At 38.1% G+C, this 72,089-nt stretch overlaps 1 protein-coding gene and 2 long non-coding RNA genes across 5 annotated transcripts; 2 read left to right on the top strand and 1 right to left on the bottom strand.

The window, feature by feature from the left end:
* Positions 1-13,036: 13,036 nt before the first annotated feature.
* LYPLAL1 (lysophospholipase like 1) lies at positions 13,037-39,262 on the top strand. Its single transcript, XM_068185626.1, has 5 exons — positions 13,037-13,190; positions 17,439-17,538; positions 28,399-28,568; positions 38,285-38,400; positions 39,006-39,262. The coding sequence occupies exons 1-5, from the start codon at positions 13,106-13,108 to the stop codon at positions 39,243-39,245; spliced, it is 711 nt and encodes a 236-aa protein (XP_068041727.1). The 5' UTR covers positions 13,037-13,105; the 3' UTR covers positions 39,246-39,262.
* Positions 39,263-42,543: 3,281 nt separating this feature from the next.
* On the bottom strand, positions 42,544-44,009 carry LOC137471371 (uncharacterized). Its single transcript, XR_010997550.1, has 2 exons — positions 43,566-44,009; positions 42,544-43,265 (listed from the first exon to the last, which is right to left on the bottom strand). It is a non-coding gene; the product is annotated as an uncharacterized lncRNA (long non-coding RNA).
* A 1,079-nt stretch (positions 44,010-45,088) lies between these two features.
* On the top strand, positions 45,089-64,936 carry LOC137471369 (uncharacterized). Of its 3 annotated transcripts, none has more exons than XR_010997548.1 (4): positions 45,089-46,366; positions 59,234-59,337; positions 60,528-60,682; positions 64,502-64,936. It is a non-coding gene; the product is annotated as an uncharacterized lncRNA (long non-coding RNA). The 3 variants fall into 3 exon arrangements; XR_010997549.1 differs by lacking the exon at positions 64,502-64,936 and adding an exon at positions 60,822-61,567; XR_010997547.1 differs by lacking the exon at positions 64,502-64,936 and having other exon boundaries at positions 60,528-61,567.
* The last annotated feature ends 7,153 nt before the right edge of the window (positions 64,937-72,089 follow it).

Below are 72,089 nucleotides of genomic sequence, written 5' to 3'. Positions count from 1 at the left end.
TGGACACAGACCCTGCAGTGAAGTGGATAAACTAGTATTTTTCCTTCACACTTTCTCTCCCCATCTGGCTCCCCACCTGTTGTGTGTTAAGCATATTTTCAGTGAAGAAAAAAAACCATTTAGGATGACCTAATAGATGTATACAAAATAATGAAGGAAGTGATAATGATGTATATGGTAAAATATCTTCCCATCCAAGAAGCCAAACAGCCATGAAATGTGGCAGAAGCATTCTAAACAGAAACAAAAATAAAATCCAGTAAGAACCTAGTTCACTAAGATAATGAAACACCTGGAATAAACAGTGGCAGAGGACAATAAAAAATTGCAACCGTTCTATGTATTTTTGTATTGTAAATAAAAATATAAACCACTGAAAAGCAGAAATGAGATAAATATAACCAGAAAATGAAAACATTTGGGCACATCCATGAGCAGGCTGCATATGTAAGAAAAGCAACTGTGAAAAAGCAACTGTTCATTATTCTTCATTATTGTTACTTTATTCATTCTTCTGATACAAAAAGTATATGAAGCCAAAGCCAGATACTTACACTGGAATTAAGTACATCCACGCTTACAAGGTCGGCAGGAACAAGTCCCAATTTCTTACTATGAGCTATCACTGTTGAAGATGTTGGCACATATTATGTCAGACCACTCAGGAAGGAGGATAACCTTTCAGAAAATAAGGCCACTGTTGTCAAGAATATTTCTTGATTTGAAAACCTGCCTGACCTCTCAAAACTGATTTGTGCTACTTAAAGTTAGCCCTGAATCCCAAATCCAAAACCTGAAAGGAGTGGTTCTGTCCCTAGTTTTGAAACTTAGCCCCATCTCTGAGCCTGGTTTTCAGTTGCTTTATTGGAGCCACATTGATTTACACTTGCTGAGTGTGTGGTTCTCTAAAGATGAGCTGAAAAATCACATGTACCCCATGCCCAATATACATACATTTTGACAAGCCTTTGAAAGGAGTGTTAAATCCTTAATATCACTAAATATATGGAAGTATATTTGATTTTTTTCCTTCAACAGCTCTAGGCTCCCTCAGTTCTCCGAATTTCTGCCCTGAAGCACAGCGCTCACACATTCAAATACTGCCCAAACATGCTGGATGACAGCCCTCTGTTTACACAGAGGACAATCCTCAGCCCAGGTTTTTCTTCCCAGTCTTCAGAAGATGTTTTCATATTGTTCTCAACAGACTGTGTCTTGGGGCAAGAAGCAACAGGGTTTCATTAGTGCTTTGCTTGGAAAACTGCTGATTACCGCCCACTGTGGATGTGGGAGTTTGGGCTGTGTTTTGGCCCGAGGGTGCTCCAGCTCTGGCCCCACGTCCAGCAGCCAAACCAGTAGAAGATGGTGATGGCTGTCATTCCCCACTGCCCTCTGCCAGCTTGGAAACCATCCACTGAGAAGCTGCATCTTATTACTGCTGCTGGACAGTGTTGGGCCGCGTTCACACACAGTGATTAATTCAGTGAATTTGGCGTGCAGAAAAGAAATCTCTCAGAATTCCATTATTCCAGCGAAAACACCTGGATACCCTTAGGAAACAAATATAACAACACTAGTATTGAGAAAAAATAATCACTAGGAATTTTAAAAGGGGGAAATCATTTGCAGTCAGAGATTTCATGGATCAGAACCAGCTTGGTAAAACAGATCCCTTTGTAGTGTTTTCAAATGTTCTGGTACGTGGTGACATGCAAACTGTAGGTTTCCTGTTCTGCTAAAATATTAGGGTGTGACTTCATTAACCAAAGGCTTTGCTTTAATATTAAAAATGTTGATAGTTGTTTTCTATGCCACTATGAAAAAAAACCATATCAAAAAGTTATACTTTTATATCCCACAAAGTAGATCAAAACCCACAGTTTTGACTCACATTCCATTATGTTTCTTTCTGCCTTCCTCCTCCATCTTCTTAACAATTTTTAACAATCAAATTTTTAACAATTAAATTTGAGCATTGCTCAAAGTTGAGCATTACTAAAGTTTTCTTCCTTTTCACCTAATAAAACATAGTAAAATTGAAAGCTTTCGTAAATCTACATGCCCATCTTCATATATCAAAAGGCTGAAAGGTTCTGGCAAAACTTGGAAATCAGGGTGTCTACAACAGCAACTCTCCTACATTTTTATCAAAAAAGCTCTAATATTGAACACTTCAGCTTATTCAAAAGTATAATAATTTAATTGTGGCCCAGATTTTTGGAGCCTCTCTAAACTTGAAGTTCAGAACTACAAAGGATCATACAATGCAAAGAATCAGCAAAAAACCTTTGCCAAACAGTCCCATTTAGTATTTCGAATATTTTCCATATGGTATGGCAGTGACCAGGACAGAGAGGAGTACAAGAGAATTTCACTTCAAAATCTATCCAACAGGACTTTAGTTATTGTTTCAATTAAAAAGAATAACACACAATGATTGTGTGTACTCGACATCCCTACTCTGTACCTCTCAGTTACCCATTTGAGGACAATACAATCTAATTTCAGCATTCTGAGCTAATTGAATCAGGGTCAGAGAGATAAGTGTTTCCAGTACTTTTCTGCAAAAATGTGTCACAACCCATTCTATTAAAAAAGAAAGATTACATTTAAATCTTTAATTTCTTTATTTAGTCAGTAGAGTTAAGTTCACACATGATCTCGTGGAACAAAAGTAAGCAAAAGTGATGATGTGAGAAATGTACTTTTTTCCATGTTCCATTGCTGTGAAATTCTATCTCCTCAAGCTCACTGCCTATAGTATCAATTTAAAAGAGATATAACAGGACATTTCATTCTCATTCTGCAGCTTTTACCTGGTTTGTAAAATCCTTTCAGTACTTCAAACTCCTTATTTACTTTTCTGAAATATTTTTAATTCACCTCTTCCATGAGAACAGCACTGTCCTCACACCAAAGGTCTCTAGACCACTTGTCTACCCATCAACCAATTACCAACAACCACCTATGATAAGAATATAAAGAGTTCAAAACCTACAGTGTTTCTTTAAGTGAAGTACAAGGAAAATTTGCACTTACAGTCACTATGTTATGTGTACATAATATGTACACAAAATACACCAGAATCTGAGCTGCACCAGTCTTTCTTCCCTATACAAGGTAAAGGCTTGCACCATCTTATAGGCCTCAGGACTTTTTCATTCCTTGTATTTGAATAGCAAAACATGTAATATAAAAGCCACATGATGATTAGTAACCAAAACTAAATTGAAATCCTTACAAATTCAAACCAATGTTTGAGCAATTATAAATCAGGATTTGCTTGTGCAAGATATTACTGCAATATATTGGGCGAGACTCTTCCATACAAAATGCTGATTTTTTTCATGATAATACAAGACCATGACAAAAATCTCTTACTTGATCCTGTACTGAACTTTTGTTTAGCTTAAAATGTTATAACAGCCACATCTGCTTCCACAGTATCTCTAATAAATAGATACACTCACGAAAAAATTTCACCCCAAGTTCATCTTGGTCCTTTTTTTAAAAAGAAAGGCTTATCTTTTCTTCCTGACCTTCTTCCTAGAAAAGACAGATAGATTGTGTGCAGAGTTTATTATGAGATCGATCAAGATAATTGAGGTATAATTTTCTTAGCTATTTCTGTCATCATTTTTAAAGGCAGAGATTATTATGTTTCTCTTTCACCCATCTGGGAAAGCACACTGTGTTCTCATGTAATTTGAACATTTCAGCAAGGATGTGAGACCATCTTTTTGGATGTAGCTAATAGCTCTGCCATTAGGCCATCCTCTCTTGAGACCTAATTTTTCCTATTAATAATTGTCAACACTATCTCTTTTTCAGAAAAAAAACAACCACACCTAAGTCTTCACTTCCTGTCTGGCACAACACCAGCCAATATGAAGTTCAAAATGTTACAGTTCTGAGGCTCCTTAAAGATTCACTTGCTCCTTATGAGAATCTTCACAGACAAAACCTTTTCTGTATCACACTTTTTTCAAGAATGATAGCTCAGCATTTATGTGATAAGAAGCTTGCTCTTTTTATAAGGCCACCTAAAATTTAAACTTCAAGTCTCATATTTTTGCAGGAGTGACCATGCATAAATCCTCCTTTCATTTATGCCAATCTTTCAGTGCCATAATTTAAGAGAATTACTTTTAATTGCATCTAACCTTTAGACAACAAGATCCTGTCTCCCTGCTGTTAGTTTTCACTCAATCTTTTTTTTTTTCCTTTTGCCATTCCATTATTCCATTTCTGCTAATAGTGATATCAGTTACCACAAGAAAAGGTCCTGTTGTGAAATACATTTTTTGTATCCAATATTAGATAATTTTTCCAGTCTGCGATGATAATACACTGTTTCACTGTGATCTTTTATATTTCAATCTCCTTCAACCACCTGTAGTCTACCCTGTATTTCTACAGATATTTTCCAGCAGTCACCTCCAGTCATTAATGCTTGAATAGTTAAGACTTCCTGTCAAAGTTTTTGCTTCTGTTTACCATTAAGGCAAAACCAATAGGTTAAGGCATGCATGAGTGTGTATTATTGTGTAGGTAGTTTGTATTAGTGACTTGAATCCTGACTTTGCTATTTTTCTGGAACTGGCAGAGGTAAAATGTTCTTACTGGATCTAAACACAGTGATTTTCAACTATGTTGGTGACATAACAATATCTATGCCTCAGTGTCCACACCACATCTAAGCATCTGTTCCCACATTAAACATTCTTGTTTATATATATATATATATGCATACAGAATTTTTTATATGCCTTTTATACCAATTCTAGTCACTGTATAAACAGAGCTGCCTGCTCTGTATTTGACTTAGAGTAATAATATTAATCAATTTATACTGTTCTATTGTACTCTTTTACAAGATTATTTTTTCCTCTACCACCAAAAATAAGGCATCTGAGTTGAAATTTTGTTAAAATAGTTATGAAACTGAAGAATCAAACTAAACTAAATAATAAGCTTTGAAAATTTGGATCTTAATGGTGGATTTAGTCAAGTAGGACTTTTTCCGGACTATCAAAATCTCTTTGAATATGAATCACAAGTAATTCACTATCTATCTGGGAAGTTCAAAGAACTTTAACATTTTACCCAGGAGATTGCCTGTTCTGATTGGCAGCAAAGTAAATATGATGGGTGGTCTGTTTAAGGCACCTGTCCAAGCCCAATCACATTACATTTTTATAGTATCAACATTTGAAAACACTATGGCTGTTGCACCAACAAAAATGCATGGGAATATCTGCAAAGTAGATGGCAACCAGCACATCACAAAAACATTCAGATTCCTGAGCCAATTTGTATAGCAAAACAGCATCTACCACAGAGCAAAGTGAAGAATAATTAGCATATTCAAACACTTATAACTTCCCAGCATACCATGGTTTAGGCAAAGGACAATGAAAAGTAATTGCTCTCACATAATACTCCCTTTCACTTGGACAGAACCTACTTACAGCAGGATTTATTCAACTGAGTTAATTCCCTTTGAATCTGAAGGAACAGACAATTAATTTGAAAATATTGGCTAAATTTTGCATAATGGAAAACACAGGAATCCAAACAAGGAACTTCTTAATGAGAACATTTAATTATTTCTGAGTCAGTTCTTATAAACCAATGTGGTTCTAATGTCATTAATATATCAAATTTTATTGTAACTCACAGGTATCTAATGCAGCCCACATTTCAAGACAACATTTAGCAATCTGCACCCATATAACAGAATACTTTTTGCCAGATTTCTTCATATAATGCCTGCCTAGGTCTCTGCAATTTTTTCTGAAAACACTGATAATGTTTTGTAAACATAACGTACAATGTTTCCTATTGTCTGAAAATCAAATTATTTAATTTTCTACATAATTCCCTCTGTGTTAATTGACTTAGAATGGAGTTATCCAGAGGTGGCTGATTTTGCAGTTTTCATGTGTGAGCATTCATTCAGATACGTAATGGAAAATCTGCCCTACAGCTAGATGTGCTTAGAGCAGATCCAACACCCCGTGGATAACCTTTCTACAGTGACCTGTTCATATTTTTCATACTACAATTCCATAGTTCCTCTGCTGCAGGAAAAAAAAAACAAACCCTTGTTATTGCTAGCCTGATGGTGCTGATTTGAAAAACGTAGGTACATTTCAGATATGACACAACTGGCTCTTAACTATTTTGTGGCCACTCAGCCACCACACTCCCACCAAGAGTGTTTACAGATCCAAACTGGAACACAATTAAATTTCTGAGTGACATAATTTTCAGTGACCTGCTAATAATGCTATGCCCATGACATAGAATCCAACAATATAAAACCAAAGCCGAAACTTAGGATGTGCTTAATCTCACCTAACTTGAAATGTCCAGATTTCAGGTGGATATAGCTGAGCTCATGGCCATAGCTAAAACCAGGATTCTTTACAGACCACAGAAAAGACTCACTGCCTCTACTGACAACAGAAAAGGGAAAATGTTACAGATTCAGAAAAAGATATGTGAAGTCCAACTAAAAAGAAGAGTAAGGACCAGCCACAGATTTTATCCTCAGCACACAGAAAAAAACGTACATACAGAACTTGTTAACAGAGGTTACAGAACAACTCTTTTGGGATATTTCATTTTACAAAATTAAATAAGATATAAAGAATATATATATCATAGTCATTCTGCATTCTGCTTTTATATTCAAGCATAAAATAATCTGTAGGAAAAATGTATTGATGCATAATGCATGTCCTTCTGCCACCTCTGGTCTATTATGAAAAAGACTCTAATAGAGTGTTTTACTCTAAAGTACCATAAACATTACCTCAAAAGCCTGAAGTACAATATTGCACTTTTCCTCCTACCTTGGTATTATATACATATTTTTGTATAAACAAGCTGCACACTGTTTTGGAAGAACTTGGTGCAGTGACCCAAAACAGAGCACATTCAATTTAAAGAAATGTGGGCTCCATTAATACACTGTCTGAAAGTGGAACTGTATCTTTAGGACACCCTCTGATTTCCAGTCTTCCAAAGGTCTTGGTGATTGAGCTTGTCAAATAGTCACCACCACTGTACTGGAAATGTGAACAAAATATCAATTTTCCCAAATGAAACGCTACAAATTTAGGCTGACATAAACCTGTGAGAATTATCCCTCTAGTAGTTTCACCCCAGGGTGTGGTGCCGCACAGCTAAGGAGCTGAGATAATAAATGTTGAAAAAAAGGAAAATGCTGCTTTATGGCATCATGTAAATTGGCACAAAAAATTGCTCACACCTACGCCCCAGTCTTGACAAATAACAACGAAAATGTGGAAGCCATACAAAGTCCCACTGGTATGAAAGCAGGATGAAAGCAACAAACAGATCTGTTAGGGAGTTCTGTGTTATAAGTTTTCAGTCGTGATATAAATTTCTAGATTTCACGTGCTCAGGCTCAGAAAAGGTAAATTAACCAAAACCAATGTGAACACGAATAATTTATATTGCATATTTAAAAAGCACCTTCTGCCATTTCCATGTTCAGTGGCATCACAAGACTGTGAGTCCAAAAGACTCTTTTGTTGCATTCAACTCACCTTTGGATCAGCCAGAGAGTTACTCTAGACTGACAGTAATGTAACCAAAACCAGATTTTAGCATTAAGAAAGCAAATGTAGGTTTTCTTGTGACTGTATTAAGTCTTGCCAATATATTTATATGAGCAAAGCTCTCTTTCAGACTTCCAATTTACACTGGCAAAAGCATTCCACATTGGCACAAGATGCTTCAGTTGGATAGACTGCATTTCTGTGGAGAAAACGAGAGAGCTTTCTAGCATAGCTATGTTGTTTGAGAGTGTGGCATGTTCAATATGCTCAATGCACGTACACATGAGAGCAAAATAGGGCAGCAGTGCTCTGGGAACATTCATTTATGAACTCCAGTGCAGAAACCTAACTAGAATATTCCTATTAATTTCTGTTTTGCAAACTTAAAAAATTGAATCAAAAATTTTAAGAGATTTAAAATACCAGTCTTGGGAGTATTTTCATGCATGTCTGGGTTTTAAGGTTCATGTTTTCACAGCTTCTTTCTCCACTTATAGTGCCAATGTCCTTTTAAGGCAACAAGAACCTGAGATTTGTCCTCAGTAACATATATGCAAGAACACTGATCCTTGAGAGAAATACCAAAATACAACAAAATTATGAGGTGCAACCAACTTGCCACATAAACAGGTTAAACTGATGAAGGATCTTTCATTCCCCATGGATCAAAACCCTTCCACAGCACTTCAGTCTTCTGCAGAAGATGTCCCACTCTCAGGTGAGATCAGTACCCAGGAGAATAGTGTTTGAAATACTGTCTGATACAGAAAGCAGCTCTACTAGCAACTTTCAAACCCATGCAAAACCATTCTCACCAACATATTAAATAAAAGGCAGACACCACTAGTCCACATGTTAATGAAAGTAGATTCACTATTTGCTGAGAACACTGTTAATATGATTTTGGTAAGCCCTGAGCATGTCTGTGAAATTCTTTGGGGAGGTTGGGTCAAGGAACATCCCTCCAGGCTCCAGCAGGCTCTAAGCTAAACAAGATGGGCCAATGAGCTTGCCTGGAAGGTGCCTGAAGATGCAGCAGCTGAGTGGACATGCAAATGTGTCAGAAATAGCAAACCTGCTGCAAAGAACAAACAGAAGAAACACAGAGGCACCACAAACATAGCCAAGCCTGGGCTGGTTTTGGCAGCTTGTTGGCTAGGTGAAGGCTCAGATTCCTGAAGAAAGGAACAGCCTCCTGTTGTCCCTGGGACAGACCCCTTGTTTGTTTTTAAACAAATTAGATAGCATGCAGTAAATATCTGGCTCCTGCTAGCAAAATTATCTCACAATACTGATTGTCTCTTGGGCCAAGAAGAATATGATCTGTTTATTCATTACTTGTTTACCTTGTTCTAGTAACTAGAAACATTGCGTCAAGATCTCATGTTGCCAGACAGTATTCAGACTTGCTTTTTTCTTGTGGACTGACATCCCTTACCCAACTCCATACTAAATCCTAACTATGATACACAATATTATTGATGTAGCCCAGCCAGGGGTCTTTTTATCCAAGGAACAGGAGAATGCAGCCCAAAAAACATACTTCTGACTGGACAGAAAACAACTTTTCAAAATCTATGTATTTTGAAAGTTGATCATTTGCTAAAGACTCAACTATTTAAAAAGTTTGAATGGAAATACATTTTTGTTTGACTTGGTTTGAGAATGACTAGTTTTGCATTTGTGCATTTGGCTCCATGGGGAATGAAAGATCCTTCATCAGTTTAACCTGTTTATGTGGCAAGTTGGTTACACCTCATAATTTTGTTGTATTTCGGTATTTCTCTCAAGGATCAGGTTGTGTACCTGAATAACAATTTCTGTGGCACTTCCTACCTCTACTGTGGCAGTTGTGCAAAGAGCTCTTGACAAGAACTTTTCAGAATAAACTATGCCAAGATGCATACTGAAAGCAGAAACATAAAAATATAAATTCTATATCAAAGGAATGCCTCTGAGTTCCCATACACGAAACCACCTGCAAATTAGAGGACAGTTTCTAGTTTCTGTCAGACCACAGTAACTGGCATGAAGGTCTAAAAAATAGGGGACAGACCCTTGAGCCCTGGAAGAAGGGCAGGAGAGGGAAGAAATGCACAAAAAAGTCAAATTCGGCATTTAATTTTAATGCTCAATAATGAAGAAAACAAGTATAGGATAGCTTCAGTCAATTATGCCATCTCCTGATATGGTGATGATGACAAAGCCACACTATTGAGAAAGAAATAAAGGGGGGGATGTGAAAAGTTTCAAGCACTCGATATTTTTATTTCCACACCAAAATCTCTGCTTCTGTCAAAATCACCTAGATATATAACAATTACATAGTAATATAATCATAAATAGTATGTAATGATACAATCAATTAAAAAACAGATATAATTCTTTGTAATCATCAGTAAAGCATCTGTGGATTAACTTACCTACAAAAAAAACCCAACAGTAACTGTACAATACCTGAAAACTATTTTTCAATACCAAGTGCAAGAGCCTTAGCTCTGCATATACAGCTGTAGCAGTGTTTCTGGATGTTATATATGTGCACATGCTGAACATAAAAATGACTCTGCAACCTCCTGCTTTCAGCAAAAGTCAATTCTAAAGTGCAAAGCCCTTTTAAATGAGAAAAAGTATCAGAATGGTTTCAAGTAAATTAAAGTCTTCTGTTTTTTTCTGAGCACAGTCAGCGTGAGAGAACAGAACCCCATCAGTGAGCACGTAAAGCAAGGGCCTATCCTAAGGAACAAACCAAAGCTCACACTTAATGTTTCCTTTCTTTGGAAAACTTAAATATGGCCACATATTTACATTTTCATATTTATTTCACATTTAGTCACAATGTTATCCATTTATTTCATAAAGACCAGGAAAAAAAGTAAAAAGAGAAGCAATTGCAATAGAATATGTTTTTAAGGGTGTGGGATCACATTTTATTAACGCTGTGAAATGTAATAAATTTCTTTTGGAGATGTTACATGTCAGCAGTGAAAGACTTGTAAAACCCCATAAGCATTAGAACTTGAGCATATGTTAGTTTAACAAATTTTGCAAGGTATTTCCATATTGCCTATAATCTTCTACAGTTATTAACATACTATTAATTCATTCAGGAGAGTCCTTTCAGTTAGTAAGGCTAGGTCTTAGGAGCCATCATTTCCATGGGCTACATCTCTCTGCTTCATTGGCTTTACAGCTCTGGCCCAGGAAAAGAGGTATAACCCTTCTCTAGTTGTTACTCCAGGCATGTTTCCTCCTTCCCCTCCTTTAGGCAGAAGGCAAAAATGGCAGGGAAGGGGGCTCTTATTCCTTTAACAACAGAAAACTCCCAGAAACAATAGAATCATCTACTGGCCAAGTCTGAGAACTAGATTCAGACCCATTACACTATGAAAGGTTTTTTGCTGTGGGGTTGGAGGGGGTTTTAAAAATTTAATTAAATTTCATAAATCATTAAATATAATTTAATATCTTTAATATTCAATGTAATTAATACACTTCAAAAGCAACTCAAGAAAACATTTTCTGCAGGTATAAATAACAAGTTATTACAATATATTTGCTGTCATTCCAATTTCCGCTTTTCCATTTACGTTTGCTCAGAGCTCCTACTCTCTCACAAATTTCAATGGAGATCTGTGTTTTGTCCTTTTTTTAGGACAAAAAAAAAAAAAACCACCCTCAAAACTATTTCTCTTGAAAAAAAAACAAACAAAAACCAATACACAAAATCCTCCAAACCTTGAGTACTATTTTTGCATAGTGTAATATTTTATCCTTTGTTTTATTCCTGGCATCAGGTTTTATTTGTTGGCACAAAGAAATCCTGTACCTCCAAGTTTATAACTTGAGACAGGGAATGAATTTATATGTTTTAAAAAAACTTGATCATGGTTTGTTCCCATAACTATGCAGAAGAGTGTGTCCAAAGCCACACATCACTGAAGTACCTTTGTTTAGTTAACTCTTCACAAGTAATAACCCTCAAAATATGACATTGCTCATGAAAAATTGTAAGACAAATTAAAATATTGCACATAAGCATAATTAAATGAGTGACTATGTCCTATAATAATAAAAACTAAATTTTCCTTCTAAGCTAATAAAATAAATGAGCCCTAATGGCTCAAATACCACAATTGTTTTTGTGTACTGGAATTTAAAGGAAAAGAAAGGTGTGGCTTAGCTACTAAACACCATCAATACTGACTTATTTCGGCACTACATTGCTGAGATTTTGTATTTTTCAACTGGACAACTGACACTATAGAAAATTTTAGATCTATCTTTCATTCCTTCCCACCATTCAATTTATTCATTTCCCCAGCTATCAGATTTTTTTCCTTCTCTTTACTTCTTGGCCTCACTGCAGAACACTTTCAGATATATTAAAAATACAGCTGCATACATTCTAGAGGAGCAAAATAACCACTGCCCTAAGATTTCGTGGCCTAAATAAACAGGAATAGAGTAGTCAGGACAGCAATTTGAACAGAAATACAAGCACAGCATGCTCCTCATACTACACACACACACTGATGTTTCATCTACTTAACCCACAGGCCATTCTGAAGGTAATAACGTGCTACCTCAAGAGGCTAGGGTTTCATTACATTTTTAAGAACTAGCAGGTGCGCCCCTATGGCTTGCCAAAACGCGTTGTGATGAACTGCAAAACTAATCCGTGCACTCGCTGCTCACCCCGGGTCGCACTGCACCTGGCCAGTGAAATGGCAACAGCGCAGTTTATGGCCGGCCATCCTTGTCCCACTGTCGCAGACCTCAAAGCACTAAAGCAGGTGGCTAATCTGCACAGCACTAGCAGGAAAAAAAAAAAAAAAAGACCTTGAACGTGTTTAGGTTACCTAAAAGTGCAAAAGTAAGCTCCTACTCCTCATATCCTTAAGGCACTTCAGTAGAGACTAGCGAGACCATCAGGATGGTTGTGTTTAGACATGGATTAAGGTCGGACAAGTTCTCAAATGTCTGCGGGTGCCCTTATTCACGGTGCCCCTTGCAGCTCCTTCAGTCTCCGCTGCGGCTCGAAGGAGCCACCAGTGTCCCCCGCCTCCCCATGGCTCTCCAGCAGCCAGGCCTTGCCCTTGAAGGGCTGCTGCAGCCCGACACCTCCCCGCACAAGTGTGCCAGGATAATCCACAAACGCCAGAGGTTTATGTCCAAAAGGGAGACAGAGGACTCCTGCAACTTTATTCGAATAAAGGCAGGGAGTGCACTGGGGCACATGCCCGCGGGGTTTTCTTTCTCACACATGTGACACCAAAGGCGCGGAACAGTCCCTGTCACAGGACGCTGCTAAATACAGCATCTGGAGCGTGTCCGCGCTGCCTGTAAACAAGCTTCGCTAACCTAGCGCAGCGCCTGGAGTGACAAGTTTCCCAGCCCGGTGCCAGGAGAGCCGGGGTTGCCTCAGCAGAGGAGCGGGGGGCGGAGACAGGGCGAGTGCAGGCCCGGAACCGGCAGGGCTGGCCCGGAGGAGGAGGAGGAGAGCGCTGGGCATGGCGGCGCCCGCAGCGCTGCAGCGGAGCGTGGTGTCCCCCGCGGGCAGGCACACCGCCTCCCTCATCTTCCTGCACGGCTCAGGTGCTTGCTTTCCCTCCCTTCTCTCCCCGCTGCCCGTGGGGACAGGGCGCTCCGGGGAGCGGGTGAAGCGGGCAGGGTCGGCCCCTCCGGTGCTGCGGGAGGGGGCGGCGGGACGGGGCGGCCGCGGCGGCTGCCAGCACTGGGCAAGGGCTTTGAGGTGACCCTGTCCTCGCGGCTCTGCCCTCCTCGGGCCCGCAAGGTGGAGGCGATGGGCGGCAAAGCCGTGTGCAGGTGCCCGGAGAGAGTCCCACAGGAACGGTGCCGGCTCCCACCAGACCGGCTTCCGTGAGAACACACGCGTTCCGGGAGATCACGGAACGTGCTCGGTTGGAAGCGGAACGTCAGGATCATCACACGCCAGCTCCTGGCCCTGCACAGGGCACCCCGAGAGTCACACCGTGTGCCTGAGAGCACTGTCCAGAGGCTTTTTGGACTCTGTCAGGCTTCCTGGTGCTGTGACCCCTGCCCTGGGGAGCCTGTTCTAGAGCCCAGCCTCCTTCTGGGTGAAAAACCTTTTCCTGGTACCCGACCTTACACTTCATAGCGTTTCTTCGAGTCCTTTTGCTCCCTAAATTGTCCCTCTCAGAGGATAGCTACATTCAGAGGATGACTTTCACAGTAAAGTGGCTCTTGCTGTTTTAGAATGGGCATGAGAGTACTGTTGGCACCCTTTGAAAGCCAGCGTTCATTTACCACCTTCTGATTGTTCAGAAGGGCCCTGTCCATGTCCAGACCAGCTTCATGGCCACCCTCTGCAGAGGGGAGTTCCTATATCAATGACTGGTCTGAGGGCAGGAGAGCACGTGTTTTGGTGGGTTTAATTCCTAAACAGTTGTTTCTAATGAGCTAAATATCAAAGTCCATGTGATGTTAAAATAAAAGAAAAGAAAAAAACCCAGTAATCTTAGGTCTTTACTAGATCAAGGCCTTGAGAATCGATATCACTGAGCTGCCCATGTGCATATGGCAACGTGGTCATCACTTTCCCTGTATTTGCTTACTTTTGCTTTTAGCTGGTGCTTCTGTTTAGTTTTACAAAGATGTGGATCCCTACTAAATTAGTTTCATTTTTATAATCTAGTTGAATTTTGCTTTTTAAAAATTCTGTGAGTAAAAGAATGAAAGTGAAAGAGTTTATGTGTTCAGCTTTCTTGTTAATGCTAATGCTTTAATGCTTGAGGAAATAATTTTCTGTAATGTTGGAGGAGTAAGGGCAGATTATGGTTAGAGGTTGATTCCACATGTGGTTAAAGTACTCTACAATTTTCTTTTTTAATATATATTATTTTGTTCATAATGTTTGTAATGGGGTGGTTTTATTTGGTTTCTAGCAGTTCCACAGAATAGAATTTAAAACAGAAGTCACTAGAGTGCTGTTGCTGTGGGCTGGCCTGTAAGCCTGAGTTGTAAACCTTTGTACAGCACTTGTGATGGAAAGTGCCAGTCAAATGGCATGAATCCATTTTGTACATAATGCTTGCTTTAGACAAACTATAAAAAATGCAGAATTCAAATGTAAAATGGTATAAAAAAGTATTAGAACAACCCTGGTACTATACATTGGATTTAGGTAGAGGTTCCATTTGGTAGCTTGGCAGGGAAAGCAAATGGACATAGCAAGTATGTCATAGCTTTTTAGGCTGAGGATTACAACTCTGCAAGTTGTAACAAGCACAGATTCATAGGCTGGAAAAGACCTTTTAGAACATCGAGTCCAACCATTAACCAAACTCTGCCAAGTCCACCACTAAACCATGTCCTTAAGTGCCACATCTACACATCTTTTAAGTACCTCCAGGGATGGTGACTCAGTGACTTTCCTGGGCAGCCTGTTCCAGTGCTTGAAAGCCCTTTTGGTGAATAAGTTTTTCCTAATGTTCAGTCTACATGTTACATGTTAAGTTTAAACTTTGCACAGAAAGAATACTTGGAAATACAAACTATATTTGAAAGGAAAGGAACTAATATTTTACTTGAGGAGGGAGAAGAAGATAATAAAGCTGCCATCAGTCTTTTTCAGTTTATAAACTAACTCAAAGCAGAATCACCCATCATTTGCTTCTTTTTGTAGTGTTCAGAACATATAATGGCAAAATTTCAGAAGAGCCTGAAAGGCTAGCATTTCAGGAGGTTTGTTGCCTTTTGTTTGATGTCACGGTCTCCTCTTTTCCTCCCTCTCCTCCAAGTTCTGTTCCTAGCAAATAAAAATACATTATCTGAGTATACAAGTGCTCATGTTTGAGTAGCATTTGGACTATGACAATTCTTGACACAGAAGGTCATAGTTAAATTTTCTCTTACTGAGTTTTCTGTGACGTTTTAATGGACAAATTGTCTTCAATAACAGTAAATGTTTCTACAGATCTTTGCGATGTTTAAGAGGTAGGAATAAATAATAAAATAATGATTTATCCTACATCATTAAGAAATTTGTAAAGACCTAAGTCCCAATTCTGTCATCATTGAGACAGTTGGTTGATTTACCTGAGGGTTCATTCTGTGCAAGTATTTGTAAGGCCTAGACCTTGGCTTTCTAATGGAAAAAAAAAACAGTGTATAGAAAAAATGTTAATTCAAGCCTCCCGAAGATACATTGTTTATAAGTAAGGTGACAAAGGCCTTGAGGAAACCCTTGTATGTCAAGAGTGTTCTTGAATTCTCTGAGAAGAATCAGAGGTGTGTTTGGACTTCAGATCACAGTACTTACATAAAGCAAAGTGCTTGTGGGGATATTTTCTGAAGCATCCAGTTAAGGCGGTAACTTGGATTTTACTGTTTAACTTAACACAGGGTAAGATTTGTGTCAGTTTTGCAATTGTGTTTTTTATTTGTCACATGGAGTGTTTAGGTCACAGAACAGTTAGTTCTAGTTATGCTAATTGTGCTTAACAGGAAAAATATTACTGGGTTTTAAGCCTCTTGCCTTCTGTTTTAATTTTGAAGATACATTAATTATGTTTGTAAATAAAAACCATCTGAATTTTGTTAGAGTGCTTAAGAGCAGATTTTCTCCACTGGGGAATTATAATAATTTTAACAATGAATTGGTATATTCATGTGGGATTGTTCAGATAAGCCCATGTAATGTGCCAATAAGCCTGGCTAAGGACAGTGGTTGTGGTTTTTTTTGTGGTTTTATTTTGTTTTGTTTTGTTGTTTTTTTTGTTTGTTTGTTTGTTTGGCCATTTTATTGAAAAGAATAGAGTGAGTTCTAAAGTCAAACCAAACAACATGAGCTAAAATAATAGAGAATATTAACATTTTGAGTTGATAATATGTGGGAAACTCAACTTCAAGCAAGGCTGAAGTCCTCTAGTATGAGTAGCAATAGTGAAATTCCAGTCTGCTGAGCCACCACTCAATTTTTTAGGTTGAACATCCTTCCTACTGTAAAATATATTCCTTGATGGACCGGTTTGCTTAAGCTTGAAGTATTGTATTATGCTGAGGACTTATTTGTGCCTGCTTTTGAGAGAGGTGGCAGTGAAATTATGGCTGAAGATACCAGTTGTGCAAAGAGAAGCTGGAGACACTGTCTGATGTATATTTATTTAAAAGAAGCAAATGCTATCTACAGAAGAATTCATCCTGTTCCTGGCACTTCAGTCTGCAGGGGTTTTGGCCATAGCCTCCGTTGGTAAGACTTGGAAAAAAAACCAAATTGGGAGTGGATTGCAACTAGTTTTCAAACAGAACTGTGTGGTGAAGGTTTCTTTAAGAGTCTGCTAGATTTTTTAACTGAACCTATCTCTTTACAAATCCTCTTTTTCCCGTAAAGCTTATGTGCAATGTTAGCATAATTAAATGTGAAGATCTTTTTTACTGGGTTCTGAATTGGGTTAATATAAAATTCTCTAGTAAAAGTAACTAACTTTTCTAAGGGAAGCAACAGTTATTTTACCTCACTTTTTAAGATGTTCATCAAGATTTTTGTTTATCGCTTAAGAGCAAATATGGTAAACTGTAAGTAAGAGGTAAGTCCTTGTGTCTGCTTGGGAGATACTTAAGTCATTGAATGTAGTAAAGTATTGATTAAACTTATGTTGTGGGATCTCTTACGTAGTCTTTTTCTAGAAAGTTTTGAGTCCATTGGAAAGGGGACTCAAGTTCTTCAAGAAAGTTCTGTTTTAGCATTTTAGTGTATTAACTTCATAATTTGAAATTAAGTCAATCTGAAGTATATTTGACATTGTATAATTTTCTTGCTAAATACACAGAATAATTCTTGTACTCTTGTGTGTGATACAGGTGATACTGGCCAAGGAGCAAGAGCATGGATAAAACAAATTTTGAATCAAGACATGGCATTCCAACATATAAAAGTAATTTACCCAACAGCTCCTGCCAGGTACTGTTTAATATATTGCAACTGTAGGATTAAGTTCCTCTGCTCCAGTGCTATAAAACGCAGTTCTGGATATTAGTACAAATTGTCTTTACAATTCTTTCTTCTTTCTCATGTATATGCTTTTTGACAAAAGTGAAGCTCAGTCATGCATTGTTGTCCAGGAGCTGTGATTTTAAGTGATTTTAAGTGGTTAAGACTGTAAATGATTCCCAGAGGTCACAGCCTCTATTTGAAATTTGTATATTGTCGTCATAGTAGCTTTCCATTTCCTTCATATAAATAGAAGATTCTCCTGCAATGTGTGTTGTAGTGGCATTAGAGAGTCATTATTCAGATCACAATCCTACCCATAATAACTCCCATATATTAACTATTAAAATATTGTGTTGTATTTAGTGCCAGGTTTCAGTATTGAAGGTGGTTGGTCTTTTTGGCAAGTAGGATGTCAATGATCCTCAGCTCCTGGAGAAAGGACTGGGAATTCAAAAATGCACATTACTTCTTGTTTGAATCCTGGCCCAACTATTTCAAAGAGAATTGAGTTCAACATTTGCTGTGAGCCCAAGTCTTGTTATTAAATGACATTGTGTATTCAGGGGTATATGGAAGTATAGATTAAAATTTTTTCCTGCAGGAATTTGAAAGTTAATGTGGTCGAACCTAGAGGCTAAAAGTTGGACACCCACCCCCATAGCTATCCAAAAATAATAATAAATATGGAATATATAATTAATTACATATATTATGTTTGTAACATATATTAAATATATAATACAAAATTTCAGAGGTGTTTAATTTTTCTTAATACAATTTTTTAAGGTGTCTGTGTCTCTAAGTTAGGAAAATGTTTCCTTGAAAGGTAATGGGGTGGAGTTTCTTTCTGAATTTGTGCATGTGTGGATTAATGCTGAACAGAAAAGGAAATTGTGACATAGACTTTTGAGGTACAAAGGTTCCAAAGTCAGGAAAATATTATTGGAGAGTGTAAGCAAGTATAATAGCAGATTTTGTCTGGCACTTATTAGTACATGAAAGAAAAAAAAAACCTTTTCCTTGACCATGTATTTTTTATGATTTACTTGGGCAGGAAAAGCAACTGAGAGATTGAAGTGTGAATGTATTCACTGTGTTACAGAAAAATCAAGCCTGTGAGTAGAAGCCTTTGAAGCAGTGTATTCTGGGTTAGTAGGGAGTGAATCCCATTTTCTGTAAATAATGTGCTTGTTACTTCACAGATGACAGGCTAAAGTGATGCTAGAGTTATCAGTGGCACATCACACATGCTGAGGGGATCCACTGCTTCCCTCCCAGCACAGCAGATACTGGGGAAATGCAGGAGGAGCTGCTCCCCTGGGAAATTATTTTTCTCCTTATGTTAGATGCAGCCAGAGCACCTCAGACTATATCTGCTGGGCCAGTGCTTGACTTTTCCATCCCACTGCACTTCTGAGGTCCAGTCCTTTTCTTATTTGTTCTGGTTTCTTTGGGTAACTACAGATGTAAACAATGTATGAATGATTAACCAGCAACACCTCCTGACTCAAATGAAGGAATTTGATTTTGTCTTACTACTTCGAATTTCAGTACTTTGGTAAACAGATGGGAAAATACTGTTTTTATTAAATATGTGAATAAACAGTTTATTTCACTCTCTTTTTTTTCTAAGTTGAGGTTACTCTTGTTCTTTTCTAGACCAAGTAGAGTCATGCATGAGCTGATTCAGAAGTGGCTTTTAGCAAAACAGAAAAGTTGTATATTCAAAGAATATAAAATACCCACACTGTTTATCTTTAACTAGCAAAGCACTCTTGTGCATAGCCCTCTGTTGCTGATAAACAACCCTAGCTGACACAGTAAAATATAACAGATGCTCCTAAGCAGTTTGCCTCTGTTTCCAGCAGTGCTGAAGTTTGTGATGATACACGTCATTGGTTGAAACCAAAATAGCGAAGCATTTACAGACCTATTTCATATTGTTTTGGTATTCAAGAACAAACCACATTATGCTTTTTTGAAATGATGTTGTAACACTTGCATTCCTTTCTTTCACAGAAAATAAAAGCAAGGCCTAGAACTTCCAAACTTGAATGGCAGACATTAAAGTAATTAAACTTGAATATATGTGTTGGTTTTATGTATGTGTATATTTATATGTATATATGTTTTGATAAGAATTCAAAATGTTTCTGGCAGCAAGGGAGGAATTCAGCCTCCTTGCTAATGAGACCTATAGCTGGGTGCTCATGGGCATGCAGATCTGCTGAGAAGATTCTGAAAAGAGGTTCTTTGCCCACACAGAGGCTGAGGAATGTGCTGGCTGAAAATCAGGCTGCTGGGAGAGCGCTTCTGTGGGTCTCTAACCTGCCGCTGCACTGTCAGTGCAAAACTTGCCTACAGGTTCTTGTGCTGATGATGAAATCAAAGAAAAGCTTGAAGCTTGGCAACACCCTCCTAGGATCGGCTGATGTGCTTTTCTGGCAAAATACTGTTAATGTGGATGTACTTCATACTCTGAGCTCCTGTATTTTCCAGGATAACTTTGCACATGCACGATGAATGTTCTCTGTCAAAGTAGTTAAGCCAGTAAAAGCAGATTTGATGATATAACTGCAAAGCAGGGGGCTTTGGCAGGATAAACTGCAGGTCAGGAACACCTCCTCACATTTTTGATGGAAATTAATAGATCCATAGATATACATTCTTCACGTCTGTTCAACAGAGTTTTGAAAAGCAGTGGAATTCACATTTTTCAACAAAACATTGAATTTTTTTTTTTTTTTTTGGTGAAGGATGGATTTGGGTTATACTTATGTTTTGTTTAGATTTTATCCCAGGTGCTGAAACATGCATATTTTTACTTTGTACAGCATCAGAGGTTCAGACATGTTTTGATTCAAGAGTCAATGTATTTGAAAATTATTTTGGAAAACCAGTCCAGCATATAATCAGGAAGAATTCTGAAATATGTTCTTTGGCTTCACTAGCATTGATTTCGGCAAACACTAGAGGAGATTATGGGTAAAAGCAATGGAATGTTACTGAACTGCATTTTATAAAACTGTTTTTTTACTCTTCTCTATAGGTCTCTGTAAAAAGTAACACTTCTTTTTTTTTAAGAGATTTACTTTTCTTTAATATTTTTTGTGATATTCAGGGTTTGTGCAGAGAGCAATCACCTGATGTCCCCTGGACAGGCAGTGTTTGCAGCATTTTGTCTCATTTATTCCCCCTCGCATTGGAAAGTGCAATGAATCTCATATTTGGTTGTTTCTTGAACAAAAATAACAGAATGTCAATAGTGAAATTTACAGTTAAAAAAGAAAAATCTGCAAAAATACTAAGTAAATTGCATATGGTAAAAAGCATGCTTAGATAAAAATGGAAAAAATATGTGGATTCAAAGGCTTGATGTGATGCAGTGACAGTATTGACGCCTGAATTTGGAATATGTTTAGAAATTAAGTGTATTTACCTGGTGTATACAAATTGTGCTTTACAAATGAAAAGTATTACACATTGCTTGGAGGTTTGGGGGTTCTTTTCTGTTTTTTCTGGGATACTTAGAAATGAGTCGAGAACTTGTTTTAACTGTATCAAGCTTTTTGTCAAGATTAGTGCTTCTGCGCATAGATTAAACTTGTCAAGCACAACAGAATTCTATTTTCTCTCCATTGTAATGCTAATATATATCTTTAAAAAAAAAAACAAGCTCAAATTGGAGCCCTAGTAGCTGATGCAATCCCTAAAGCCACGTCTACACTAATAGTTTTAAAGGAAAGGGTTTCCTTTTTTCCTTTTTATTTGGGTCAGGATGCCTACAACTTTAAATACTGTTTCAGCTGCTACAATTGTGACTTAAACATTAGGTTTCTATTGAGTTTCTAAATCAGAACTGAATACCACCCAATTTAAACTTTTTTTTTAATAGAAAATGATAGTTTAAATTGGCATTGCAGGAGCTAACGTGGTAAATCTAAAACCATTTAGGCTCTGCTTGTTTTAATACATATACCTTGCCTTCTGTAATTCCCTGAAAAATCTAGGCCAAAGATTCTTTGCGTTGTCTTGCATTCCATTCTGACAGTCCTTTTCTTTTGCAAGTCAGAAAATCAGCTATAAATAATACTTTGGCTATTTCATGGATCTTTTTGACATTCACTCAACAAATCTTTCTGTGGGACATAAGTCTCTGTGCAGAATTTGTTATCTGGAGTGGGGGGGGGGGGGGGGCGCAATTTATTCTAATTTCCATTATCATTATGTGGCTGGTAAGGACTAAAAGGCCCACTACTCCATCTTTTCTCCTAAATTTACATCTTTGCTCAGCTCATGGGTGGAAATGAGCTTCATCTCACCATAGTCCCCATCTGGCTCTATCACAAAACCACCAGACAGTTTGGCACCACTCAGCTTCTCTGGCGGCCTCTGCCTGTGAGAGGCCTCGGATTGGAAAAGCAGCAGGGGTACTGCAGCTCGGACTTGACATGGATTGGAGGGGAGTGTGCTCAGTGCCTATCATACTGTTTTTGGCTGATGCAAATGTTATTAATCCTTGACTTTTGTAAATCCTAACCTCATTCATAAATTTAACACAAAGGAGTCTTTTTTAAAGGTGGGAGCTTGAGGGAAAAATGGGAGAGGTTTGGGTTGGTATCATGGGGTGGTTCTTTCATCTGCTTTAAGTAGAAATTCAACGTGTTCTGCATAATAATGCTTGAAGTATGTTTGGATAAACTTTGTATTTTCCTTTTATTTCTGCTCTGGGATTAGATGAGGAAAACTGCATATATCTAATGCTTGCATCAGATGCTAAATAACACGTGGGATGCACTAAACACTTGTCAGAGATAACTGTAGTCATGCTTGGGGAAAACAAATTAGAACACGATGGAAATTATCTTGGATTTCTAATCCCTTTTACTGCATTGTGTTCTTAGGCATCCTTCATCTTGTTTTTCTTCTCTCAGCCCTTTTCTGGTAAAGAAGAATTGGAGACAATCATTTTTATATCACCCTCCCAGCAAGCAGTTGTGGATTTCTAAGTTTTGTGCCATTCTATGTTCTTGCTTTTCAAAGGTTTCTGTGCTTAGCTAGTGTCATTCATCCATCCTCAGTGTTGTTTGCCACCAGCTGGTGAAAGATGCCACTTTGAATCCCAGAGTGCCTTTCAGATCCCATAAAGGACAACTGATGCAGATTGGACCTTGGTTTTCCTCTTGCCACTTTCTTTCGGTGAATTTGTAAGGCAGTCTCTATTGGTTGCTGAGGAACTGGCAATGTGTATTAAAGGTCTTTTATGGTCTTTTCAACCATAAAATTATTGCTGTTCTCTGATTAGTACCAATCCCCCGAATTTACACCACTGTCTCCAAAAAAAAAAAAAAATCCCCCAAACAATGAAACCAACCCAGCAAACCCACAAAAACAAAGAAACAGAAACAAACTTAATTTCTCCCAGAGTTTTATGCCAGACTCTATTGCAGCTCCCTTTGTCTTGAATGAATAAGATTTGTCTCAAGTAACAAAAGCTGTCAGCATAGTATTTCTTCAGGTAACCGTTCTGTACTGGCTCAGTCAGCTCTTATTTCAGACAATGTGCATCCAGAACAACTCTATCGAAAGCATTTGCATGTGGTTGAGTGAACAGGCACAGCCTTTTCTGGAGCATAGCCAAAATTGCTCCTCATGGAGATGACTCTTGCCTTCCTTTTTTTTTTTTTTTTTTTTTTTAAGTATAGTTCTAAGTTAAAGCTGCTTGAATTTTGGACACATTATATGCTCTGTTACCATACCACAAAGCTTCATTGTTAAGATATGCTGACTCCCAGTTTTAACACAAGATGTACCTTGGACTAGAGTTTCTGATTTATACTTCTTATTTGACTAGCTGGGTTCTCTGCTTTCCTCCCCATTTCTTTTAAAATTTGCTTTCTGCTTCAAGCAGACAGTGGGAATTAAAAAACATATTTTGGACCTAAATTTTCTATTGAAATATAGTACTGAAATTCAGCAGTGATATTATGCTATGAGAGAATTTGGGATTAGGGAGTAATTTGCTTTCATTCAAAAAACCTGCCATCAGCTTTAAGAGAATCAAGATTTCCTTCTAAAACACAATATTTTGGATTGGAAGGGACCTTTCAAGGTCATCTAGTTTAACACGCCCCCAACAATGAGCAGGGAGATCTTCAACTAGATCATGTTGCTTGAAATCCCATCCAGCCTGTCCTAAAATGTTTCCAGGGGTGGGGCATCTACCACCTCTGTTCAGCCTCTGTTGGTGTTTCAGCACCCTTCTTGTAAAAACCAGTCTTCCTTATATCTTGTCTAAATCCAACCAATTTGAAGTCATTCCCCCTTTTCCTGTTGCAGCAGGTCCCACTAAAAGGTGTGTTCCCATCTTTCTTATAGGTCCCTTTAGGTACTGGAAGGCTTCAATAAGGTCTCCCTGGAGCTTTATCTCCTACAGGCTGAACAAACCCAACTCTCTCAGCCTTTCTTTGTGGGAAGAGGTGATCTGATCATTTTTGTGGCCCTCCTCTGGACCTGCTCCAACAGGTCCATGTCTTTCCTGTTCTGAGGATTCCAGGACTGGATGTAGTTCTCCAGCTGGAGTCTCAGCAGAGCAGTGTGGAACTACTGTGGTAGTGTGCCCTGTAGATTTTTTCAGAGGGGTGCACAGTCTTCCAAAAGGCAACATTACAATTTGAGAGGCCCTACCTCCTAACTGGGAGGAGATGAGTTTGGGAAGCAGGAAAAATCGAGGATTTCAGTATTTTTTTATCTTTTTTTGTCATTATTTCAGTCTTGAAGGCCAACTTCACTATAAATTTCCAGTTCTATCTGACATTTCGGGAAGTTCTGTCTGGAAGCCTGTAAGCCAGCACCAGTGGTCTGGGTTTATGTGTCTGCTAATTCAGGGTGATCATAGTCCTGAGCATGAAGGCAGTGATACAATCGTGCATCAGGAGAAAGAGCTAGGGGAAGAATACTTGCCATTTATCAATGTGCTGTCTCATATAAAGCACCTAGAACTGCTGTCTTGTCTTCTAACTTAAAATGTTGGAAAGGGACAATGATTTATTGGGTAATGAACAAAACCACCTGTAGTTTTATGTGAATCACTATGCTAATAGCATCATTTTGGAGATGGAATTTGCCGTGGTTTGAGATCTGAATTTGAACCTTGTGTAGCATAATTGGGTTGCTCTTCACTTCTGTTAAGATAATTCCAGCTAGCTGGCACAATTCTAAACATGAGTAAGAAGGTCTAGAGGATATACTCATGCTTCGTAAAGGTGGAGATAGATGGTGTTGCTGCTACCTACTTTTCATCATGTTTTCTTCATTGCTACAGAACTCAGGTTAGCAGAACCTAATCCATCTTGAATTTGTAAAATCTGTAATGATATTACTTTGAAACTTTGCAGTGAAATCAACTGTGAAAATTACTTCTGTCTGAGATGGAAAGGATGACAAGTACTTACAAAGATATTACAGGAAATATTTTCCTTTCAAGACACTGAATTATTGTGTAGGATCTTCTTGAGACTGCACTCTCATGCAAGAGGTGTATTGATCTACAATGACGCCCTTACAAATAGGACCTATAAACTAATCAGAAAACGTGATTTAGAGTGATTTGGGGATGTTGGGGATCATTTTAAAGATTCTGATCCTCCTAATCCCTACAGTTTCTTAAATGATGTTTGATATCAGCCATGTCTCCTTTGCTGTCCGTTCTCCTAACTTTTAAATGTTAAGAAAGAAATTTGTACAAATTGAAATTTCTTTCGTGTGTCTCTTAAAAATGGATACAAGTTTGGAAGCTGGATCTACACAGAGAGAGGATTCTTGGTTCTTGTTTTCTTATATGAATTTGAATCTTTTATGTACTCCAGAACAAGCAAAACATACTCACACACACCCCTTAAAACCAAATGAGAAAAAATGCCCACACAACTTGGGGGACTCTATATTTTCATTCCCTCTTTCAACAGCACACAGTATTAGGGACACAGAGCTTTATTTCTACTATATTTTTTTAAAAAAGAATAAAGAAAGTGAGGCACAGATGGACTAATGGTGTGAGTTTAATTAAACTTAAGAGAGCAAAAAAATTCCAAACTTAAAGCTGATTATTTGGTCTGACATTGTCCTTAACTGACCATGTTGATCTTGTTGGATGTAGTTTCCACTCTTCCACTCCACTCTGTTTTTTTGGGTTTGTTTTTTTTTTTTTTTTTTTGCTTTTGCATATTTCAGTCCAGCTTCTCGTGTCATAGTAACATGGGTTTTTTGGGGTTTTTTTGTGGTTTAATTGTATGAAAAAATTTGGTGCTGTATTCTTGGAGCTGTACAGATGGTTCCATGCCAAACATATTTGTTTACCGTGGTAATGTCTGAGTTGTAGTGTGCCAGCTAATAAAGGGATTATTTAAAGAAAAAGGTGAATGACTAAAACAGATGTACCAGTTGGGTGAACCATTAAAAGAATCTTATTTCTCAGCTTTATGTAAAGGTTATTTTTAATGCATTTCTGAGAAATCAAGAGTCTGAGAAAGCAAGGATGCTTTTGAAGCAGCTGAAGGCCACTTGTCCGTTTGCTTGGAGGTCTTTTCCTGTGGGCTTGAAAGACACTGGTCTTTCATCTGTCTTATGAAGAATTTGCAAAACCAGCTGGGAGAAGTCCTGAATTTCAACATCTGATCAAGTATTACAATCTCATGATGAATTTTGTTCTGTTTTAAATGTCATGATTTTGTCATTTAGTTGTGGAGAAACATGTTTTAATATTTATGGAATGTAAAAGTTAATTGCTGTAATGCAGTATATGTATGTATCTATGTTCCATATAAATCCTGGAGGTTAACCTGCTGTAATAATAAATCCAGGTCAGCTTCTTGTAGTAATACTAAAACCTTTCACACATTACTAGAAAATGAAGTACTCTGGCTGCTAAGCATTTTAATCAGGATTGATGTAAAAGTGTTTGAGAGAAGATAAATTAATGGATTAAATGCTGTTTGCCTGGGCATTTCATCTGTTGTATGTCACATTGTCCAAGTGACTTCCAGAAACTCCATTGATTCTGCTCTTTATAGATTTGACTGGAATGTCTGCTCTTAAAAACTGACTTTTGTAATTAGATATTTGTGATCTTATTTTTTAGGTGTTGATCAGTGCATTTCTGGAGACAGAATTCCAAAGTAAAGACACTCAAGAAAGCAAATAATTTTAATACTATTTTTTAAATTCAGCTTTAAGTTGCTGGGTATACAAGATTTTTCCACTGAATTTCCTTTAATTTTGGAGTTAACTTTTTAATAGACAAGTAAGGGCTAGCTTGAAAACGAATAGCTCAATTTTTAAAATTCTGGTGCTTGAGTATAGAGTTTGTTTTGAATTCAGGAAATGAGGGATTACTTCAGGCACTTGACCACATACTGTATGGCAGTTTCAATAACAGTACATTTAGGGTACCCTGAAGCTCTGCTGAAAAAGATGAACCTGTAGTGTTTCTGTTTGTACCTATCTGTTGCTGTTTGTTGCCTCTTTCAGTTGCTGTTTGTTCCCTCTTTCAATTTTTCGTACCAAATTTTAAGTAATGGGCTTTTTTTGTGTTCATGACAACAGGCAGAAGAAAACCTATGTTCTCTCATTTTTTACTTTTATGACTGAATAGTCCAAATAGTATTATCTTGAACACTCATCCTAGTGGCAGTACTGGTTTAGAAATAGATGTTTACATATGTGAAGACTCTCTGGTGTTTATAAAGGCAGAATTTGTTCCTTCAATAAGAATAACTGAATTAGTGGCTTTCTCATTTTAGGTTAGTTGTGGCTTTGTTTAATCCCAGCATTGAAAAAACTCCAGAGACAGCACAGAAGTCAACTTTAGCATTTTCAGTGTGTTCCCATCCAGAAATGTATCAAAAGCTGTCTGTTTTGTGGATGATGATTGTAATCTGATCTAAGCTTAAATAAAAGTGAAGAATTTATCCTGGTTGAACATAGCAAATAAGGGTTTCAAGGGGCTTTGTTTGAGATGATCGATCTCATAGCAGTGTGTTTTGTAATATATTGTAAAGCCATTGCAAGGCAATTAGATCACCTTTCTTGGGACTTCAGGGTTCTATTAATCATCTTTATTTAAAACCAAAGAAAAAGCTTCTTTGAATTGAAGGTTTCTTGATTATCTAGGGTTTAGGCAACCTGTTGAAGCACTTAAAATGACATTCCAACAGCACAGTATTATGGTGAGGAGTATCATAACTCTTGTTTGTACACCAGTCCAGTAAGCACGTGGCATTTCTTTCAGTTATGTTTATGAGATACCTGCCCCATTAAGATGAGGATGGCTGTATTTACTTGACAGAAAGAAAAATAGGCAGGTTATTTTTAATACCTAGAGGTTCATAATATCCATCCCCTGTCAGTTTTGTCAAGAATTAGGCAATTGAATTCCATAAAGTTAGTTCCTGCAGAGCTGTCTGGTTTAGAAGTTATTTCAGTTTGTTGTATTCCAGTGTGGATTTGAACCCTAGCTTTGTTCAGGATTAAGAACCTCTTGACAGGCTTAAGATTTAAAATGTTTAGCTGACCTAACCAACCTTAACACTTAACTGGCTGAAAATTGCATTTTACATAACTTCCAAATGTTGGCTTCATTCTTGAAGGACCATGACTTCAGTGCAAGGAAATGCAATGTGACTGGATGTAAATGGAGTTAGATCTCAAAGATGTTTATTCTCTCCTTTGCTGGAGATACACTGATTATTTTTAATTTATCACATATGATCAAGGCTTTTAATCCTGTGCTTGGGTAATCATTTGTTTTCTTTCCTTCCATCACTCTAGGCCATATACACCTATGAAAGGAGCTTTTTCCAATGTGTGGTTTGACAGGTATAAGATCTGTAATGACTGTCCTGAACACATTGAAAGCATTGATTCCATGTGCCAGGGCCTTACAGACCTGATCAACGATGAGGTTAAGAATGGCATTGCCAAGAACAGGATACTCATAGGTAAGAGATTTATTTATAATGTGTTTATTCTAACGTTTTTTTAATGGTTAAGAGATTATCTTCTTTGAATTTATGCTATCCTGAGGGGTCATGAGCATGGCTTGAAACTGCAGAACAACCTTTTCCATAGCCAGTCCTCAGCAATAGTGAATCCTTATTTAAACCCATATCAGGTGGGGAATGTGGCTAACTGTAAGCAGTATCCTGAAAATGTAAAACTGTTTTTATTTTCAACAGTCATTTGTAATCATTATTTAAAATAGAGTGGGCAGTGATTTACTTTGAGAAGTACATCGTTTTACTATTTCCTTTAAACCATTTTCAAGGATGGAAAAGTACACTTTCCAAAAATGACGTGCATTTTGGAGAATGGAGTTGTAGCATATAAATAATCATGGACTTTTCCTTACTGCTCTAATCATTTTGAGTTAAATTAATTCATGAAGGAAAAATGTGCATGTTACATAGCACTAAAGGCTGACACTTGATAACAAATGAAGTATTAGCTGTAATAGCTCATATGTGTCTATCTTTATTTCTCTTTCCACAAATTTCCAGTAACTTTCACTATACTTCAGTGAAATAAATGGTGGGTGCTGAGGCACAGGAGTTGAGGATGATGAAACAGGCTATGGCAGAGAGGGAACGAGAATTCACAAGTCTTTGACTCCCTGTCCCATCTCTAGACCACAAATTATTTCAGGTTGGGGAAAAAAACTCTTAAAGTGGGATCTTATAAATGTATGCCCAACTGAGTCATGCCATCAAAATCTTGCATGGCCAAGCCACTACCATTCAGCCTGGTGTGTTTTCCTGGTCCAGCCCCATGTTGCTTTGTGAAGGCCTGTGTTTGCTTTCCCTTTCTGGCTCATTGCACTGGCTGCAGAGTGAGTGCATTGTTTTGGATGGCTGTCAACAGAATCCCTTTGATCTGTCTTTCCTGTGTTGTTATACCTGCTGGCTTGAAAGCAGCTGGAGAAGTGCAGGTGCTTTGCTGTTGAGTGAGCTGGGAGATGCTCTATGTACAGATCCAGTGTGCTACTAGGCTGTTTTCCTTTTCTCTGTAGCCTTCAAAATTAGGAATAGCCAGATTGCGAAGTATGAAAGTTTTTTTCCAAGTCATAAGCAGAGTAAGGAAGTTGGCATGCACTGAGTGTTTCATCCCGTAGATTCTTTGGAAGTCCCCGTCTCTGTGTGTTTGCATTCCTCACATATAAATCAGAAATAACTGTACTTGTTTTGTCACTCTTGAAAGCTTTGTTTCCCCACCTGACAGAGACTACAAGCATGCATCCTCATGGTTCAGTCCAATATTTATGCAAGAAGCAAAATAAGGCAGCCCTGAGTTACTTCATCCGAAGTACAGAAGGGGACTCATGCGGATGCATAAAAAACTTGGTAGTGGAAAATTGTATCACTTGTGGCTGTACAAGATTAAGTGTTCTTCCACAAGAACTTTGTGCCTTTTCTCTGCTGTTTTTGATGATTAACCAGTGTTTGATGCAGTGAAGAATGAAGCTTAGAGATCCTCTAAGGTCTCTATGCATAAAGGTGACATTAATTGTCTTAGGATTTTGTGCAAATAATTGCCCATCTTCTGGCATTCTTTCTTACAGGAAATTAGGACTTTTGTAAAGGTACTCTGCAGATTTATATCATTCAGCCTGGAGAACAGAAGGCTCTGGTGAGATCTTGCAGCACCTTCAATACCTAAAGGGGCTCGCAAGAAAGCTGAGGAGGGACTTTTTACAAGTCCATGTAATGATAGGACAAGATGGAATGGCTTTAGACTGAAAGAGTGCAGGTTTAGATTAGATATTAAAAAGAAATTCATTACTTTGAGGGTCGTGACACACTGGAACAGATTGCCCAGAGAAGCTGGGGATGTCCATCCCTGAAAGTGTTCAAGGCCAGGTTGGATGGGGCCCTGAGGAATCTGGTCTAGTGAAAGGACTTCCTGCCTATATCAGGATAACTGGAAAATGATCTTTAGAGTTTCTTCCAACCCAAACCATTCTCTGATTTTTTGATCAAAAGAAAGTATGAGGCCAAGTCCGCATGTAATATATGTTGGCACCAAACTGTAATGTCAACTCAAAAAGGAGAAATGTGTGGCCTGAATTTTTTCTGAGTTTAGAAGATTGGTGTACAGGAGATAATGGAAGGTTTGGTTACTTGCTTAGAATGTCAGATAACTAAGTTCTGTCAGATATTTTTAGATTTCTCTTGGAAAATGTCAGGAATATCCTTTTGGTACAATAAGATGAGGCCTAAGGTAACAGATGGTGGGCAGACAGTGAGTTTGTCACTGCTGGTACCATGGAGTTGGAGGAGGCAGCCTTTGTGAGGTAAAGGGAAAAAATAAGACATTGATAGCAGGGGAGGCCAGGGTGAAATTTTACTATGAATTCATAGTGCATTCAGTGCTGTTGAGTCATGTTGGAGATCCATAATGGTACATATCTTATTACAGAAAACAGAGACAAAATAGTTGAGAAAAGCAATTGGAGAACTTGGGGGTTTGTGAAGAACAGCCTTTTTGGGGAGGGTCACAGAAACCAAAGAGCAGAGCGGTCGTATGAAGGCTTTTATAGGGAATGAAATGCTCCTTAAAGGGTTAAGGAGAATTGAGTTGAGTGAGCATTTTGTAGTAAGTGGGAGTTTTAATGACTGGAAAGAAAACAAAATGAGTATGAGGAGTGTAACAAGATTGAAGGTTATGGTTTTATATAGAATAGAGGACCAGAAATTACAGGCTGAGGGTGAGTGTCAGATATTGTTGGATGAGGGTGAGCAAGGTGTTAGGAAAGCAGGAAGGTGGGCAGCTGCTGACAGCTCAGAGGTGTGGGATAAGAAGGCAAGATCTGAGAGAGCACTGTGCAAAGGTGAGTGAGTGGGAAGAGACGAGGAGCAGCAGTGGGCTCTCAAACATGGAAAATGAGAAGCCCAGCACCTGGTGTTCTGGGGGATGATTCCCCTTCTTGAGCCATTCAGACTTTCCGCAAAGCTTGAGATAGTGGGACAGTAAGAGCATTTTCTCTGAAAGAAATTGTAGCCTGCATTGTTTGCTTCGATACCTCTGAAATTTACTTCAGACTGCTTCTAGATCAGAAGTCTAAACCTGAGGATGGAGTCCAGGTTGTACAGTGCCACTCCTCTCTTTCTTATCAAGGAAAATGCTGGTGCAGCCTTGATTTTAACAACTGCTATATGAATCTTCTTCTAAGGAAATAAATTACTTAGTTTGCTGGATCTAAAGGAAGTCTTGTTTTTAAAACATCCATATTAATTTTGTGACATGGCTTATCTACCCATTCCTATCTCCTAACAGTTTCAGGTGACGGTGGTTTTGTTTTTTGTTTTCTTGTGCTGGTTGTTCTGTTGTTTTGGGTTTTATTAATTGGTTCCATAGTGACAGTGCCCTGTAAAATAAGTCAACTTCAGTGAAAACTGTTTAAGATTTTAACAATCTTATTCAAGCTCTTGAATAGAAGCTCTTGAAAGAAATGGCCCTCTCGTTTTTTGAGCATTTTGATAGGGCTTGCTGCAGTCAACTACACTTTAGTGAAAGGCAGTCTTTTTGTTCTTTTTTTGTTCTTAATTTAGCACTGCTTTCCTGCTTTCACAGGTCACTTTTTGTGTAGCGCAGAAGTGCTGATCCAAGCGCATTGGTCTCTGCCACCTGTAGTCACTCATGTAAGCAGCCAGTGAAAATAAACTTTCCATAACAGTCCTGCAGATTTGACTAAATGCCAAAAAACACATGCATGATTCCTGACCTCTTGTGCTGTAACAATAACACGAGACACACAACCACTTTTTGTTTATTGCTAGACTTCTTACATAGCTACTGAAGCACGGTGGAAGTAACATGAAAGCTCTGTGCTTCTTGTAAATATTAGCATTTCCTTCTCTCTCAGTGTGTGTGAGAATGGGATGGAGGGGAAATAGCTTGGCTTTGACACCCCAGAGAGCAGATCCTATAAATATGTGGAGATAAAAACTTCCAACAATAAATCATTGAAGTGTTGAGCCATCTATTTCACCCACAATCTTGGCACTTTATGCTTTTGGCTTCTAAGCCTTTTGCTGTCACTCATCCTATTTTCTATCTTCTGTCTTTATTAGGAGGACATTGTCTTCCATTCAGAGGTACTTACTGTCTTGTTCTTACGTAGTAAATTTATGGGTTTATTTTGCTGTTTGTCTCTGCAATTCAAAGGAGATTTCTCTTTCTGTACCTCCCATTACATGGCTTTGTGATTTATCTAAATTGTGCCTGTGATGCTGGGCTGAAAGCAGTACTGTTAGTCCATCTGCCCCGTAATACCTGCAACATTTTATTAATTTTCAGTGCATCAGTGTAAATTTGCCTTGCATTTATACTCGAGGGGAAATGTTTGCTCCTCTTGGTTTTGGGGTTTCTTTTTAACTGACCATGTTTCTCTTTTGGATCTCTGCTACTCTCGCTCACACATCAGGCAGTAAAAAGAGACATTAACAAATTAATCTTTCTGTTTCCTTCTTAAGTCTTTCAGTGGGAGATACAATGCTAATTTTAACCAACAGTAGACCATTACTTGTTACTTTATTTCCCAGCATTTGATGGTGTCAATGTATCTAAAGACTCTGAAAGATGACACATTCCCAGTATGGTGAATGACATGTTTAGCAAATGATAGTGAAGATTAAAAGTAAATAAGACTCACAGAAGTAAGCTAATAAAATAATTCAAAAATAATTCAGTAATGATATTGTCATTGCATATAAGATAATGACTTCAGTAAGAAAAGAAAGTGAATCAAGTTCTGATCTTTTCAATCTTACTAGGAACTCTTGAAGACATATCCTTACTCATCTTTAATAAATACCTGAATTCAGTGCAAAATTAAATGGATGGATGGACTTTTAGAATGCTTGAGAGTTGTGCCAACATGCCAAAGGATACAAATTAACCTGTACTTTCTTCACAGTTGTGCCAACAGAATTGTAGAAAAGTGAGACTTCACAACATTTGCTATTCAACTGTCATGTGCCAGTGCAGGCTCAGCTCTATTTAGGCAAATCCTTACTATTGCTTTTCTGAATTCTAAAAGATCTTTGCTTACAGAAGGTTCACAGCTCTGTAGAACAGCAGCTTGTTTCTGTGCATCACTACTCTTTGCTTTAGAGAGCTATTTTCCACTTTCCTCCCTGTGATTCAGTTTAGAGTCACAAATATTGTGAGCATAAAGGATAGGTTATTCTCTTCCATTTTCCCATGTTGTGCGGTTATGCTGACTGTAAAAATGACAGTTAAGTGTTGCAGCAGGACTCTGCTGTCCTCTCTAGAAACAACCAAGAAAACACACTAGGTAAATGAAGCAAGCCATAGATTGGCAGAGTAACATCTTAATAAAAATTGATTCAAGACTTTTCATGGATTTTATTTTCCTTCCAGTGCTAAAAATTATGACCCCTTAGGTACACATGTTGGCTTCCCCTCTATTACCTGTAACAGTTGAAAATAAAATTATAACTGTTTCTGGTTTTACTGCGAGTTGATATGTTAGAAACAATAGTACACTTGTTTTTACAAGAAAGTGATAAAAGTCATACCACTTAAATATGCATTTCAAAATGTGTTTTGACTGGTGAGAAAGTTGGGTAGAAAATTGATTCATGTTCCTAACAAGAGTAAGTGACTGAGCCACTCAAGGGAAGTTGCCTTTGTTCTTGTAAAGACTCTCAAGTTTGTTGCTCTTGTAAAGACTAAGTAACAACCAGAATAACAAGGCTATCAAAGGTGGAAACTGTTCATTGCAGTTCTGCTGGTGTGCAAGGTTTGGGTTTGATGAATTTTCATGAAGAGATTAAAAGGAGAAAATCACTGCTGTGAGGAAATCCACTTGAGACAAAGCACATTTTTGAGTACTTAACACAGGAGCAGTGTTCAGGGAGTTCTGTGGAGAAGGGAGTTTGCTGTTCCACTGGCATTTGTACTCTTAGCTGATATTCATTTGTGAACAGTTAAATGTATATAATACTTCCATTCATTAATGAAAATGGAAGGTCAAAACAGAAAGTCAGCTTCCTTGCAAATGATGTGTAGAACAAGGTTGTGCTGTTACCATTAATAGAAGGTAAATCACATAATCCCTAGGGAGAGGGGAAAGTAAACTGGAATGTAGCTTTAGGGAGAAATTTCTGATAACAAACTGATTAAAGCAACTCTACGTTGAAATACTAAAAAAGGAGAAATTGAGAATGAAAAATGCTGTGAGAATGGAATGAAAAGGAGGCAAGAGTATGTAATGTATTGTAATAATATCAGAACAGGCCAAGACAATTTCTGAATATGCTGGTGTAGCCTTAAACAACAGAAGAGTGTTTGTCTTGTGCTGTGCTGGCACAGTCACTGTGTGCTGGAGGATTCATTTCTTGCCACTTTGTTACCAAAGCGGTACTGACAAATGGGAAGAAATACAGGAAAGATGAAGAAAAACTAATACAGAGAAACTAGTAAGAAAATACTGCTTAAAACAAACACCCCCAACTACACCCCTACACCCAAGTCCAAATCCTAATCTCATCAAAATCTGGGGTTTAGCTTCTCCTGTTCCTTTTTTTCTTCAAAATTTGTTCACTAGATATGATTTATAACTACTTTTTTTTCCCCATGGCTGTGATTTCTAGAATGGCAAGCACCTTTGAGCGCATGTTCAAGTTTTACTGAAAAGAGTGAAAAAGTGATGATTGTGTTTCCTAATTCCATAATCATTATAACAAATAGACTAAGGCATTTTACAGTCAGGTCTATATGATTCAGGATGCACTTGGCAATGTCAAACCTGTGTGTGCGAGAGAGCTGTTCTTTCTGTGAATGAGATTGAACACCTAAAGAACTTTCTGAATTCAGTAATAGCTCATTGCAGCCACTAAAGTGATGTACTGGGGAGAGGGCAATTTTTAGCATTCTCTTATGTATACAGGACAAGAGATACAAAATAAACCTTTGTGCTGGATAATAAAGTTAGTGTTTTCTGAGATGCAAACACAGACATTGTTAGACAAAGTACAAAGAAACAAATAAAGCTAAAGTTTGACAGTAGGTAAATACTTGATTTCCTGAACCGCATATAATGTTGAAGTGTCATCATTAGGTTATCATTTCAGGTAATCATTTCAAACAAACGGGAAGCAAATTAATGCAAATCAATGCAAATCAAGATCTTTTACAAAAGTGAGCTGGAGTTTTGTTTACAAGGCTCCTAAGGCCATTTACAAGGAATGTTTTATCACTGAAAAATGGCAACTGTGGTGAATGAGGAATAAATTCTGTAGGAAAAATTGAGTTTCTGTTCAGACTGTGTTAATCATCCTGTGCCTGAGGTTACCTGAATTTAGTTAGAGATTATATTTCAGAAATGAATGTTTTAGTTTTAGTGAAGTATTGCATGGGAGTTTCTTTCTGATTCAAATTCTTTAGTTTGGAAGTGTGACAATTGTGTGATTTCAGCAGATCTTTCTCAGCTGTCAAGGTGAGTCACAAGCAGCTTTCTTCTTATTGCAGAGGGTTATTACCTAAAAATCAGCACTACACTGAAGCAGATATGAGGTCGTAAATGCATCCTTGAGTGAACTTTCTCTGCAACTGGAAGTGTTTTACATAATTGAGTCTTTTGTGTGTATTCCCCTATTAGTCTACACATAAACCTCCTTTGTGAGTCAGGGAAATTAACACAAAGAGTTAGGTGCTTTCCTGAACTGGCACACTGAGTATTGTTGAGCTAACCCTGTTTAACTGTTGTGAAGCATTAATAACAGTTCTCATTAAAATAGGCATGAGGGGAAAACTGAAAGTGAGCATACTTCTAAATTTAATATCTACTGGCAAACTCTGAACTTCTGTGCACAGTCTTTGTGTGTCTTGGAAGTAGATTGATCTCAAGTAGAGAAGTAGATTGGTGAAGACCTTGCAATGTTCTGCCCATTAAGGATGAAATGTTGCTGTGTCATTTTGATTTTGTCTAACACTCCTGACACGATCTGCTTAACAATGTTGTACACTTTATGTATTCTTCACGCTGATATCATCTGTATACATGTACTTCTGTGTTTTGTTTATGCTCTGTCATTTCATATGGTTGTTTTGTGTAATATCTATACCTGCCTCTTATTTTTCCTTCATCCAAAATTTGAATTCTTCTGGAAGTTCTTGACTGACAATGTCTTTTATATGTTATGTCAAATATACACTTATACTAAAATGGTTCTTGTAATTGAAACAATAGTCTGCATCATGCTCATTCAAATTGTTTTTGAAGCATTTACCATATGGCATTTACTTGGAGATTGTCATGGGATCAGGTGATAAACTTCAGGTATTCCCATGCAAATCAAAGAGCTAGTCCTTTGTATTGCATTTTCTTGTAGTAGTATGAGCCACATAAAAGAACCATTACCTAATATTCTTCTAAACAGAAGGTGACTGCATTGTCAAAGACTGCTGGTGAGTAATTGCAGACAGTGTGCCAGATTGTGACTAACTGGGTACAAAATTTTAAGATTAAATCATTTACAAACTAGTAATGACTTTTCAATGAAGCTTTTCTTCCTGTAATCTGAAATACTTAAAATTGACTTAATTTTATTTGTTGACAAAGCATTGTCTGCATTTATTTGTAAGCAAATACAAAATGGTCTCTTAGAGTACAAGAGCTGCTTTGGGGTTTGGGGATGACAGCATTCTTCAGAGTGATCAAAAGGAAATGAAATAAGTGACCAGATTGTGCATAAGAAAATAAAGGAAACTTCACTCTATTCATTATCTGCATACAGTCAATATAATGGCCTGTGTACTGTGTCCTTGTGAAGTAATGTGAATAAGGATTTGTCATATAAAACTCATCCCTGAGGAATTATCTTGAGTAAGGAATTAGTGTAGTTGAAGAGACATATGGACCACAGAAGTCCATTAATTCAGAGATCCTGTTAGAGCTCAGGGGGAGTACATTGCATTTGTTCCCTATTTATTATATCTCAAGGTATAACAACAAAAATATCCTTAATGCTAGTTTAATGTGAATGCTCATTGATTATGTACAATAGAGATCTTTCATGTGTGAATGCCACTAGCCTAGGGGAGAAATTTGAATACAAAAAGCAGTGAGAATTACCTGTTCACAGAGTTTTACTTTTTTAATGTCAGAGTATGTATGGCCACAGTATTCAGCTACTTGGTAGGGACCATATACAAATGGCTTCTGAAGTAATGGCATAATGGTATTTTTGTCCTCTCTCAGTAATGAATCTTCAGCACTGCTTTAGCTATCCAGTATCCTAATTGCATCATGCTTTGATTTAAATCTCAAGCTATGCCACATAAGGTTCAGGTTGGATGTCATAAGGAATTCTTCACAGAAATGTTGTTAAACATTGGGATGGGCTGCCCAGAGAGGTGCTGGAGGTGTTCAAGAAATGACCGAATGGGGCACTTGGTTCCATGGTCTACTTGACAAGGTGGTGTTGGGTCATTGGTTGGGCTTGATGATCTTAAAGGTCTTTTCCAACCTAAGTGATTCTGTGATTCTAAAATCTTTGTAACCTTTATGGTACTCAAGATGGGGTTTTTTTTGTTGTATTATGTAGAAAAGAAACAAGTCTGAAAATAATAAATTGTACATTGGGTTACAAAGACTTATAGAAAAATCTTTGTTTTTTTTGTTGCATCCTAGGAGGCTTTTCAATGGGAGGTGGAATGGCAATGCATTTGGCCTTTAGGTTTCATCAGGATCTGGCAGGAGTCTTTGCCTTGTCCAGTTTTCTGAATAAAGACTCTGCTGTTTACCAGGTGAGTGTGTAGTAGATATTATAGAAAACATGCTTAGCTACATGGAAAACATGGTGATTAAAATTCAATATACATGTCTATACATCTGAGGCAGTTGATTCACATTCTAAACTTACACTATTTCCAGGAAATATGTAATCAGAATATTAGGAAAGTGAGGCTTTAAAGCTGTCTTTAAATAATGTTTTATTGCACTTTTTTGCACAGGCAGTACAATATTGAAGTGTAGAAAGAGATTAACAAATGAAATGCTTTACTAGTTGTCCTTAATTGTTAAAGAGTCTGTGTAAGCATAAGTATTCTTTTAAAGTGTGTGATGCATTATAATACTCATGAGCTCCATTTGCTGTCATGAGTTTTTTTTCTGTTTCTCTTATTTGAAGAGGGGTATAGACCTTAAAGTAAACCCTATCATTTGTCAAGAGTTATTGAATTGGAATTTGAAGGGCAGTTTTTTCCAGTACTTCCTTTTTTACTTCTACAGAGACAGCACAATATGACCCCTAAAATGTAGATCAGTAAGTGCGATAACTGTCACCATGTAATTGTAAATATTCCTTTTAAATTTTTGGCAGTATGTCTGACAGTGTCTCCTGTCCATCTAGGCTTTGAAAAGAAATGAAAGTGCTCTTCCAGAATTATTTCAGTGCCATGGAACTGCTGATGAACTAGTTCTCTACTCATGGGGTGAAGAGACCAACAAGATGTTAAAGTCTCTGGGAGTATCAACATCACTTCATACTTTTCCAAACCTCAATCATGAGCTGAACAGAACTGAAATAGAAAAATTAAAATCCTGGATTGTAAAGAAATTGCCTGTTGAAGCACCAAAGTCAAATGCATAAACGAAGATCCAGCCTCATACTTTCTGATTTTTCATAGTTTTAAAATCATGTGTGACATATATATGGATGTCCCATACCCCTTATATAAGCACAGCTTCAGGCAGACACTTCTATATTCCATAAAGTTCACCTAAGAGGTTAAAAATTATGCTGACCACTAAACCCCACTTTATTATGTGAGTTTCTTATTCTGTTTTCTTGTCCAGTTTTTAAACACACATCAATCTACAAAAAATACTGACTAATAATATTAAAAGCATTCCAAAATAATCAAAGCTTTATTCAGGAAGCATTGATGTGAATCTCCCAGATTTTTTTTTTTTTTTTGGGTGGGGGGGATTGGGCAGGAAGGTGTTCTAAGATGGAAAAATATACAGTGGCATGGTAGTTTCTAATGGCAATGCAGCAACAAAAAGGCCAATTAATAAAATAATACAGTTTTACTTGTACAAATGCATGCATCTATTCAAGTTAGTTTAGTGAGAGGGACTGCATTGGCTTCAGTTGAGTTCTCAGCATGTGGGAGCAAACTTGCCTCAAAGCATGCCTGTGTGTCACCTGAAAAAAAAATCAGGTTTGTTTTATATTTTAAAAAGTCCTAAGTATCTGTGTCTAGCTATACCACAGGCTCTTGTTATTGACCTTTCTCATTGTTTTGTTACTCAGAGATCTAGGTTTGTGTGAGTTTATTGAGCCTTCCGTGGTTTGCAGTGTAGATTAAAAAAAAAAAAAAACAAAAAGAAGTACCATCATGATTGCTAAGATCTATCCTGTTTTTGAAAAAATAATTCTTTGGGCCCTGTTCCTGTAGAAACTTATTTTTGCCAAGAGTTTTCTTTTGGCCTGCAAGACCACATTTTAAATTAAAAGATGAGGATACTTGACTCCTCTGTGAATATTTAAAAGTTGTAAATAATGATTGTGATATAAAGAAAACTTGTATCCCCTTATTTTAATGGTGGATGATTCATCTCTCTGTCAGTTTGATAAATTAACTCAGAGTATAAATATGTATTCTTATGTAATTGTAATGCTTTTTTTTATTTCTCCCCCCTCTGCCCCATTTTCTACTCCCCAGTTTAAGTAATTTTTTTAGCATGACAAGCTATTCAGCCTTTTGCCAAAGCCAATAGATCCAAGTCTCTTGCTTAATCCTCTCCTTTTCCCATTTTTGAGGAGTGGATCTGGGACACTGTTGTTTGCTCTGTCACAGCAGATTGCTGCCAGTACTGACTATAACTCCAGAAATATCAGCCAGCTCCCAGGGACTAAGTTTTATTCAAATCCTCATGCCCTGAGACCTCAGCCAGCTTTTACCTATCTCGAAGAGTAAGCAAGGGGAAAAAATGTCACTGTTCAAGTACAAGGCATGTAATTGGCAGTAGCAAGTAACAACTTCCTGCTGCTAAAAATATTTTGCTGTATTTCATTTTCCTAGCATTAGCAAGTCAGCAGTCTGTTCTGAAAAACAGCATTTTAAATGGCACATGAAAACTCAGCTATTTGAAACAGTGAGTGAGCAGCAGTTTTTCCTGGTGCCCTAGGCTTCCTAATTACTACAAATTAAATTGAAACAGGTGTGTTCAGTGGCAGCTGAGCTAACATTGCCTTGCCCAACTCTAACTGCAATCCCTGACAAGTGAAGTAGTGGCATTTTAGGGATAATGCATCACTTTTGCCCCATTTTCTGTTCTTCCTGAGCTCCTATCAGGAGGCTCTTTGAACCACTAATGCAAGGTGGCAATTCATTTTGGTGACAAGTGCATTCACATGGGAAAGTGGCTGGTTTCTGGAAAGGTGGCTTTTAACAGGGTCAGAGAATAGCATAAAACAGTTGAAGGAATATCATGGAGGGAATAGAAAATATTACCAAGCCAAACCCAGTTCTTTTGATTGCTTTTGCAATGTCAATAATTGCAAACACAGGATACAGGGTTTGGCTTAGTTCCCTTGCTATAGGTTGAGAAGCAATTTACAAATGTCATGACATCCTTAGAAAACAGTAAGCCCCCAGTTTGTATCTATTTTCTTCCATCTTCTTGGCTTGTGAGTAAAATGCCAACTAATCTAGAGATGCATCATGACATAACACTGGAAATCCATCAGATATATGCTGTAACAGAGTCCCAAATTGCAGAGGTTTGGAGGTCACTTTTGGGATGTTGGAGAACTCAATAGTTTTCCTTCAGTCTGCAGGAAGTGAGGACAGTGGGACTCGCCTGGCCCTTTAGCTGAGGATGGTGTGGCTCTGTGTCCCAGATGGCGCCAAGCTCATACTGAACAAACAGATAGAAGTGTAGCCCAGAAAAATTTGGGTTGCTGGTTGGTACTGAGAAGCAGCCAGAGGCAATATTAGTCCTTGAAGACAGTGGGTCTGCTGTTAGATCTCTAGAAAAATGAAAACCTTAATAGTCAAAAATTAGCCCAGCTGCTTGACAGCTTGTTTCAGAAGTAATTCAGACAGCTTTTTGACTGATTAGCCTCTTTTTTTTTAACCTGGCCCTTTCTTACTACACTTTTAAAAAATTAATTTTTATTTTAATACTGGAAATAAGGTAAAGGTTTATTTGCCAAAAGGCCATCTCTGCAATGCTTATGGCACTAGAGCTCCAGGACCTGCCTGTTGATTTCTGGGTAGAGTTTAAAGTGCTTCTTAGAGTCTTTAAGAATCAAAAAGACTTCCTTTTGACCAAAATGTTGCCTATTGTTGGGACAAGCTTCCTGTACCAGGTGCCAGGGCATACAGATTTGAATTTAGATTCAGATGAGGAGAATGGTAAAGAGTGCAACTGTTCTGGTTCATCCCTAATGTTTCATTCTGGATCATACAAAAATGTTAGTGCAAAAGATGCCCTTCACTTTCAGGAGGAATCAACTTGAGGTGCTTTTCCTTTTTTTATGTTTTTGGGTTGTTTGTTTTTTTTTTGGGGGGGGGGTGTTTGTTTTGTTTTTTTGTACATGAGCTTTGTCCTATTTCTGTCCTGTTTAAGGATATAGTCCTGAACAGCATTTTGAGGAAGAGATTACAAAATTTAAGTGCCAAGCCTGGATCTGTACCACTTGAGCTACTGAAGATTGGAGAACATAAACTAGAAACAGGGTGGCTCTGTCCTGCTCCAGAAGAGGCAGGAGCAATTAGTTGGTAATGATGGTTTATGTTCTTACTGTAATTCTTTTGAGGTACTTTTTTCTTTCCTTTCAAAGTTAGATAAGAGTTTGGCTTTAAAGTACAAACTTTTAATACCATTAAAAAATGTAACTGGAATAACTGTCTGAGTAAGTCCTTTCTAGACTGATATTATTTTCTTGAAGATTGGTACTGTTTTGGTGAAATACACAATTCAGTAGGCAAAAGAAAACTCATTTAATAAAGTCTTTAAGTCTTGGGCTCAGTTAGTGTGTTCCATAGTGCTTCAGAAACAAAGCACTAGTGTTTGGACCTTTTTTTCTTTCTGCTTTTCTGACACTACACATTTGTATTTCAGATGTTTAAAATTTGTGAGTAGATCATTGCTGTGACTGTGGGTGCCTTCTGAGTAATGTATGTGCTTGTATAGATATATAAAGCCAGAGAACAAATATGAATAAGGCAGAAATTGGCTGAACAATGTGGGAAGCCAGAAGTCATTGGTAACATAATTTTGACATTAAAGCTAGAAATTCTCTACTTAAGTTAATCTCTTCTCATGTTAGATCTTTCACTGCTTTTTTAGTAAATCATCTTTAAAGCCATTTAAAAAGTCTCTACAGATGAAGTGAGCCAAGTGGGTGAAAGTAACTTGTATTTATAAAGATGAGATCCAGATGGCAAAACGCGGAAATGGAAACCTAGTGGACAATGTTAGAACAAAATTTGTTAAGACATAGATGGAGGAAAGTGGCTATGAGTTTACTTTGCAGTTGACACATGTTCTAGAACAGCTGGGAAGATTATTTGGGAGATCATAGAAGAGAAACCTGTTCCATAAGTTTTCTGACTTGACTCAACCTTCATTTGGGATACAGCTGGTTAAGGGTGCTCTGGAGAAAGGAAACAACAATTACCAATTCAGTTTCTACTTCTGTTTCTTTTCCAAATCCTTTTCCATTGTGTGAACCTGATACTACTACTCAGAAACTAGCAGTTCAATTTTCAATATCACAGCAGTTCAAATATTTCTCTGCACACTGCACTGGGACTTAGCACCCAGCTGTGCCTTGGGTGAGTTCTGTGTTTGCTGAACAGTTAGATTAAAAAGTCATAATTTAGAAAAGCCAGTGGCATGAATCCAGGAAGGCCTCTTATGCCACATGGCACAGCGCTGAGCCTGAGTACCATACCAAACCTGCTGTCATCAAGATAAGTTTTGTCAGCTTGAAGGACAGAAATTCCACTCTTCTGTTAAGCATGTGAGAGCTGCAGGCGCTGCTTTGGTGAGGAAGCACCTAAAATCTTCTGTAGGTTCAGTGTGTGAAAATGTAGAATCCTTTAAAAATGCAAGGAAAAGTCGATATCTCTGCTTAAAAAAAGTTGTGTAGTGAGTGTAAAACATTACTTTTGGAGCATTAATTGCTAATGACAAGGAATTTGTTATTTGTCATGATTCCAGAGAACAAAGCTAATGAGGCTTTGTAACCTGTGTCTTAATACACGGTGGAGATTATCAAAATAGACCCAGAGTGTACTTAGAACTTTTCCACCACTTCACAGGGCCAGTATTTTGTGGTTGGTGGATATTTTACCCTGCTTCTTAAAAGTAGTTACTGTGTTAACTTAAATGCAACATGAAGCAGTAATAATCTAATAGTCTGCAACTCCTAATGAAAGCATAGAAGAATTAGTTGCTTGCTTGTGTTCTCTTGGTTGGTTAAAGGTGTTTGTCACCACAAACAATGTACAGTGATAGGCATCAAGTATGTCAGATCATAGTTTAAATTAAGAAAGCCATCAAGATGTTATGTTATGTATACAGTAGAAAATATATAAAAATATAACTTCTGCTGCTTCTTAACTTTTAAAATATACAGAAATTAATCAGATTGCAAGCATTACCTGCTGACATAGTTGATCTTAGTAGAAAAAATGCTTTCTGGGGCACGTTTCAGCCAAATACTGATATTCAAGCATGTGAAGAACGTCTGCTGCCTTAGAGCCTATGATCCACTGATGGATCTATGTAGAAAGCCTGGCTTCAAAGATGGAGTTTGTTTTGTTTGAGTTTGGAGGGCTTGGGGTGAAGTTCTTAATGTAGCCAAGATGTTGTGAGGAGCAGCCAAAATAATTATGATTCTTAGTCACACTAGTATGCCAAAATTGCAAGGCGGTGATTTACTGCTTCCAGGGTAATAAGAATAGTTGAGTGCTAATAATGCTCCCCTTCCATAGCTTCTATTGCTAATCTCTAGTCCACATACGGTATGTTTATGTATCAGAGGACAGTCTCTATTTTCTGTTAGTCTTTTTATGAAGTGGAAGTTGGAATAACTTGCAGGTTAATGTGATGCATGATTTAGGCAACTAACTTCATCTACTCTTAAAACAGAGCTTCTCTTCATTGTCTTTGCACTGCAGAAATAGTAATGGCTGACTGATTACCTTCTGGGCATTTTCATCTCTAGGATTTTTCCAAATACACAATAATTTAAGTCAGGCTTACCCACAGACCCATTTTGACTTAAGCCTTGAACCTGCTTTTTTCAGATAAATTAATGTTTTTCAGTGTTTCCACTGAACAGGTTACATTCTAAATTGGCTAAATAAATGCTCAATGAGAAACTCAGGGTTCAGAAATGGAATTAAACCTTTCTTTGATTTGCAACAGAGTGTTTTTCAGTTAGGACTTACAGGTGCCTGTTCAACTGCCCCCTTTCCTTCCCCAATGGTTTGGGAAGGGAGAGGGAGCTTGTTTAGCAGTAGGTTCCCTGTCCTTTCACGTAGTCAGCCTGTGGAGAAAAATTTCATTTCATGTCACATCAGATCAGATTTGCACTTGGAACCATACAGATTTTTGTACTGTGGCCGCCTCCAGCATGTACAGAGGTGGTGTGGAGTGCTATGTGCTAATTTAACATAATTTCCTGAGAAGTGAACTGGACGGCAAATAGTGCTGACAGTATTTATAATAATATATTAATATGTTTTTTTGGAAACCATGTGGCCCCTGCTTCTGTTTTTATTTATAATTTATCATGAATCATAACCAGAAGTCAGAACTTTGCTGGTGAAAACGGATATTAATACTGGAAGTACCAGGGCAGATTTTGTATATCGAAAGCTGACAAAAAAGACAATTTGCAGAGGTTTCAGTAAGTGCATCATTAAATCATCCTTGGCTCCTTCTCAGTTGTTTTTTTTTTTTTTTAATGATGCTTCTCTAAGCAAAAATATAAACATGTGAAGCATTGAAGGTGACTTTCTTGGAAGAATTAGATTTTCTCCTCATTAAGGAAATATATTTTTTCTGAAGATGTCCAACTGATTAATGCCAGAACGCATGGTATTACTGAGTTAAATCCTCAAGATGTTTTACTGTTTTTATAGCACAACTTGGTTGTCAATGTTTTTGTGTATATGAAAATATTTGGCAGCTTTGATGTCCAGATAGGCAATGGTATGTGAATTTCACATTTTATATAAAGGCCTTTGGATTCATATCTGCAGTTAGGGGTTTAGCATTCAGTTGAAACAGCAGTTAAGTGATTGCCTTCATGATTTCTGTAATGTCATGACAAGGGAGAGACTTGTGTCATGCTTCACTCCACCAGCTCTAAATATTTGGTTTTTCTGAAGTCATTTTTGGACCCAGCCAGCTGTCAAGTCTGGAATTGCCTGTTGTCCTGCTGGCCTTAGCAGCTGTCCCCATGGCCCATGAGGAAACTTAGATTGGCTCTCCTGGTGATGAAAGTAACTTCCATCCTCACAGTGGAACCCCATTACTAAGTTTGGCATGAGCAGCACTGAGAAACGTACATATTGTATAAATTCCCCTCTTGAAGTACTACCAGTACTTTGGTTAAGCCACTGTAAAACTACTGGTATGCATTTGTTCATAGTTTGGAAAATACTGTTTTCATTACAGTAAACCGATATAAACATCAGCAATATTGCTATCAAACAAATTAGTTCTCATATGAAATGTATGGTAAGTAAATTTGTTGTGTAGCTGAATGCAGTGTTATTTAATGGAACTTGGTTTAGTGCCAAGCAAACATATGGATCTTTAAATGCATTTCCTTTGGGGCTGTGTTGAAATCATCCACCAATAACATGGGCAGAATTCCCTTCCAGATTTGCAGGCTGGCTGCCCTTATTATATGAGGTTTGAAATGAAGCTAATGGCGCAACAATTTCTGTTTTGTCAGTTTTGTTGTTTTTTTGTTTTTTTGGTTTTTTTTAAATTTGCTTCACTAAAGTTTTTCTTCTCAGTCCCTCCCAACAGCCTTCCTTTCACCCTGAGAAAGAGTTTTATTTTATCTTTAAAAGCCACAAAAGTTCTTCATTCCTTTTGGGATTCTTTTCTTCATCTCTCTTCTACTTCTTTCCTTTTACCAGTGAAAATTGATATAAGGGGAGATAAATGGAAGACAGGGCAATGCAGGTAAATATTCTTGTCTTTGCATCTTTACAATAATTCAAATTATTACTTTAGGAATATATGTATTTTGGGGAAATTATTTTTTTCAGAAAATACTGTTTTTTTTCTTTTTCAGTTGTGATAGTCTGTGTTCCTTAACAGGAAGTGGTATTGACAAAGCTGCTTCAGCCATCATATTTTTAACCACAGGACTTTAATAGGCTGCCACAATAGGTTACATTACATTTGCAGCAGAAGTTATAGCATAGATCCTCATCTATGATCTTGCTACTTTCTTTGCTTGCTGGATGTAGTAGTATTTGAAATCAGTGTCATTCCCTTCTCTTAGTGAAACTCATGTATCAAAGCTTAATACAGTGTTCCTCCATAGCAGTCACTAATAAAGTAGGTTTTAAAAATTACTGTAATTACCTCAAGTCATTTAAATTTAACTCACTGCACTTTATTTAAAACCTTCCCTTTGTATTTAATCAAATGCTGAAGTGGTGCTAAGAAGGATGAGCTTCATTTGACTTTGTCAAATTCCCTCCAGTGCTACAACCATGAGTGTGTTATAACAATTTACTTGTACATCTGCATATGCTGATGTCTCTTGTAGTCAAAATTGTGTCTTATCTTACTGAGACAACTAAATGGCACAAATTGTCTTCCTAGATTTGTGCCCAACATAGTCTCCAGAGCTTTGAACAAATTTAACTTCTGGCTGGCTGGCCAGACCTGGTCAGGTTAGCTGATGGTGGCACGCAGAATTTTCAAGCATTCAAAAGCAGCTTAACATCCAGCTCCAGGCACTGGATGGAGATCACCTTGGAGGAACCTGGTTTTAGGAGAGCAGCAGGAAAATAAAATGTTCTTTCAATAAATAATTAAGAGGACCTGTTAATGCTATACAGAGCAGAGCACAGTTGTCTGTGCCAGTTCCTTCTGTAAATTGGTGGACCTCATTTAGGACCAATTGAGCTGTGCCAAAATGCATCAGACAACATCCTTACATGAGTGGAGTTAGTGGGGGCTTGACCCTGTGTCATCTGAGGATCTGCTTCTCCTGTATAGTACAGATGATGTCAAAAAGTTCAGTAGTATGCTTTTTATTATTATTTTCTTAGAAGTCTCAAAAAATGTAGGTGAAATAGTGGCATAATGCTGACAGCAGGAGAGGGGGCACTTGTATTCAAATACATATAGGCACTACTGGCAAGCTGCAAGATGTTCTTACTGCCTCAAAAACAGGGTTAGGGGCTAATTATAGATCTACTGATGTAATGAGAACATTCTGACCCACCATTATAGTCCTAATCATAGTTGTAATTCTGGTAAATTAGAAAGTCTATTTTTCTTGCTTTCTGCATACAAATTCCATTTCATAATAACACTGTGTTATTTCAGGGAAGTTGCAGGGCTCTGAAGGTGATTAAAGTTACTCAGTCATCAGCAGCGTGACTTGTAACCCACCCAAAGGCTGCTTATAATAGTATTGCTTCATTTTGTTTTTTCTTTTGAAAATTCCGTAGCTGGAGGTGAGATGGGGTCTAGGGAGCCTCAAGTGTTAGACTGAAAAATCAGAGCTTTGTGCAGCTACTACAGCCTGCTGTCTATTTTGTTAAAATCTTGGTGGGAAGGGGAAAATGAGGAGTGGAGGCAGCGTGGGAGCATTGAGTCCTGTGTGGAGCATGGAGCGGTGTCTGTACTGCAGCACTGTGCTCCGTGGAGCACTGTTCAGAGCAGGACCCACAACAGTGGATTCTGTGCAGCTCTGTGACTCCACTGTGTAAATCCAAGCTCAGTCATCACGTGTTTGATGGCACATGGACCTTGTGCACTGTTTTTACCGGGTAAGTACACCAAGTCTGGCACCTCATACTTAAGCCCATGTTTTTACAAGAGAACTTCGGTCTTGGAGCAGTTGATTGAAATATTTCAAGGCAAACCCAAACTTTCAGTGTAGTCTGTACTGTCAAAGATCACTTAAGCCAAATTATTCAGCTGTTCACCCTAGATTCCCTTTGGTCTTATCTGGGAAGAGTTATCTAGTCCCTTCCCAAAGTGTTTTCTGCTTGGAGCCTAGGTCTCTGAGTGGCTGTTTGGTGTGAGCAGTGTTTTGGACTCAGAGTAGAACTGAGACTGGAAGGGCAGGAGCCAAATGTTCAAGAAGTTTCTTCTGCCTGCAGAGGCAGGATTGGCTCACCGATGACCAGGATGTCACATGTCAGCCTCAGAGTAACATCAGCCTGTTAACATGCTTTGAGGTTGGGTGGCTGCAAGTAGGTTGTGATCTTGCTCATTCTCTCAGAGATAAGCTGGGCTTTCCTTGCACAGCCCAGATGCAGAGACAAAACCTCTAGGTCTTGAGTGTGTTTGGATCTGGTGTTGCAACCTAAGACCTGAGGTACACTGAGAGATGAGCTGTCATAGCATTATGCATGGATGAGAAACAGGACCCCACAGGGTCTGACCTTCTTGGAAGATAAATGACATGTACTACTGTTTTGTTTTGTGGGTTGGTTTGGGGTTTTTTTGTTGTTTTGTTTTTTCATTTGTTTGTTTGTTTTATAGGATCAAAAGCAATGACTAATGTGGGGAGTCAGAACAGTGTTTGAAGTTGAAGTACTTGGGAATCAGATATCGGAGATACCAGGCATGATGCAATCCAATGAGACATGCTTGGAGGGGGTGAAGGAGGAAGCAGAGATGGTGAATAACCTTCAGAGGAAAGGCTCTGGGGGACATAACCACTTTTCAGAGAAGATGTAATACTTAAGGGGCAGGAGGGGCAGTAGAAAATGTAAGAAGCTTTTGAGAGGGCCGAAGGTTATGATCTTTTCCCCAGCCACCACTTGGAGATAAGCTTCTCTTTACGAAATAATCAGAAATATTTAAAATTTATGTGATGTGCATTAAATAAAGTGCATTTTCAGCTGATCCCTCAGTCAAATTTTAAACATGGTCAGAAGCTTTTAAAAGCTTTGTAATCTTCCAAATTATAAATCAGTGTTTTTACATTGTATTAAACTCCCAGACTTTGTGATAAGCCACCTAAGACAAAGGACTAGAAGCCAGCAAATATTTCTTGCTAATAATTTCAGAAGAAGTTCTTCATTCTTTCCCAAAAGACTGAAAAAATGGATTCCCAAATTCAGGTCAACTGGTGTGGATAACTGCTGCTTTGGATATTTAGGTTATAATTCTTTGGGTAAAAGTTGGGAAGTTGCTGGTTAAAAGACACTTGAAAGTATGTTAGTTTAGCAAAGTGAAACAAAAGACACACTGTAAAAAAAAAAAAAAAAAAACAAAAACACAAAAAAAACCTGCTCCGTTTAGTTGCTCTGTCCCCCATAAAATGCGGAAAGTAAACCAGCTGCATAATTGACTAAATGCAGAGCTAAAAACTTTTGTCATTCTATTGCAAATGTAATGATTTCGTGATGTATTTCATAAAGCTATAGCTCATTTAAGGTCATGACTGTGAGAATTTTTACTTATTGATATTTCAAGTTTTTAGTCTGAACTGCATGAAAATTGAAAATATGCTCTAAAAACTCTAGAAATTCAAAGAAATGAAAAGAAAAACAAACGCAAATTATCTTTAGTAAAAAAGATAATTTGGGGATTTTTTAAGCTGTCATAAAACTTTGGGGTATGTATCTGAGTGCTATGTGTGAGTAACCTGTACTTGAGTGCTACATTTCACCACCAACTTCAAAGTGATTATCCAGCCTCAAGAGGAATATTTGCTAAGTAATATGACCAGGTCAATATGAGGGTGATTCCACTCCATGACTTCACTGCCATGTGAATTTACCGACATGTAACTTAAAACTTCATTCTTCCAGATAAACCTTTCTTTTCCTACACTTTTTGAAGTGAATCTGAAAAGCATCTGATCACCATCCTCCTTGCAATTTTTTTTTCTATTTTTCATATTAGGGAAATGGTTGTCACTTATTCCTTGATATTCAATTCCTAGATGAAATCTAAATTCTTCAGCCTTGTCTTATGTCGTGTTTTGTAGGTCTGTATAATTTTTGTTGCTCAATGTTGAACTTGGTTATAGTCCTCTGGATGAGATCTTGCAATAGCAGAGTTGCACAGAGTAGCTACTGCCCACCTTTTAGGAATGTTGTTCACATTTTTAATGCAAACCAAAAAGAGTTTTGCCCTCTTGCAGCATATTGATTGTGAATTGTATGTGGTTTGTCATATGGTGTAACTCCAAATGCCCCAAGATCATCTATAGTTTTTGATAGTACAAAACGTAACAAAAAATTTACCTTCTTTAAAGTGAGTTGGCTTAAAAATAATCAAATCCAATTTAGCTCTCTTCTTAAAAAGTAAAAGGGAAAGGTTGGGGGGTAAGGGAGGAGAATTATTTTTTTGGGTGGAGAGCTTTTATTTCTAGCTTCATACCAAAGCAAATTTTTATGGCTGAGTTATAAACCCCTGAAAATTGCAGTTCATAATGGAAACATTGGCAGATGCTGAACAGCACTGCTGTGAAGTAGTATGAAGCTTTAAGTTTTTCCACTTTTAGACCTGGAATAAAACTAAATTACAACACTTTCCATACAGGCATTTGATTTCCCCCCCACCCAGTATTTTCTGGTGGTTCTGTCCAGTGTTTCCTGATTTCCTATGCTGCCATTGGACTTTTTCCTATTGACTCTGCAATTGGTTTGATTCAATCGGTAGATTTACCAATGGGGATGCTCAAAGTGTTGTTTTCTGGGGCAGAGGGTGTTTGGGAATATACTGCTGGCTTGAGGAAAGTTACACTGAAGATTTATGGAAGAAATTTACAGCAAATGGGGTTGGAATGAGCATTACGGGACTCACAAAACATGTGAAGTGATAAGGGTTCTTACAATATTGCTCTGCAGAATAGAAACGTTCTGTCAGACTCCATCCAAACCCATTGACCAAGTGGATGAAAAAGCACTTCAAGATGAGAATATCAGGATTGTTTTTCTTTCCCAAGGCAGAAGAAACAGTGCAGCAATGTGATTTTTCACAGTATTGCAATATGCTAGAGTATTCCAACAGAAGCAATTTTATCTGAAAGTGGATGTGAAAGCAAAAGGCAGAATGGAAGTTAGCAAGTGGACAAGGTTTTTTTCTGGAATTATTCCTGGAGCCGTTTCTCATACTGGCGCAGGCTGCAGGAAGCTGAAGATCAACATGTGGGTTATTTATAGTCATTTGCAAGTGATCTGTTTAGCTACTTCAGTTCTTAGGGCAAGACTTGCCACACCACTCGTTTGGTCCCATGGTATTCCTGTTACAAATTATGGAGCCAGGGCATAAGCAAATAACGTAGCCTTGCTTTTCTGGTTTGAGTCCCTCCTTGAAGATGAAATGTTTTGTTTATTATTATTGCTTTTACTGCATTCCAATGGATTTGTGGTGCTTTCTGGCATGAACAACTCAGGCACATGGTATATTCCGAGCTGGTTTGTATTTAACTATTTTATATGGGCAGTTTTGCCTTCAGCCCTGTAACAACTCCCCAGGCTCTTGGAGCAATTGGGACTTCTGGTGTTCTCCTTGAGCAGCAGATAAACTTCCTTGGACTATAATGGGAACAATTTTAAATCAAGATACAAGAGACAGGTGCCTGAAAATTAGCCTTAAAGTCATAGATAAAGACCCTTTTAAAAGGATCTAGATCAGGAGAGAAACATTCCTGTCCAGACATGGCTGAAAGTTGTACCTACCTTTTGCCAGAAGTTACAGTACCTGTAAGTCTTTACTGGATAGAAGTGTATGAGAGCTCCATAATCTGCTGCAGGAAAAGTTCTTTAGCCCTCACTGAGGAGCTGAGTTATTCCAGCTGACTTTGTAGGTGAATTCCAGTAGCTGCATCTGAAAAGCTGTGTAGTGTTGAGCCCCCAGTATGGAAAGTGATGAACTGAAGCAAGTCCAGAGGAGAGCTGTTACACTGGTTAGAAGGCTAGAGCATGAGAGGCTCTAGGAATTCCTAATGGAACCTGGTTTGCTTAGTTATGGGTGGTTGAGGAGATCCAATTGCCATCTTCCATTATCCATGGGAGTTTTGGGAGATTTTTTCAGAGTCTCTGAAAGATATCATGGCAGACAGACAAGAGACAATGATCCTGATTTATAACAAAGGAAATTGTGTTTGGATGCAAAGAATGTATTCTTCATCATGAGAGTGGCAAAGCACCATGAAAAATCAATCCCTCCTTGGGACTTTTTGAACCTCAACCAGACCAGACCCCACACTGAAGGAGGTGTTGCTCTGAGGAAGCTGGAGCAGGTGACCTCCTTAGGTCCCTTCCAACCTATTTCTTTTCTATGAATCTGAATTCATTTTACCAAAGGGAGCATCAGTATGGAAGAAAAAGAAGTAGCAGAATTGAAAATTTGAGAAACAGGAATTTATGTATATGACAAACGAGAAAAACAGGTTTCCGACTATTTACTTTTAGTGGTTTAGTTTTCCTTTGGAAAATAAAATTAGGAATAGTCTGAAAGAAAGAAATACAGTTAAATCAGAAGAGTTTAATATTTTTAGCTCCTGTTTTTCAGAAGTAAACCGTTATTTTAGAAGAGTATATTTCCATTGCAAAGCAGAGAATGATTGTAATGTTTCATAATATGCAGTGAAAACTAAAAAGGCTACACTCTGCAAGCTTTTGTGTAAATGTGTGTGTATGAAATACATATAAACTGGTGTATGCATTTTCAGTCAATGTATATAATTTTGCATTTTAAAAATTGTGAGCATGGAGATGACAAATAGGATGTTTTGGAAAATAGAACTCTCAAAAGATTATAGAGCATTATGAAAATCTAAGGTGGATTTTTTTTTTTTTTTTTGCTTCAGCTGATGGACAGTTGTAGAGGGCAAGAAATGTGGAGAACTGGGCTTTTGCTAATACCTCCTCACTACAGCAATCTGCCTTGTCACCTTGCATTGGTTTTACTCTAAAGCTTGCCAAAGAGATCACCTGTCCTGTAAAACAGTCAGACTTGACCAGATGAATAAATAACCAGGGACACAGTATAGTTGCTCAGTGGTGCCTATCTTATACAGGAAGCCAGGAAGCATATTTGGGAGCAAAAACCATGTCTTCTCTGAGCTGGTCCAACTCACTTTCCTCTGGCCTGCTCTGTGTATTTGTTGTTAATACAAGAACCAAAATCAACAGAAAGCAGATAACCTTGTGTTATAGGATCCTGATTGTTTTTAAATACTGATAAGGGCACTTTGTAAGATCAGCTTTTGATTTGTATCTGTTTACATTTGGAAGAGACTGAGAGATGCTAATGTTCCTTCTGGCATTTGTAGATATTTTGCTTTCTGAAGATTTGTGGGTTTTATATAGCATAAGATCAAGCAATAACAGAGCTGTGACAGGCAGGATTGCTGTTGAGGTACAGAGTGAGCCTTTAGGCTCCAAGCAAGTTGCTTATTTTGCAAGTCAGTTCTGCTCTCTCCAGTGACTCCTTTTGCATAAAGGGTCATCACTTTAGTTGGAAGATTCTGTAAAAAAAAAATACACAGCAGGGTTGCATCTGTAATTGGAGAAAAGAAGACTTTGAGCTGGGATTTCTTTTCTGCTCAGGTAAGGCTTCTTCTGGCACCATAGATGTCCTCACAAGACAAGTAAACATAGTTTCTGTTACTGAGCCAAAAGGAGCAGATAAATCTGACAAATTTTGCTCTTCTGCTGTTTTTCTCCTCTTGGTTTATGAAAGGTCACAGTGTGAACCACTTCAGTGCCTTCTACTGTTTTCTTTTACATTCTACAGTGCTTGCATGATCTCAGTGAGGGAGCACATTTATTGTGCATGCCATTCAGTTTAGATTCAACTGCAGCACATGATTACAGCGACTTAAAAGAAAAAAAACTGGAAAATAAGTCCCTGATGTAAAACTGGTAACTGAGCCAAAACAGTAGTGCCAGTTATTTCAATGCCTCGCATAGTGATTTACGAATTCACTGCAAACACATTTAATGATTTTTGGGACAACTGTGCATATTAACCAGCTCTGTCAAAACCTTGGATGCAAACTTCTTTTGATGATAATTTTTCTTTTTAATATTTTACAGAGAGGCATTAGAAGGTGGCAGTAGTGAAAGCTTATGTTTGCATCATACTTTTCAGTGCCACCCATGAGTTTATCCCGTCAGTCTCCACTGTATTATTTTATTTGGGAAAATATATGCAATGTCTCATGCAAGAATGAATACCTACAGGACTGATCTGAACCCTATAAATATTTAGTAGGCTGATTCATAACCCATTTTTTTCATACACACGTATTGCACATGTATGCACCTACAGCCTACGTGGCTCTTTTAGGCTGCTGAGGACCGTGAGAAGTAGTTTGTAGCTGGCATCACTGATTGTCTTTCAGCCTTTGCCTACTCTTTCCTAATTTACACAGATTAAATCCATAGGATTTACAAAACAGGCCATAGCTGAATGGAGGAGGATGCAGGGTTGCAAGTAAGGAAAAAGAAATTTATAGGAAACATCTGTTAACCTCTTCACTTTATGGCAGCTCACACACAGGTAAGTTCATTTTATTTCAGGTAGGCATTCACTTAGCCTTACAGTAGTTTCTATCACAAGCCTATTGTCCAAAAAAAGTACTTTCAAACAGTGCTTGCCCTGATGGTAAATACAGAAGCCCTGTCAACCTTTCAAATTGTGTATGAGGCCCCAAATACCTTTCTACAGGAGAACACTACAGCTGTTGTCTTCCTACTAAACCTGCAACAGGGAATGACTAAATAACACCTGCAGAAAGTTTTAAAGGTAAATGGAATTAATGAAAGCCCCAGGTTATTTATTTATTTTTAGTTTAGAGCCTGAGAGAGGCAATAGGTCAGAATTTTTTTTTTTTTTTTGATCCAATAAAGTCCCATGACCTTATCTATGTGCTGGCAAGGTGAAGCAGAACAAAGTGCCAGCACAAAGCAGACAGTGAGAGCTGGCTAAGGGCTGCAGGAGGAAGTTGGAAGTGAAGACTTGTTTCTCAGACAAAGCAAAAGCTTGGTCTCTTTCCTTCCTCTTGGTTGGTTATCTGCAAATAAGCCAGATACCATTATAAACATTTTGGGATATATTCTTATGTTTTTGTAAATGTTCAGTGTGGTTTGGTTGGTAACAACTCTAGAAAAGTTCCTTTTATTCTCACTACTGCATGTGTCTAGGACTCAAGTATCTCAGTCCTGTTGCATATCTATTTTTAAAAGCCATATTTTTTATAGCTTACATACAGGGTCTCCAATGTACATTTATGTGCTACAATGAGGTCATTTTTCTGGATAATTGGGAAAGTCAAGTAATTGCTAGCAAAAGTAAACATTTCTTTTCACGTCCATGAAGCAAGTCTTAGAGCTGTTAGATACCTACACTTTTGAAATTAAACAGTGCTTTACATCAATGTGAAATCCATCTTGAGCTATGCTATGATGTCATCTGGCAATACCAGGACACATGTAGGCCATTTCAATGCCCTTCATTCATGATGGGGATCCTCATTGTGATTTCACTTTTCCCTTAGACAGTGAAAGGTGATCTATAAAAGGTGGTATTCATTTGATTTGTGTGTATTTGTAGCATGCCTGTTGTCAGCTTAAGACACCAGTGGGACAGGCCAGCAGAGTTTTCTATTTTTATTGCCTTTATGCTCTCCAAAGAATGACCTTGTGGCTTGAAAGTAATTTACCTGGTGGCAGCAAGATACTTTGGAATAAACCCCTTTGTTGCCTTTATTCTAGACCAAACAGAACAAACTTGGTCTGTATCTAGGTCTTCCTTATTTTAAGTGGTGTCAGGTCATCATTTCCCCGCTCTGATGGCCATTGCAGCTTCTCTGCTGATATACCTAGCTTAGTCTGGGACCCTTTAGTACCTTCTTCCATAGAATTTCCTACAATTTTTTTTTTTTTTTTTTTAGTTCATCAGTCTTGGAATAAGATGTACCCATAAGAGCAAGATTTGTCCTTCCATGTCAGAAATGTTAATTCTGAGACTACTGCTTCTAATGCAGCATCACAATCTTAATCACTTTTCTGCTTCCACCTACTCTCTGCAGTTTTTGCTACCTTATGTCATTCACTAAACTCTTCATCTCAGTCTCCACCAGACAAGACTTGTCTTTTTGTTATTTCACAGTCTGATGACTCAAACTCTGACTGGAATGTCAGTTAATTATTTTAGCTGTGATTATTCCCAGTAATTAGTAGTATGTATTCCAGTCACTGAGAAAGGAATGAATTTAGGTAGCAAACAGCCAAATGCCATTTTGATGAGGGAAGGACAAAGTTTATGATCTAAAGAAAGGAACAGATTTCAAATTTTGCTGCAATGAAGACTGGTGCACTACGTAGGAGAAAGGGAAATAATATGGTTGTAGAGTCTGAGAACAAATAAAAATGGGGGGCTTTAACATAGTGGAAAAATAAGAAATACAGGATGACTTACTGCAAAGGCCAGTGAAGAAGAACCATGGCAGCTGGGCTTGAGTTCATTCTTAGCAGGAAGCAAAAATCAAGAGAAGAAACAGGAAACAAGTTCTGAAAGTGGATCCTCAGCAGTAGGCACTGATAAACTCTGCACTCTGATGCATACTTAGATACCCTGAAATGTTTCAGAAGATGCTTAATATGTCCACTGGCTCTTTAATCTCTTTGACTAGTTCTGAGTACTTCTTAGGTTAATATTCAGTAGATTTTACTTTATCCTGGATGTGATAGATGGTTGTGGATTCGTATGCTTTATGCAGCTTCAATTACTTTCTCCAAAGATAGAAAATTCTGGGAACCTCACAGAACTTTCAGTCTCTGTGGATCTCTCTATTGGTAATAGAAATCAGTCACCTTCTTTTTGAAATATCAGCAATACCTTCTCTAAACTAAATAAACTTGTGTTGCCCTGAGAACCAGCTGGTAGCACACATTGCTTTCTGACTCCTTCAAAATCATTAATTAGATTTACCACTGTACCTTACCATACTTCTGTAACTACTTGGTATGATGCAGAAAAACCCTTCTAGCACATTGGTTCTGCATGTTTTTGAAACAGACTTACACACAGGTGGTACAAGTTAAGGATAAGTTAAGCAAAAAATATTTCAAATAAGAATTAGAAAACATCACAATAAACACATTACATTTTTGGGGGGAGCTGTAGAAAAGCAGGGATTATAAATGCCTAAGTTTTCCATATTATTTCCCTTTCTCCCATGTAGTGCACCCATCTGTACTAAATATTTTGTGTGCTCTCTCTAGCTACATCATTTGCTTACTGCTGGAATCTCACTTTTTAAATTGCTTTGGGTCAGCATGAAGCAATTGTGTTCTTTTTGTCATTGGTCTTACAAATATAAGCCAAAGTCATGGTTTAAGCATAGGACTTCTCTAGCAAAGAAAACAATTAAAATGAAATCTAATTAACTGCAATAGCCCTGTTACCAAACAGATGTACATAGGCGAAATATTTTACCAGCAGTAAAGCACTATCAGGGCAACTCTAAGACTTGGGTGTTTCTTTCATCTCTGCAAGTGCTCAGGGCCACATTGGATGTGGTTTTAAGCAATCTGGTCTAGTGGAAGGCAGTCCCTGCCCATGGCAGGAGGGCTGGAACTAGATGATATTTAAGGTCCCTTCAAAACCAAACCATTGTATGATTCATTTCTTGACCAAAACCAATTTTGATCTATTGATTACTGTGGAGCAGTATTTTAAAACAAAAACACACTCATCTACTTATAACAACCCTTCAAAACATTAAGGTCTGTGGAACAGGATCTTGTTTGGTTAGGTTAAAGTAGTCACACTCCCTTCTATCATTAAGCCCTGGTGCAACACAGACATTTAGAAGAAGGCATTGGCAACCACAGAAGCATCACCATAGACTGTATAACAGAGATGGTCCTGAATTTGCATCCCATTCTTTTCCCCTCATTCCAGGAGTGATCAGGCCCTGTGTTTTAAAAATGGTGAGGGAAGATGTAACTTTAATTTGTCATGTGTCCTTTTACCTCATTTCACCAAGAGGCAGGCTTACACATGAGCTTAGACATGTTTGATTTTGACTTTCATTTCTCTTCCATTTGAAAACTGTGATAGCCTGCTTTATGTTAGAGTTTATGATTGAAAGTCTGTGCTTTGAGTTTTCCTTGAGGACCATAAAGGAATATTTAGCAGGTATTTCAACATGTTGGTTGAAGATTTGAAAGATTTTTGTGAAACTTATGAAAAGTTTTCTGTGTTGAAATGCCTCTCTCCAAGAAAACAATGGAGGTATAAACAGAGAAGAAGTCCATGACTCCTGGGGATTTTTGCTGTAAATTCAGAAAGAGGGGGACAAAGGGCAAGATGCTTTAAAAAGAAAAAAAATACAAATTATCAAGAAATAGAATTCTGTGTATTTTTAAGCCTCGTCTGAGATGGAGATTAATAAAGATGAAGATAAATGAAACCAAATAAGGATGACTTAAACCTCTTTTTCATAGTCACAACTACATTTGCAAGTCTTGCCAGTGAGTATTTTTGATTTTTACATGTGTAAAATTGTGTTCATTTTCCATTTGTTCATTGACACCTAATCAAACCTGACTTATATACTGACCAAGCAGTTTTCATAAAACCTATGTTTATGAACACCAGAGTGCCAAATAGAAAACTGGAGGGGGGGGGGGGGGTTGTTTGTTTGGGTTTTGTTTTGTTTTCTTTTCTTTTTTTTTCTTGTTACAGGTTAGGGGTGTTTTTATCACAAATCTATTAGAAGAGTGTTGGCAAAGAGCTACAGGCCTTGAGGGTGCATATTTAACTGAGGGACATTATGTGAATTTTTTTTACCAAAAGAAATGAAAGAAAAAAAATTGTCTTCCAGATGAGGTTTTACCTAATTTCTGTTCAGAGCCCTCCAAATATTTTTAAAGTCCCAGAATGAACTAAATATTGAAAGCCTGCTAGCGCTCTCATCCACAGCATAGAATTGGCTCTCTCAATTACAGGCTTTGAAGAAAAGCCATATCCTGACTCAGAGCAGGCAGTTCACTGAGCAGAAAATGAGTGGTTTTCCCATGTTCTCTGGGTAACCCCCCAGTTGTGCAGGCTGCCTGCAGAAGCAACTGCCTCGGGGGCTTTGTAACCACATTTGCAAACTTCTCCAGCTGCAGCAGTCTTCATACAGCAGCAAAGTCAGTGCCTAAAGTCAGTGACTAGAGTTAGGTGGTGTATTCCATGACTTTGAAGCTAGGTTGCATTTTCCTGCTCTCTTCCTAGGTGAGCAGCTGTGTCTTTTACATGCACTTTAGACCTCAAGAAGGACAAGAATGATTTAGAAAACATCCAAGTAGTACGCAATGACAAATTTTCAAGTGTAAGATTTCCTTTGAGAAATGCCCATTTCTGTCACTTTTTGAAATTCAATCTATTTTTACATTCTATTTCACATTGCTAGCCACATTTCATGGCTAACTCACCAGCAAGGTTCAATTAAAATTTTATCTCAGCTTTTAGAGGAAAATAATGTCTTAAAAACTTAGCTAAAGAATGAAGCAACGCACATTGCTTCTTATGCGGAGAAAAGGTTTTCAGTTGAACTTGGATTATTTTTATGAATCTTATTTTTTATTTAATACCTTTCTTGATTTTTTAATGTTTTCTTGGAATATATTTGCTTTTTAACTCATTTTTTATCCTTAAGTTCACCTGCTAACCTAAGAAGAGAGCTGATGCAGAAGGGATTTTTGACTATTGCTGTGCAACTACCTTCAGATGAAACCCTGAACTTGCTCCAAACAATACTGCTGTTGGAGCATTGCAGAATCAGCAAGCAAAACTTGCCTTCCAGCTCATGGCCCCCTAGCTAAATGACAGGTACAACTGAAAAAAGGCATTAAATTGCCTATAATGGGAGTAGTTATTTAGTTAAATGCAGGTCTGGTTAGGACTATGTCCCTTTCCTATGCAAAGTATTTTCAAGAAAGTAGGGATTCACAATTCTAAAATTTCCTAGATTGTAAGGAGCTGGATGCTATTGATACCCTTGTTGATAAACTTTTCTGGGAAGCTTCCAACCTTATTTGCTTCACAGGATTTCAAAAACAGAAGCACCACCACCACCGTGAAGGTTTCTGGTGAGTTGGCATCAATATTGCACTCCAGAGATCTGGAAAGATTAATTAAACATGCATTTTGTGGGTGGGGAGGGTAAACCCTGGTTTATCCAGCACAGAAAAATGAGAATTATGACTATCTGTGTGAGCCAGTCATGGGGATTAGGGGGAAAGGAAAGAATTACTTAGATGATATCCTTGGCCCACGAACAAATGAGCTTGAACAATTCATGAATAAACAAAGCTTTCGGAAGAAGCTTAAGTACAGGGTCTGGAACAGTCTTTTGGTCAGGAGAAATGGGTGAAACACTGACCTACTTTCAGAGGGAACATGGTTTGTTATGAAAGGAGCTCATACAATATAGTTATTGAGCGGCCCAAGAGCCCAGGAGGTCCCTCCCCAGTCTGTGGTCTGTATTACAGAGAGCAGAATAACAACAGCTGTGTCATAACAGGGGCAGTGATGCCTCCTGCATTCTTCAATGTTCTCATTGCTTTTCATATGTATCTTTATTCTTTGATTAAACAAAAAAAAACTAATTAACAAAATCACTGCACTTCATTATTTTACAGTCAAAATTTTTGAATAAGGGTATAATGAACAAAACTATTTATTGAAAGAAGGAAGAAAAAAGATAGGACAGCTGTCTTTCTTTTCCCTTAAGTTTTTCTGCTCCAATATTTGTTAACTTGCCAAGAACCTGTGTTGATGGCCAAATGCTTTCAATTTTTAGTAAGGTGAAATTAAAAAAAAAAAGAGTCAAAGATACTTGCATGACCTATGGTTTTTAGCAGACTGTGAAGTGAAAATTTTCTACACTATGATTACTAAAATTGTATTTGCATTGTGAATGATAATCATTGCCATCTAGCATTGCAGATGCTTTCTGTCTAATGATCTTAATCCACTTTCTCATTGGATAAATAGAAGGATCACAAACAGTTATCTGCAAAATGCTAATTTACACCCTTCAAATCAGTTTTAGCCGAAACCAAGCATGATTTGGGCACAGGCAAGGATTGATAAGCAGAGAGTTTTGTCTGTAGCAGTAAGGTCATTCGGGGGAGATCAGAAGTACAGTAGATTAGCGTCCCCATTGTGTGCCTGCCTCCTTCCTGGGAAAACCTGTGGTCAGGGCAATAAAGCAGCTTCAGTCCCATGGCTGTTCTGCTGAAGGCTGTGTCAGGGAACATATATCAGCTTTCCAAACCAGCAACAACACATTAGCTCATTAGTAGCTTCACACAAAACAGATATGCAGTCCCTCGGTGAGTAGGACATAGCTGCCTTTGTGCAGGCAGAATTTTGACAAAGCACTGCAGAGTGTTGTTTAAGCTCCAAGGAGGAGCGAGACAGTGACAAAGAAGAGAATATAAAACATGTCATAGATCCAGTTAGATTATTGCCATAAACTTTTCCCCTGATTAAATCTTTCTAAAACATCCATGACATCTCAAGACAGGCACCCATAGGTTTAATTCAATGATTTGAAGTAAAAAAAATTTGAAAACACCACATCTCATTTCTCTTATTCCCTTAGGTCCTAGAGGCTGAAATCACATAAGATTTTTGTGAGGTTGAGGTTTTTAAGTGTCACTGTCCCTTTTTCTTAAAAACAGGATTTTTACCCAGTCACTGTAAAATAAAGATGAAAATCTTTTTCGGCCCAAAATTTTACCCTGCTATTCGCAGAAGGTAGGAAATTTTGGTGGAGGAAGAGAACAGGATATTTTGCATCTTACAAAATATTTTTAGATATTTTTATGTGGAGACACAGTTGATCCAGATTTTATGGATTAAATTTTATGTTTAATCACTAACAGAGATATTGAAAACTGACTAATGAAACTTTATTTCAATGAAATGATCCTATATGGCTAGACACTTTTGAAAAAACTGCTTCAGCATGACTGCATCCTTAAAAAAGCACCTAAAAAAGCACTGAAATTTAATTCTAATATGTTCTTCTGATATGGTCAAAATCTAGTTCCCACAGACACTATATATTTTCATGAAAATGTAACACTGATTTTCTGTAGGATTAGAATATTGCCACCTTCCATTTGGAACATGTTTTGTTCCGATACGACTATATTTGCTGCAAGCATGTACTTAATATTGCAAATAAATGTTGGAGCTGTTAGAAAGTCATAAAAAAAGGAAAGCAACATCACTTTCATGCAAATCTGACAGCCTTGGCAGGTGTTTAACTCTATAGTGCTTGTGGTAAAAGAAAAATCCATTTAGGTGATGCAGATTCTAAAACACCCACCTCATGCAGGACTCTCAAGAACTCTCAGAAGGTAAAGGCTGCAACTATTTGGGTAATGCAGAGCAATGAATTTTCTTACAATGTAAAAAGTTTAAAAATAGCATTCATTTTCTTTGATTTGCTCTGTCTTCTCAGCAGCACCTTTTAAGGACAGTGAGTGAAAGGAATAGTTTACTGGGAACAGGTACTATGTTGACAAATGATGGATTAATGCAAAACAAAAAACTGCATTCTTCCTACAGAAACTGCAATTTCATGTTCTTTCTGAAGACATTACAGAAACACAGAGTGACATTTAAGATTTTCAGCCCCCAACTAATGTGAATGCATTCCTAACCTCATGGGACTGGTTTAAGCATTAGAATGTACTGTAAAGGCTCTGAACCTAATTTTTTATTTATTTATTGCGTGCCATTGGGTATTTTGAAAGTAAGTTATGAGTGCAATGGAAAACAATTTGAAGTGACCACAGCTAGTCATCCAAACCCCAGAAGCTTTGCCCACTTCTGCCCCTGTTGCCAGCTCCTGTGAGCAGGAATGTCCCACTTTAGTCATTTCCTGAGTGTTTGTCTGGTCTGAAAGGCAAGCTGAGTGTCTCGGTTTAGCCACTCACTGCAGACCTTTCTATTCCTTTAAAGATGACACCTGAACTGTTTTTAACAAGACTTTCTCAGTTTGAACTCTTCATAGTGTCCTCAATTGTGAGAGGAGTCTATACATAAAACTTTAATGTGAATAATGAAGCACTAACGATAAAACATGATTAACACCTTCTACCTCACATGTGGTAGCTTTCACCTGACCTTTGCTCGAAATTGTTTTGCTTCATTTTTTATACCATCATTAATCTGCTGAGTTTCAAAACAGTTGCATGAGGTAGATGATAATAATTTGCAGACAAGGAAAATAAGGTACAGATGCATCTTGTCCTGGGAAATACCAGTAACTCAGCTACCAGAGCTGCTGTTATCAAGGAAGGTTTTACAAAATTTCCTGAGAGAATAAAAATACTGAGGGATTTGTCCATGAGTCACAGAAGGAATCAGGTTTTTAAACCAGGAGCTTTGCTACAGTTCCATGTAGTAACCTTAGGCAAAGCTCCCACCACAATTTAATTACTCAAATCAAATTATGATTCTTTCCCAAAATAAATATCATATGGCTTATTTTTAAGTGCTGCAGTAATCATTTTACTTCTTCCTATACAGAAATGTTAAAAAAGTACACAATCACTTTTTATCTGAAGCAAGATTTCATTCAAGAAACCATGTTTACTATTAAATTTTTCCTTTTCTTTTGTAATCCAGATATTGACCTTCCAATAACAAAATAGCTAAGCTGAAGCTTTTAAATATAGTTACAGTGAGTGTGAAATATAATTATAATGAGTTAGGCAATAATAAACTCTTTGGTTCTGCTGTTTTGGGTTGGGTTGTATTTGTATGCTTTCAATAGCACATTACAAATTCTGTCTGTCAGAAAATAACTGTTGAATTTTAAGTTGATTTTTATATTTATATAGAAAATAATATTTTTTTCAGATATTGTAGATCTCAGAACTAGTGATGAGTAATTCTTAGAGGGTTTTTTTAATATACGAATGTACAAGATTTTTTAATGTTCAAAAATATTCTCATTTTTAATCTCTTATCCCAACCTGAAGTAGTCCCTATATCTGTCATCCCTTTAACACTCCTTTTAAGTCAGGTGCCTTTAAGCCAGGAATGGGTTTCTTAAGACTATATATAACTGATCTAAAAATGGACTATATTTTTTTGTAGTTTCTCTTGCCTAAAATACCCTTAAATTAATCTTAAACAATGTAATGGCATCTTTGGGCCTAAACCTAGACAGAAACAAATGGTGAAAAACAATTTGAGATTGCAGAAATTGTTAAAACAGGATTTGATCTGCCTCCCCTTATGTATCATCAGTATTCAGAATGGGGCTGGAACATAATCATCACCTTATTATCATTGTCATGCCATAATTTCCTAGAGGTGTCTTAGGTGTTTTTACAGAAGTTGTTGCCAGTTGATTCAGAGTGATGTTGGACAGTATGAGACAATGTACCCATGACTCTTTATTAAGATGTAATTATAAAGGAAAAGCTTGATTCATCTTCTGGTGCAGACAGGAACAGTTCAGGAACAGGCAGAAATGAGGAGTGAAAAATACCAGACTGGCTGGAACTTACAAAGGACAGAAAAAAAAAACCCAAAACTGCTCTCTTTCAAAAAGATCTGAATGTAAGAGAAAAAGATCCTCTCTTCCTCTCCCATTCCCCATCAAGAAAATGTTACCACTTTCAGGAAAGTACAAATTAATCCCTAAAAGCTCCTGCCTGAGCACAGAAGTTGGAATATGTGCTGGGAGCTGTAATATGTTCTTCACAGCCCAGTTCCCTTCCATAAATCAGGATCTGCTACTGGATTATATCACCCATAAAGCCATTTGCCAGAGGTTCCAGGGTGAACATCTCTCCCCTCATCCTGAGTGGTGACCTTGCCAAGAGCACTCTGGTAGTAAATAAACACAGAACATGGGTTGTTCAGCTGACTGCCCAGCTTTCTGCTGAAAGACAGGTACAAATGTCAAAGCTGGACTCTCTGGAGAGAGGGAGGCCAGCACAAGAAGACAGAGGTAAGAGTTCAGTGTATTTTCACAGTAGTCAGGGGAGAGAATGAAGAAAGAAAGATTTAGAAAGCAAAAAAAATTCCACATGCTGTCTTCTCTGAAAACAGAGAAACAACACTTCACATGGACTTTTGAGTGCTCACCATGATGTTGTCTGTACAGCTTGTTAGATATACAAGCTTCTTAAATCCTCTATAGGATCATCCAAATCTTGTGGCAATAACAATCTGTTTCAAACATGTCCTAAAACTGCATTTTTATTTGCCTGTCTGAGAAGCTCCTTTGCCTCTGCCTGCTCCCACTGGGGTGCAGACCAGACCTGCACAGCAGCATGAGAAATGAGAGCTTGGATTGAAGCCCAGGTCTCAAGCCCAAAGTCCCAGGGTCTACAAAGAGACTACAAAGATCATTAGTCATGGCTGGCCTCTTCATTTAACCCCATAGAACAGCAACTGATACAAACCCCAGTCGATTATCATATACTGGGAAATTCAAAGTGTGTCTCCTCAGTGTTCCCATGACAGGCTTTTGCTCCTGTGATCAGAATGATTCAAAGAAGGCTGATTGCTGTCCAAAGTGAGGCATTAAAAAAGCAGCTAATCAGGACCGGCAGCAAAACCTTGGTGACAAAGGAAACCCTGAAGAATAAAAAGTCAAGGACAAGGTGGCAAGTCATCCAGGAAAGTGCAGACTGCCATGACACCAGTGACACATCTACCCTCCTCAGCAGTGATTGCAAAGTCAAGCCATTCTCCTCCCAGCAGTTCAGTGTGTCTTGACCAGGGGAGTCACAGGCCAGGAAAGCCATCCTCTGCAGGAAGAGTGTCTGTCTGGTATCAGCAGGTCCCCTGTCATCTCTCTGAGCTGATGATTCTGTCTGAACTCTAATATGGGGGGGACAAGTAAACAATTCTAAATTTTTCTTCTTGAATAATTTTTCACAAAATGGGTTGGGTTGGAAGGGACCACAGTGGGTCACTGGTCCAACCTCCCTGTTCAAGCAGAGTCATCCCAGAGCACATTGCACAGGATTTTGTCCAGACAGTTACTGAATATCTCCATTGAGGACTTGCCTATTAAATGTAATGTTTATGCATTTATTATTTGCTTCTTCTCCATAGCTGTATCATTTTGTTAAAATAATCTTCATCATGGCAATTATTCTTATAAAGAGAATAGGAGGTTGTCGTTGTAAAGTCCTAGATAGTGATGGTAGGTGTAGTTAGAGGGCTGGGAATGAAAAAATCCCTATGTGAGAAAGTATTTATTTTTTAAAGATAGTTATGGGTTTTTTGATTTGATTAGCAGGAGTTAAATAATCTGTTTATTTGACAGCGTATTTTAAAAGACCTTTGAGAGCAGATCACTGAATGAGTTGGATGGAGGCCATCTCTTGTCTCTGAGGCAGATGGATGGATGGGAGGAAATGCATTTAAGACAAGTTTCCTGTGCCTCCATTCAGGAGGGAGGAAGGAGGCCCCCAGTGGACCCAGCTTTCAACCCCTGAAGCATAGTTTTGCCTAAGCAGGACAATGCTGAACATGAGTGAGGAGGGTAATTTGAGATTCAGGTCTCTGAAACAAATGTATTAATAACTTTTCTTATTCATTGACCTCTTCTTTTTCCATTGTTTCAAATTCACTTTTTTTTCTTTTATTAAAAGAAGGTGATATTTGAAATGCAAAGCGGTTTTGCTTATCAAATGATAAAACTTTTTTTTTCAAAAAATGCGGAAAAAAACACATCAACTTCAGAAAAAAAAATCAGCAAGACCAATTTCATAAAGCCGAGACAAATTAGCAGAACACCATCATATTGAACTTCTGCTTTTATTTCTGAAAGGAGCTCTCCCTTAATTTGGCACCCAACGCTAAAGAAAAATTGAAGACTACCTGTCACCAGAGGACACAGGGAAAAACGGCGCACCACAGCTATGGTCACGATGAAGAGACTAATTTATTTCCTCTGACTCCAATCATTTACAGTTCTCAAAAGGTGCCAGTGGATTGGAGGGTGAATGTGCCACCTCTCCAACGACACTGGACAAACTACCAGTACATCAAATTTCTCCACCTCTATGAAAGAATGCAAAACAATAGGTTGTTTACAGAAAGTTGTGTGAGAAAGTTCTCTACAAGAATGTAAACTCAGAAGGCTTTAGAAAATCCTAAGAAATCAGGGCGACAACTACCTATTTCCCAACAGCAGCAAAGTACCCTAATTTTAAACATCTAAAAATACAAGCAGAAAACCTTTCACTCAGTTAATTGTGTGTTGATTCCTTCCCATCTTCTGTCCCTTCAGAGAAGCAACCACAACTCCGCCACAATCACTGTCTATGTGCTCATCCAGAGGTGAATCCTGGTTCCTGCCTAACTTCACTTACCATCTGCTCAGTCACTTCAGATGAGTCCATCCATTTTCTGTATTTGAGTCCTCCACTAGGAACATCTGACCTCATCCAACTGTTTATTTTCCTTCTTTATAAACCAAATACTTCATTCTGTTGGTGGGGGTTTCTCCTGCTTCTTCTTGCTACAGATAGTTGTCAACTGTCTGCCTTAAAATCAGAGGCAACCCATATCCTACTAGCTACTGACCTGGAATTCCAAAAGAAGCATATCCCTGGAAAACTGCCTGTTTTTTTTTCATGTCTGGGATTTCCTGTGCCACAGAAATCACTCAGTCTGGTAAGGAGTCCATCCAGGAAGTCCTCACATGGTACTGCACAACTTGGTACTCCTTACATATGTGGCCTTCACAAGCAGGTACCTTTTCTTGCTTTATTAAGGACAACCCATTTGGATTTTTTTTAATTGGTTCTATACCACCTACCTGAGACTGTATTTTATTTAATACAGCTTATTTAATATTTTATTTATTGGAAAAGGATTCCAGGTGTCTACAAATGCAGTCTACACAGATATCTGATAGCCAATATCTGCTGCTAAACTCTAGGTTAGAAGAAATTAAACTGCCTTGCAGTCACTGGAGTTTGTCTCATTCACCATGTCATGGTCCTTCTTTGCAGCGTTTTTAACTAGTTTTCTGTCCATCCCCTTGTTCCCCACTCCTCCAAGTAGCTGCAACTGGGAGGCTGTGAGGGACCTGTTTACATATTTCTTTTAAATGCTCCTCTTCAAAGTGTATCACAGCGTCAGTGCATTGTCTCAATGTTTTTTGGAAATGAATACTAATGACCTGAGAAACAAAAACAACCCTCAAACAGTCGAGGAGAATTCACAGGAATTCCTTCATGCAAAGCTGGGCACCCTAAAAGAAAAATGCTTTCGAGTTCAAGCCATTGTTTATTTTGGAGCATGTTTCTCTCTCTGCTTTCAACGGTGACCTAGGAATGAGCTCACCATTGGAAGCAAATCTGTCTTCTGTTTCCACTCCTAAAGGATTACTTGCTCTCTGAAGCTCATGGGGTTATTGATGGCCTTACACCAAAATTATGATTTGGAATTCTGTGAAAAAAATAAATACACATAAATTCACATGTGTGCAACACTGACAGATTTAAAGGAAAAAAACTTGTTGAAATATTACAATGAAAAAAGATTAAATTTGTAATAAATAGATGGCTTCCTATATTCACAAATATTCTTTGTTGAGGTTGAGCAAGAAAATATCTGATCTAGCATGACTGTGCAGGAGAACAGTAAAACCCTATTATTTTGTAATGTGCATATGAGCTGTGTAGCACTTGGCGGCATCTCGGACTGAGATGCAGTTAACAAAGAGCCTCATGATGCCTTTGTGTGGGGTTATTTGAAATGCTTTTCTGCAGGCAGGTCCTGCGAGCTGCTGCTGCTGTCAGCTGATCTGTGCTTCAGCTGCAAGGCTGCTGACGAACCAAGCACAAGCTGTGTGCTGCCCACAGCTCTGTGCTGCCCTGCAGGAGATGATGAACATCAAACACCAGAACGCACTGATGCCACTTTTGATGACAGTTTGGAACTGCCAGCAGGGCCAGCATATGGAAAAGGCACGCATGAAGGCACGTGACAGACACCTAAGGTGTCATTGCCAAAGATGCCCTCATTTTGATTTCATCCCAACTCCTCCTCGTCTGACCTTGTGAGTGCACACTCCTTTGAATCTCATCACACACAAGATCAGACAGGTTCAGGATCTGCTCTTCAAATGCATCAGGAGCTTTGCCATTTCAGCCTCTGCCCGATGCCAGTGGTGTAGGGAGGATTTCAAGAGCTGGTGAGTGACAACTGTCCCGCCAGCATGCAAAGTAGGAATCTTTTTTTAAGTTAAAAAGAGATGGTTTTACTTTTTCTCTAGCAGCAGTTAACCTATCAAACCGAGTGCTGCCAGGAAGGCAGATACAGTAGTGACAGACGTGGTATGACACCACAAGCAGACAAAAAAAAAAAAAAAGTAGGCTCTAGCATCTCTCTATTTGTTGAAGTGTCTTAGAATCTGCTTTGAAGTCACTTGTTCTGAAATTCCTGGGGAATTACCTGGCAGCTGATTTCTTAAACTTGCTTTGGTGTCTCCTCATACATACCTCTCCTTCTCCCTTTCCTGCCCTTTTGTCTGTCCTTCACACATATTAGAGAGAAGGATTATAAAAAAGCCACCCTAAACCCCAAATCTACAGATTCAGGAGAGACATCTCTTAAGTCATTCCTTCTCTTTTTTCACTGATGTATTCTCTCAAGAGTGATAATCATCTTTTTTGAAATGCAGGTCTAAGACGGAAGGAATTTTTATCTGGAAGAGTAATATAAATTAGCTTTGACTGCCAGTTTCCACTGATTATTACTTTCCAGGCGGAATTCCTACAAATTCTTGAGGCATGACCTCTGATGAAAAAATAAACCCCTTTAAAACTTGTTTGAGAAATTCCAGATAACTTTCACAAAAGATTTAATTTTAGAGCATTAACACAGTCTTGGTTGGAAAGATAAAACTACAATGCAGTTATTTGGTAGGAGTCATTACTGAACAGTGAAGTCATTTGAGCTTATTTTACTGTGCTTATCTTTTTGCTCTCTTTTTTTCCCCTCTCAAACTAATTTTATTATGCATTACTCAGTGCACTCTGGATTCACCCTCATAAAAGGATAAAGTATCTCAGCAGATATCCAGGCTTAGGCAGTCAGTTTGAGAGTAAACTCACAAGCCTTAGTTATCTACACCAAAGAGCCAGTGCACAGGGTATCATCTATGTATTGTCAGTTAGTGTTCATTAGCTTGTAAAACTTGGGTTTGTGAGGCTTAAGGAAAGGTGAAAGCTGCCACAGATAGAAAAGAGCTGTTTGAAATCCCACTGCCAAGCACTTACTAATGGCAAAAGCATCTTTGAATCAGATTTCTCCCCTCCTAAGCAAATAAATTAAAGAAAATTTACACTGTGAATTAGAGAAATCGACTCTTCTGCACCTCTATTTGATCTGCAGATGCATGAAAAGGTGAAAAACATATTTTAGAAGATATTATCTTATGCTGCAATCACTTTCATACCCATTTTTTAAGTTTTAGGGCAAGGGCCCCTAGTTCTTTATTTGAAAAGTGTGCAGACACTGCAGTGAGGTGCCCTGACTTTTGGAACTAGATGTTTTTTAAGGCCCGTTCCAGCCCAAACCATTCTGTGATTCTGTGATTCTGGAGTCAAAACCACTTCTACTCAAAGTGCTGTTCCAGTGTCTGTGTGGTCCTGCAAAAGCACCTGCTCTGTACAGAGTGGGCCCCCTCTTTGAACTCGAAGTGAGCCTTGGAGTGCTGGAGCTGTGGCACTGCCCAGACAAGGGCTCCCAGTCCCAGCTGCTGCCAGGGCAGCGCACCTGCCTCAGGGCTAAGGCGGGACAGCTGCGCTGCTGCAAAGGCAACAAGATCCAAACAGGCTGGGGCTTCGAGGGAAATCCTTTTGCTGTCCTCACCTGAGACTTCAACCCTGCCAACTGCATTACAGCTGGCTGAGACCTTCCATAGCAGAGCAGAAAGATCAGGCACTGCTTTCCTCTCACCCTGAGCAGGAATGAGCAGCTAGCTCCAGTCCCAGGGACAAGTCCAGCTGTGCACTCACCTGTACCTGAGGCGACTTTATTTTTTTTCTTAATTTTTCTACTCAGCTTGTGTCTCCTGAGTGCTTCTCTTCCCACACAAACACTGAGAGCTGGTGCTCCCCAAGGCCTGCTGAGAGATCATCCTGGCTGCCTGCACACAGGCTCCTGCCCAGTGTCAGTGTGCTGCTCTGTCTCATGTCTCTGTGGGAGTAGGCACTGCCTGAGGAGAGGG

The sequence above is a fragment of the Anomalospiza imberbis genome, chromosome 3 (genome assembly GCF_031753505.1).
Source record: "Anomalospiza imberbis isolate Cuckoo-Finch-1a 21T00152 chromosome 3, ASM3175350v1, whole genome shotgun sequence".
Classification (NCBI taxonomy): domain Eukaryota; kingdom Metazoa; phylum Chordata; class Aves; order Passeriformes; family Viduidae; genus Anomalospiza; species Anomalospiza imberbis.
Note: the sequence above shows the minus strand (reverse complement) of the source record. Positions and strands in the feature narration are given on the sequence as shown.

Excerpts from the sequence above, each read along its gene's own strand:
- LYPLAL1 (XM_068185626.1), top strand. The coding sequence starts at position 13,106 with ATGGCGGCGCCCGCAGCGCTGCAGCGGAGCGTGGTGTCCCCCGCGGGC. Across the intron at positions 13,191-17,438 it reads CATCTTCCTGCACGGCTCAG|GTGATACTGGCCAAGGAGCA; the intron begins GTGCTTGCTTTC and ends TGTGTGATACAG. Across the intron at positions 28,569-38,284 it reads CAAGAACAGGATACTCATAG|GAGGCTTTTCAATGGGAGGT; the intron begins GTAAGAGATTTA and ends GTTGCATCCTAG.